This window comes from Enhydra lutris, unplaced genomic scaffold (assembly GCF_002288905.1).
Source record: "Enhydra lutris kenyoni isolate GAN:26980312 unplaced genomic scaffold, ASM228890v2 scaffoldscaffold55, whole genome shotgun sequence".
Taxonomy (NCBI): domain Eukaryota; kingdom Metazoa; phylum Chordata; class Mammalia; order Carnivora; family Mustelidae; genus Enhydra; species Enhydra lutris.
In genome coordinates, this window is record NW_019154139.1 from 10,233,150 (window position 1) to 10,300,683 (window position 67,534).

Consider the following 67,534-nt stretch of genomic DNA (forward strand, 5'->3'; position numbering starts at 1 on the left):
CGCTGTGGGCCGGCCGCGGGCGCGGGCGCGGGCGTCCCGCTGGCTTCGGTCCCCGCCCGCTGCCACCGCCGCCGCCGCCGCCGCCACCGCCGGGAGCGGGGGCCTGGCGCCCCACCCAGCGGCGGCTCCGCCCCCCGACGCGCCTCCGCCCTCTCGAGGGCCCGACACCCCGCAGCCCCCCTGCTGGGCGATCGCGGTCACCGCTTTCCCTTGGGAACGCCTCAAAGAACTCCGGGACAGCCTCTGGACCCCTCACCCACTGCCAACTCGCCGGTCCCACAATGACTTCTCCACCCGACGACCTCCACCACGCCGCCCACCTGGAATTCTCCTTTCTCCCAGGCCGCCTTCTTCCCACTCTGGCCTAAGGACCTCCAGATCCCCCACCCTGACTTCTCTAAACCCACTCACCTCTCCTGCCTGAAACTTTGGACAGGCATTTCCCGCGCCTCAGGCCAATCGGGCAGTTCCCCCGCTGACTCCAAAGCACCCCCAGAGGGCCACCAGCTTCCCCGAGCCAGTCTCACCACTCCAAAACGCCCCTGACCTCCACAGTTCTGCCACCAGCCCCTCCCCCAATCGCCTGCCAGGGAGACTTCATGCTCTCACCCCACCCCCATCGGTCCAGGTGCGCAACCAGTGAAGTGTTGAGCCTGATAATTGGTCTTTCAGAGTTCTCTGCTCCCCCGTAGGCTCAGCGATCTCCCCATCAGAATGGTGGTGGGTGGGGCTCCTGGGGGCAGAACCCATAGGAAGCAGCCCTTTTCTGCTGGGGCTCTGAGACTCAGGCCCTGGAACCCCCAAGCCTCATTCTGCTCCCCTCTCCAAGACCTGGGTCAGCCACTCCTCCCAGAGGTCCCTCCAGACCTCAGATGAATCAGCCTTCCACTCCGCTGCCCCAGTGGTGACGTCACTCTGACCGATGGAATAGTTAGTTGGATGGGTCTGTAGCTCCACCTCTCCCTTCCCCCTCCCCCGAGGGAAGTAGCAGGATCTTAGTCACCTCTGTCACCCCTCAGCCCTTGGAGGTCGGAAAGAGCAGGGTCTTGGGAGTTCTAGCACCCAGACTGGAATCCTGGCTTTCCCCACTCCCTCAGCTGTGGGATCTTGTGGCTCCCTGAACTTCAGTTTCCATGCCTTAAAAATAGGGATACTTCCCGAGTAATGTATAGAATTGTTGACCCGTTGTGCGCCTGAAACCAATATAATACCGCATGTTAATTATTCTCCAATTAAAAAAATAGGGATAATTCTAGCTTTACGAAGTGGCTGAGAGGATTAAGATATAATGTGCCTGACCTTGAAGTCATCACCCACAAATTCTAACTCTGGTTACCTGGTAACCTGGTATTTAAACATGAGGCAAAATGGATTGAAAACATTTTGTACCGGCTTCTCACGTGGGCCTTTTGAGGAAATTATGGAGGAGAGAAGCCCACTTGGGGCTTCCCACCTCCTAAAGGACATACCAAGCCCCAGCCCAGAATGCCATTATGACCCCAACCGGGCCAGCCTCCCACCTTAGATCTGTTCAAGGCGTGAAGGCACATTCTTGGCCCAGAATGTGGACTCTCCCCGGCCACCTAGGAAGTGGCTTCCATGGGCCAAATGGCCCAGTGAGCCCTCCTGGCCCCTCACCCGCCTGTCTCTGGAGCGAAAGCCACTCCAGGAAAGGAAGGTTTCTTTTACTAAATCAGAGACTCAGCCTCAGGACCCACCTTGGCCTTCAAAGACCATCAGGACTCTTTCCTTAAAACCCAAGAGGGATTATACCTCTGTCCTCAACAGCCTAAGGGGCTCCCTTCAGGTCCCTGAAGATAGCTCCTGATCAGACCTTGATCCCGTTGCCATAATAATAACTTAAACGGCACAGCCCTCTGCGTCCCCATTAGCCCATTTGTGGGCTTTATAAAAGGGAAGGGAGGGGAGGGGAAGGGGGGGAAGGGAAGGAACAGGGAGTTGGGACTGTGTTTACAGGTGGGGTGAGGTCAGAAGCCACAGAGGGCTAGGCAAGTCAAGTCGCTGGCCCCAAATCCTACCATAATTTCAGGATTAGGACTGAGGGGTCTGGGCCCTTAATTCAGTGTTTTTCTTTATTTTTTTTTTTTAACTACCAATTAAGGGATCACATTCTCATCAAAAATTGAAAAATAAAAGCTAGGGGTGCCTGGGTGGCTCAGTGGGTTAAGCCTCTGCCTTCGGCTCAGGTCAAGATCTCAGAGTCCTGGGATGGAGCCCCACATCAGGCTTTCTGCTCAGCAGGGAGCCTGCTTCCTCCTCTCTCTCTGCCTGCATCTCTGCCTACTTGTGATCTCTGTCTGTCAAATAAATTTTAAAAAGTCTTAAAAAAAAAAAAAACCCACCCATCCCGCCAGAAAGCACATTGAATGTAAGCTGGTGAGAGATGTCCTTGCAGGCAGAGGTGGAATCTTTTCTGATTGAATCCAGGGTAACAGCTGCAGGGGGCCCAGTGGTAGGGCCAGACTAGTCTGGTGAGTGAAAAGGATAAAGGACAAGGGGAAGGAAGGTGTCCAAGGGAGCTCCCGGGCTCCTTTGGGAAAGAGAGCCTTGCTTTCTCCACTGGCCATTCTTCTGCCAAGCTGTCTTGCAGGAGGCGGAGGTAAAGACTGGATGGAAAACCACAACCGACTGGGGTAGGAGAAACTAACAGAGGATGAACACTGGTGGGAATGAAAGAGTGAGGGACTGACCAGGACCTAAGGTTTACGTTTGCCTTCCCAGGCAGATCTCAAGGTCAGTTTCAGAAAGACAAAAGGAAAAGGGGTTGGGGATCAGGGGGAAAGACTCCTGATCTTTGGTGATTGAGTTTGAGCCCCATGTTGGACAGAGAGATTTAAAAAAAAAAAAAAAAAAAAAGGAGGGCGTCTGGGTGGCTCAGTGGGTTAAGCCGCTGCCTTCGGCTCAGGTCATGATCTCAGGGTCCTGGGATCAAGTCCCACATCGGGCTCTCTGCTCAGCAGGGATCCTGCTTCCCTCTCTCTCTCTCTGCCTGCCTCTCTGTCTACTTGTGATCTCTCTCTGTCAAATAAATAAATAAAAATCTTTAATTAAAAAAAAAAAAAAAAGGAGAAGGACTGCCCTAGAGGGGACCACGAGGCACCTCTGGCTGCTGAGTTTATCTGATTCTGCACCTGCTCAGAGGCCGGTGGATAGAGGCCTGTGGACTGCTTCTGTCTCAGAGCCAGAGAGCTCCATGTATGTATGTGCGTTCCGGGGGGTGGGACGGGAGACCTGGCTGGCCCCATTTCACCCCCCCAACCCCTCTCCACCTCAGACTTGCTAGAAGATCCTGGACAAAGATGTCATCTGCCCAAGTTCAACATCAACATCTGTAAAAGGTGGAGGATTCCATCTTCCAAAATACTATCCCAGGGGCCCTGAGATGCACATACAAATATGGTCTTTGTTTGCTAGCAGCAAAGCACTGGAAACATCTTAAACATTCATTAGTAAGGGACTGGGTAATTACGTTCCAGCACCAGCTACATGACAGAAACCACACAACTGGTAAAAAGAATGTCCTGGAAATACATCCTCGAAAGAAATGAAAAAACCAAGCTGCAGAGTAATAGGTATAAAAGGATCTCATTTTTGCAAACCAAAATTCATATGCATGTGATAGATACTTCATATCGTATATATTTACGTATCGAAACATTGACATGAGCATACCTATGGAATTTGTCAACATCAGGAAGAGAGGGTACCAGCCCAAATGCTGGGGGTATTAACTCGGAGTGAGACTGGGGGTATGGCAGACTCACTTTTTATAAGTCATTATGGTTTGAATTTATGACAACTGCCGGTATAACTTTAAAATAACAGCTCTGAGATAGAATTCACATACCATAAAATCCACTCTCTTCAACTGTACAGTTCAGCGGATTTTAATACATTCACAGAGTTGTGCAATTATCACCACTATTTAGAACATTTTTTTTGAAAGTTTTTTTAATTTATTTGACAGAGAGAGCACAAGTAGGCAGAGCGGCAGGCAGAGAGAGAGGGAGAAGCAGGCTCTCCACTGAGAGGGGAGCCTGACATGGGGCTCGATCCCAGGATCCTGAGATCATGACCTGAGCCAAAAGCAGGTGCTTAACTGATTGAGCCACCCAGGCGACCCTATTTAGAACATTTTCATCATGCCCCAAAGTCTGTACCGCTTGGCACTCGACCTCCATTTTACTTTCTGGGTGTTTGCTGCACTGAGTACCTCTTATAAGTGGGTCATACGATATGGGTTAATTTTTAAACTTCTATTCTGGTCACAGTATTAACCAGTCACTTGAAAAAACTCAGTTTAACTTTCTCATACCAACACAACATTGTTTGCCATGGGATCAACCCTGCCAGAGGAAAATCGGGCTCGGATTTTAAAGCAAAACAGTCCCCACGTGAGCAAGACGAAATTTGTCCACTGGGCCACGGGGCAGATCACAGGAGAGATGAGAGATCTGGGTAGGTCAGATGGAGAAAGTCAACCTTTAGAGTTGAACAACTAAAATAACACAAGGGAGTGGGGCGATGGAACCGGGCCATCCCTCCCTGAGCGCGGAGCCTCAGCCCCCGTGCAGTTCTCACTCTACGATTTCCTTCTTCTAAGCTTTTCTGCCAGATCCTATGATTCTCCAAGTTCCATGTAGGTCTGTAGGCTGTGCTTTTCTGTCCAGGCTGTGCCCCCAGGAATCAGGGCCCTGCCCAGGCCCTTGGCTCCGAGCTGCTCCCTGGGGGCAGCCTGGCAGGGCTGGTGGACAATGAGAGCATTGTGGGACCTCAAAGCTAGGGCTTGGGAGCAGCAGGAGGCATGTGGGAGGCTCGGGTAGCAGAAGTGGCAGCTGCTTCCCTGCTCTTCATCCCCACTGGGCCAGAAGCCCGCCCTGAGCAAGCCGGGACAGCATCCTGAGCCCTGACCCCGGCTTGCCAGGGTGAGCACGGTCCCCTGGAATCCCAGATATGTCTGAGGATAGGCAGCTCTCCCAGATCTTTCTTCAAAGGCTGTGCCTCTCCCCACGTACACGCGTATGGCGAAACCCATCCGGGACTGGGCACAAGGGCTTGTATCCTTACCCTAAACCCAAACAACCACAAGCTGCCTGTCACTGGGAGGGTGCTCTCTGAGCCAGGAAATACTCCTACTTTGGCATCTGGGGCTATCCCAGGAGGGGAGTCCCAGCTGGCGAGGACTGTTGGGGTTAGCTAGCACAGCCCCCTTGTAATACTGACAAGGGAGACTAGAGCCCAGGGAGACAAGGTGTTGGCTCAGGGTGGTAGAAGCACTTAGAGGGGAAACGGATTGAACCCCATCTCCCTGATCCTCACTCTCTGTGCTACAGGTGGCTACCCGGTCCCTCACCCTTTTCAGCTGCCCCTGAAATGCCTACCGCTGCTGTTCTAAATCCTGCACAGGCTTCAAGGCCCAGCTCAGCCATCACCTCCTCCCTGAAGCCCTCCATGATAGGTCCAGATAGGAAACACAATTCTAGGCCTTCCCACAGAATCCCACCCTTGCCATTAGATCAAATCTAGAGGGGATATCCTTGCCGATTTCAGGAAGGAATTTCCACATGCCTCCCCTGGAGGGACTGGCAGAGTGTGGAAGACAGGTATGTAAACAATTGCAATAAACATTCACAGAAAGACAAGGGATGCTATGGAGAAATGAGCAAAGGGCAACAGGACTTCCAGAAGGAACTTCTCATCTCCCGCTTGGGGACTCAGGGTACATCCCAGAGGGCCGCATGGAGGAGGTGGCATCTGAACAGTTGCTCATGTGGTGTGGCATTTATTTGTGTATCTATGTCCCTCCCCAATGGACTGTGAGATCCTTAACACACATGTTTTTGTTGTTAAAGTGCATTACCTCTTTGACTCCTCACAGCAACTCTGGGGGCTAGGGACGGTCACTGGATCCCCATTTACTGATAAAGAAAAGGCTTTGCGAGGTTAAAGCCTGTCTGAAGCCATTCTGCCTAGCTCTGACTTTACAAAGACCTCTCACCACAAAGATGTGTCACCGGTATCCTGAAGCAGGCCGTGTGTCCCATTTACCCCCGCACACCTCGTTTGTACTACAGATTTGCTCCTCCTCTCCCCATGAGCTGGGTGAGCAGGAACCCTCCCCAGGGCCTTAGCTCTGCAGCCTCCAGAAGCCCTGTCCACCAGGCTGGAGGCCCACCCTGGACAGGGAGCCCCAGGGCCTCTGGCCTGGCCGCACTTGTGACTTCCCATCTCACTTCCAGCTGCGATCAACATGACTGGTACTGGGGTTCTTCTAGCAGGGTTCATGCTCGGTTGCTGATGCAGAATTCAAGATCCTAACGGCCCGCGGGAGGGGCTCGGGGCAGAAAGCGGACAGGAAGGAGCAGGAGGGAGACTGGAAGGCTTGACTCAGAGTTGAGTCTGCAAAGCCTGCCCTGCTTATCCCCTGACTCTCCTGGGATGACAGGGGATTATGGTGGGGACGGGAACGCTGAACCCCACCCCGTGACCCCTCTTTATCTCCCAGGCCAGCTCTACAAATGGCAAGTGGAGCAGAAAATGGTCTCAGAGCCTTTCCGACACTGGACGGTCACCTCTCCTCTGAGGACCGAGCGACAAGGGAGGGGCTGTTGGCTGGAGAGAGTTGGGTTGGCCGGGGATCAGACCACTTGACAAGGCTGCCGGACCCTAGAGAAGGACTGCCAGTCTCCCGCTCACCTGACTGTCTACACGGAACGGCGAGCAGGGCAGCTCTTCCTGTCTGAAACAGAAAGTGAGACTTTGCCGCGGAAGCTCTGAGCACCAGTTGCTTCTTCCTCTGACTGCAACAGGGGTTGGAGAGGGTGCACCTCTCCGCCAGGTGACACAGCACAGCATGCCCGGCGACAGGACTAACACCCAACACTTCCGGCACATGCTCCGGCTCTATATGCTAAGACTGAGAGATGCCCAGGGAGGCAGGTGGGGGACAGTGACTCTCTCCACTCGGCTGAAGAGGAAGCCGAGGTTCAGAAAAATTAAGTGACGTGCCAGAAATGTCTCCACTTGTAAGGGGGGGGGGCGGTGTCAGGACTGGGACTTAGGCTCCCTGCCGCTTCCGAACCATGACCAGAGCCCCTGCCCACTGGCCCCAGGGGAACCTAAGGGGGTGGCGGTGAGGGCAGAAAGGAGGTACCTTGATCTCGATCAAGTGGCTGGATGGGAACGGGATGGGGCCAGACATGAGGACAGTCTGGGACGTCCAGCTGCCGGCTTGACAGGAATGTGGAGCCACAGGAACCAGGATGACTTGCAGCTTCCCATAGCCCCTGCCCTCCGGAAAACATCAGGAAATTGCTGGTTAGGCTTTGGACCTCCAGAGTGCACCCCTTCCCCTGCTGCGCTCCTGACCCAGAGCCACCCTGACCCTGAGCGTGGCTCCCTCCAGCCCATGTCCAGGCTCCGGGGTGGGCTGGCTGGCGGAGGGGCTGAGAGGCTGCCGTGAGGAGCCAGCCCAGGCCCAGCCACGGCTCTCACCAGCCAGACAGTGCACACACTCATCACTAATTCATTCTCTGCCTCTCTGTTCTAGAAAGGACTTAAGGCCCATTCCATCACTTATTCATATGCTTACATTGTTTCGTTCAATCATTTTTCACTCGCCTCCCTCAGCCACTCATCGTTCATGCAGCTCGTTCTCTCTACTGCCAAGGTCACGGTGCCTGAGGGCGGCCTCTCTTGCCTCAAGTGTTCCCGGGCCTCCTGGCCCGCGTGGATCCTAGGATGTTACCCAAAATGCCGCAGCCCTCGGACAGCTGCTCTTACTACCTCCCCTGGCAGATGAGGAGGGGATCAGTAGCCACCCAAGGTCAAGTCTGGGCTGGGAAGAGAAGCCCCATCTTCGGTTTGCAGCCCAGTGTAGAGGAAGCCGGACAGAGACACCGTGAAGCAGCCGAGGCTGCCAGAGGATGGTCTGTACCGAGGAACCAGCTCGAGCCTTGGGGTCTGAAGACCAGGGGTCAGCCCCAGCTGTTCACTGCCTCTGCCCAAACTCCTATACCTTGGCCATCTCCACCCGGATGCCCCACAGGACCATTGAACTGATGTCCAAACCCAGTTCCCTACCTACCTGCACATGCCTCCTGTACCAAACCTGCTACACTTACCCCCGCAACTGAGTCCACGATCACCCCAGCTGCAAAAGCCAGAGGACTGGGCACCTCTTCCCCCTCCACCTCCGGCCAACTACCAAGTCCTGTCGTCCGTGACCTCCTCAATTCGCTCTTGAAGTCTCCCACTCCCCCCGCCCCCCACCCCTGTGCCCGCTGCTGCCCCTGCATGAGGCCCCGCTCCTCTAGACAAATGCCTCAGCCTTTCTGTGAACCGGTCTCTTGGGTGTCTGTACACAGGCCTGCCCTTGAGGGCACGGAGGAACAGGCAGTGGAGAAAGTCCTGGGGTCAATCTGGAGGCTGGGAGTCCCAGCTCCACCCCGAACTAGCCATGCTGTTTGACACAGGACCTTTTGCATCTGTCATCTAGCACCCTGAGTTCCAAGATCACGGCCAGTTAATCCCTAAATACACTATGGCCAGGTGCTGTGCTAAGAACTTTGTATGAGTTAATCAACAGAACAGTCCTCAGGCAGGTGTTTGAGACAGTGAGGTGCTAAGTAACTTGGCCCACGATCACACAGCCCGTATGTGGAGTTTGGATTCAAACCCAGATCCAAGCCCAAGCCCACACACTCTGCTGCGCCGCCTTGTCTTGTGGGTGCAGAACTTGGTAACGGCCACCAGCCAGAGCTGCCCATTCCCTCACAGAACCTGCACTCCCTCTCTGTGTGGGAAGATCGTAACCTCTCTTCTTCCATTCTAGGCAAGCTGCACGAGAACTCCGACAGGCTGGCCGCAGCTGCTGAATGCCCGGCATTCCTCGAGCCGTACCAGGCAGAGTTCAGCTCTGCCTGCCCCCTCCCGGGGGCTGCTGGCTGCCCAGCACTGCTGCTGGGCCCGGACCAAGCTACTGGGAAGTGGCCCCAAGCCAGGCGCTCACACACTGGGTCTGTGTGACCTTGAGCTTCTGAAATGGCCTGTCTCCTGGCACAGTAAGGAGATGCTGAGAGGCTGTGTCAGACACAACACACCTTGACCCGGCAGAGTTTGAATGATGGAGACAAGAGACTGACATGAACTAGGAGACAGACGTTGGGAGTTGGATTTAAAACAAGTTAAGCCCAGGGGGCTGCCCACGTGGATCTAAATTCCTGAGTCATCAGAGCCGAACTTCAGGGCTCACGGTGGGGGAACAGCCTAACAGCCGTGCTGGACAGGCCAGCCTCTGGGAGGCCGGGGAACCACAGACTGGCACCGCAGGGACACGGTCTGGTTGGCACTGGCCTGGCAATCAAAACGTGTGGCAGGATCCTGACTCTGCCACTCCTCAGGTTCCAGCAAGGTAAGAGATGCGTAAGTGCTTGGAAAGCTACCAAGAGCTCCGTGAATGTTTGGGCTTAATACATACGAACAGAGGCTGCTTTTGTTTTCTCCACCTTCGTAGGATGGTTGTCCCAGAGACAGCACGGGCTCAAACACTGGGCTGACCTGGGTTCCAATCCTGGCTCCACTCTGGCTCTTGGCCAAGTTCTGTGACCTGCCTGGTCTCCCACCTGACTCAGACTCAGTCACAGTCCTTGTAGCCTACAGATGACTGGGGGCTTCACCCGTCTCTGGCCCCTTCCTCCCTCCCTCCCTGGCTCACTCCACTCCAACTGGCCTTTTCACTACCTTCTCTTAACTCGAGGAACACGCTCTTGCCTCATGGCCCGCACACTTGGGTTTCCTCCTCCTGGAACACGTCCCCCGGTAGTTCAACGGCTGCCATCCCACCCCCCCCTCAGGAATCTGCCCAAATGACACCCACCACAGGTCCTAACTATCCTATTCAAATTGCTAACTCCTACCCCTGACTTACAAGGGGGGAGGTCTTCTACCGAGAGCCATCCCCGCACCCACCTCAGGTGGGAGGCACAGCCCTAACAGCCAGGGTAAGGAGGAAGCCACGTGGCCCAGCTCCAGCAGATGCCTACCATCCCAGTCCCCAGCTGAGGCACTAAGACCCCTCAAGGGCACTTCCACACCCACCCCACCTCACAACCGGGGGAGGCATCCGGAGACTCTAACAGAAACCCCCGCACACCAGGTGAGCACAAAGTCTCACTCGAGAATTCCTAGCAACCCTGTCACCAGGACACATGGAGAAGCCTTGCCAGTCCTGTCCTGCCAAGTTCCAGGAAATACACCTTTGCTTTAGGGCTCACAGCCCGTGCAGATTTGTCTGCACTGCTGCCTCGTCTCTTCCTGCCAATCTCAGGGTAGGACCTTCTAAAGTCCAAGTAGGTCGGGGAAACTGTTTTCACTATTACCTTGATCTTGGACAAACTATGTGATTAGCCCAAGCCTCGATTTCTTCATCCAGAAAATCAGGATACCAAGTCCACCTGGCTCCAGAATAAACGCGGAAACACGCAGACTACATGCAGACCTCGCTGAGGATGTACCTCTGCACACAAAGCTTCTGCGGCACCAGGAATGTGCGAACGTGCGTGAGTGGGACCAGTGAGATGCCTGAGGCAACCGGCCTCAGTGACGTCTTCGAGCATCACGGATCCGCATCGTCTGTGCTTTGTTAGGAGGTTAGAAATTGGCTGCGACAGTATGTCGTGTGGGTTTGCTAGGTTTTGAGGTGGCTATTCCCAGGGAAGTCCCCAAGATGGCAGAGCCCCTCACGGCGTTTAAGGAAGGAGTAGCAAAGAGTGGAAAGTACACAACTCAGTCGTGACTGGTCGCGCGAAGTTGTCAGCGTGAGGCACTGAAGACATGGGCAGCAGAAGGCACCAGAAGTAAGTAGTCGTTGGGAACCGAGTCTTGGCTTTTTTAGAACCCTCTCATTCTGACAAATAAATAAAATCTTAAAAAAAAACAAACAAAAAAACCCTGAACTATACGGCCTCAAGCAGTCACTTTACAGCCTGAGCGCGTATCCTCCTCAGCAAGTGGGGATCCGACGGCCAACCGCATGCCGGGAGGTGTCAGCGCGACCTGGCCTCCTCCCAGCGTAGCTCATGGCCGCAGGAGGGGTTCAAGTTTCTGCCTGAGACCCAGCACCTCTGCTAACATGCGTGGAAATCATGGCAGGTCACTTAATGCTCACAGAACTCTTGTGAGACACGAATAAGATATTGAATGTGAGAACGTCCTGCAAACTGCAAATTCAAATGAAACATCAAAAACAGCTGCATTGGGAGCAAAGTGTCACAGGAAGTCACGTACTGTCGCCCCGACTACAGATCCCCCCCACCCCCAACAATGATGAGATGACAAATATGGCTCCAAAGATCTTTTACTGAGACCTTTTTAAAACATTTCAGTCCTTAATTCAAATAAACTTCAACTCAGCTGGATGGCTGATCTAGGTAAAGGCTTCATGGTGACAAAAATACGCCCCGCCTGCAGAGACCTCAGAATCAACTCCTAACGAGAATGTGAAGGTACTCAGGGTCTCTGTCCCATCTTCTTCAGGGTTCGATTGAGCTAGGAGAAGAAGAAAAGCCAAGTTAGATACAGAGATCTCACCGACCCCTGTCCTCCAGTGTGCACGATCCCCAGGTCGGACTCCCGGGCCACCGCTCTGAAGTCCGGGAAGGGTCTCTCTGACGCAGGCACCGGTGTCCACCTTGTGCGCAGAAAGCCCCAGTCAGGTGCCCCCCCCCTCCTGACACTCCCACAGCCCTGCACAATTCACACGGACTGTTCTACCTGCCCTTCACACGCCACACCCACACCCACACTGCTCTGTCCGTTTTATAAGACACGCGGCTCACAGAAGCCAAACTTGTCAGGGCTGCGCTCTTCCTGCAGGAGGAGCCCCGTGGCTGGCCCAGAGCAGAGCAGTGACCTCTGCTGGAGAACTCAGAACACCAGAACGAAGCGGTTCCAGCTACTACGGCCACACACAGAAAGCACGCACACACCCTGCAAACTCGTATTCGGCGTGACCCCCAGGACCTCTCCCAGGGCAAGATGTGAAATGCACCAAGTCCTGTCCTCTGCGTGCAAGAACCGGCCAGACCTGTCTACATCGGAGAGTAACTGCCAACGGGGAGGGATGGGTAAGAGCAGGCAGTGAAGCCACCCATATTAGGAAATACCAGGGAGGGAGAGGCGAGCTGGCCACCCGCAGAGAGAGATCTTGGAAAGAGATGCTCTGGAGAAGGCTGACACAGCAACTGCTACAGGCCCAACCCCACTCCCCAAACCCCAAGCAGCCAGCCAGTCTTGCTCAGAAACTTTTTAAAGGGCCAACTCTGGGCTTTCTTGAAATGAAAAATAAAAAAAAGTAAAAACTCCCCACCAGTTCCAAACCTCTGTCTCCAACCCACACACTGCTCCCCAACTTCTCACCTCCTCAAATTTGTGGATCTGCCGGATAAAGAAATCCCCATAGCGCCTGGCGACCTTGGTGTCTGCGATGTGGATCATGTCCTATGGGAGAAGCAAAGCAGAGTCAGAGACGAGCAGGGAGGCAGGGGCACTTAGACTTGCAATACATAAAGCCCCACACTGCCTTGCAAACGCAAACGCTGGGCGGGGGGCACCCCACGGGAGAGCCTTACCGGCTGACGGCAGCTCGCTCTTTCTAGATGCTCGATTTCTGCTTCCTTGTTAATTCATTTATTTGAGGTGGGGGAGAGGGACAGATGACCCCCCCCCTCCGCCGCCAAGCATGGAGCCCGATGCGGGCTTGATCCCAACCTTGAGATCATGATCAGAGCTGAAGACAGGGTTTAACCCATTGAGCCACCCAGGCACCATTTTTATTTTCAAGTCTTTTGTAACGAACACACATCTTTCAGCAATAGAAACATTTCAGACAGCATTTTATTCTCACACACTGTTTAGGAGTGTGAGGCTACAAGTGAATCCAGATTCTAAACTTTGTTTTTTAACTCAAATGTGGTTGAACACCATTTTACTTGTAAATTCCTGCATAATCTAGGTCAAGGCCCAAGAATTTTCTGGATCTCTTTGACAGGACTTTTTCAAGTCAAGGATGAAAAAAGAAAAGCCAGGGCGCCTGGGTGGCTCAGTGGGTTTAAGCCTCTGCCTTCGGCTCAGGTCATGATCTCAGGGTCCAGGGATCGAGGCCCGCATCGGGCTCTCTGCTCAGTAGGGAGCCTGCTTTCCCCTCTCTATCTGCCTCTCTGCCTACTTGTGATTTCTGTCAAATAAATAAATAAAATCTTTAAAAAAAAAAAAAAAGAAAGAAAAAAGAAAAGCCAGAAAGCAAGCAGGGATGCCTGGCGGCTCAGTCAGCAGAACATGCGACTCTGGATCCCTGGGTCAGGAGTTACATAAAAATGCAATGTTTACCAAAAGAACCACCACCACTACCCAGAAAGCAACATTTTGCCAAAGACAAAAGTGAACCAGTAAGAGGAATAATTTTAAAAAATGCCCCAAAAACATGCAATCAAAAACATTTTCATGGGGCGCCTGGGTGGCTCAGTTAAGCGTTTGCCTTTGGCTTAGGTGATGATCCCAGGGTCCTGGGATCAAGCCCTACATCGGGCTCCCTGCTCAAGGGGGAGCTTGCGTCTCCCTCCCTCTCTCCCTCTGTCCCTGGCTCTCGCTCTCTCTCTTAAATGAATAAATAAAATCTTAAAAAAAAAGGGGGGGGGTGCCTAGGTGGCTCAGTGGGTAAAAGCCTCTGCCTTCAGCTCAGGTCATGATTCCAGGGTCCTAGGATCGAGCCCTGCATCGGGCTCTCTGCTCAGCACGGAGCCTGCTTCTCCCCCTCTCTCCGTCAAATAAATAAATAAATAAATAAAAATCTTAAAAAAAAAAAAGAAAAAAAAGAATCGCATGTTCTACCAACTGCGCCCACCAGGCTTCCCAGAAGTGTTTTGTTAAAAACCATCCAGATAGGGACGCCTGGGTGGCTCAGTTGGTTGAGCAGCTGCCTTCGGCTCGGGTCATGATCCCAGTGTCCTGGGATCGAGTCCCACATCGGGCTCCTTGCTCATCAGGGAGCCTGCTTCTCCCTCTGCCTCTGCCTGCCATTCTGTCTGCCTGTGCTTGCTCTCTCTCCCTATCTCTCTCTCTGACAAATAAATAAATAAAATCTTAAAAAAAAAAAAAAACCATCCAGATAACTGGGACCAGTTCAGCGGGGTTACAAAGTGATGACAGGGGACGGAGCAGGTTACCGATACTGCCAAACATTATGTCAGGAAGGCACTGAGAACAAATTCGAAAAGGACTTTAGGTAGTAGAAGTGATACTACGAGGGACAGTTCTGATTTTTAAAACAACACTGGAAAACTTCCCTAGTGACATGTTTCTACTTTCAGTGAGCCCGTTCATGTCAGAGACAGCCAATTTCTGCCAAACATCAAGTCCTCCAAAAGCCATACACTCTAAATGAGAAGGTTCGGGTTAGCAAGATGAGCTTTCAAAACTAACTACCAACTGACCCAGCAATTCCCCAAGTAGGTATACACCCAAGAGAAGACATCCACACAAAAACTTGTACACAAAAATTCATGATAGCGGCGTTACCCGCGATAGTCAAAAGGTGGAAACTTGACTGTCCATCAGCTAATGACTGGGTCAACAAAGCAGCGCACCCCTACCAGCGCGGTCCCTCGCCACCGTGAAAATGGAGAGATACGTGCCACGGCCTGGACGAGACCTGAAAACGTGCTCAGTGAAAGAAGTCAAACACGAAAAGGCCACATGTTTATCATAGCAAATATCAAAAATAGACAAATCCACAGAGATGGAGAGCAGATTACTGGTTGCCAAGGATGAGGGGACAAGGGGAGTTGGGAATAACTGCTCACAGGTAGGGAGCTGTGGAAATGTCATGGAATTAGGGGAAACCGACTGTGTGACACTGTGAATATAACAATAACCACAGAATTTCATCCTTTAAAATGGTGAAGTTTATGTTACACGGTTATACCTTTAAAACACGGCCAAAAAATATAGTTATGTGTAGACCAATACTTTCTCAAAGCAACTAGAAATACAAAATAAATAGTTTGTAAAAATCTCATCGCATCGAAGAGCTGACAAGAGATTAAAGAGCTACTTAAGAGAAAATAAACCATTCCAACTGAAACACAGAAGCCTGCTCTGTGGGGAGTGCGTTCACTCCTCAATCCCAGAAGACTTGCACAGAGTGACAAGCCAAGGCCAGGGTCAGTCTTACTGCACTGCTGGATCCCTTGAGCTACACCCTCAAGCTGAAGGCAAAACGGGGACTGGGCAGCCATCCCACTCCAGACACCAAGCAATGCTCACCAAGTTGGGGGAGGGACATACAGGAGGAAAGAGACACATTCCCGGGACGTTATAAACACAAGGTGATTCTTCTGACAATCCGTAGCATGGGCTTGTTTCCTGGTTGGTCCAGGGGACCCGAGGCTTTGAGTCTATGGTGGTCCCAGACCAGTAATCTCCCCAGGCATCTTGAAGAGGCAAAAGCAAATCCCTTCTAGAAGAATAAATATTCATCCTACACTTCAAAAAAATGTCAACAAAGTTTTTCAAGGACAATAAACTGTATGTAGTAAACAAACAAAAAAAATGGAACGAAGAATGTTTATGGAAACACTTCACCATGAATTTAAGAAAAATCAGAGAAAGTAAAAACAGAGCTGAAGAGATTAATGAGGATAGAATAATCAATCAAAAGAAAATGACCCAGAACAGAGACTAAAAAAGATGGAGAAAGCGTTTAAGAGACACAGAAAACAGAATGAGGTCTAATATACATCAAGTAAGAACTCCAGAAGGAAAACAGAGCACATAAAGTAAAAGATATTAGCCAAGAACATTCCAGAAGAGATGAAAGACATCAGTCTATTCATTTTAACAGACTGTTGTAAGTCCCTATCAGCTTTCCACATATGTTACGTAGAACATCGTCTCTGAGTGTGCGCACATTAAGGATGATGAGAGGGTGTGACTTCATGGAAAAAGCAATTCTAGGAGTCTAGCATATTTTACATCTGAAAAAAACTCACCTACAAAACAGAACTTAGTTCTTTTAAAAACCTCATTAGGACACCAAAATGTTAACTTGAACTTAAAATCCAGCAATGCAAACGAACACTAGCCCTCCTCCTGAGAGGAGCCTAGGATGTTGCTCGGGCCTCCTTCCAGAAATAACTCTGCATTCACAAGCAGATATAAATGAATCACTTTAAAAAAAAAAAAAAAAAGCAACTTCAATGAACCACTAAGAGCCACTCTCCAAAACCATGGACACTTTCTGTAATACACAAAACCACTGAAAAGAGCATCCGCATTAGAATGCGAAAATCACAGCCAACTCCTGCAGCAGCAGCTGGCCGGTGCCGAAGGGGAGGACTCCTGCTGTGCACAAAAATGCTGGATGGTGCCGCTCTTAAATGTAACACAAGAAAAAGAAGCCAGACACAAGAAAAAGAGCACATGCTGTGTCAGTCCGCTACCTGAGGTCCAAAAGTAGGCAGCACTCATCTCGAGTGAGACAAGTCAGGACAATGGCTCTCACTGGCTAAACTACATCCCAACACTCTACACCACACCCTCCCACTTTCTTCCCTGATCCTCTCTTCTGCCACAGCCTCCTGTTTCAGGTCACTGCAGCCACAACGAGGTTGTCCCTCAAACATACTGGGTTAACTCCTGCCCCAGGGCCTTTGTCCTTACAGCGCCCACTCCTTGGAACGCTGCTCCCTCAAACATGTGTCTGGCTGGTTTCTTCACCTGCTTCAAGTCTTAGCTGCAATTTCACTTCCTCAACAAAGGCTACCCTGAGCACCTGTGCAATACTGCCAACCTCTGCCTTCCTACCCTTAACTGCACAGCACTTGGCAATTTCTAACCCATGATAAAGGAAACGTTCCACTTTTCATGTTTGTAGGCCCCGCTCCTGGTAAAACATTTACCCAAGGTCAAAATGACTTGGCGAAGTCATTTTGACTTGGCAAAACCTCAAAACACGGGCTCTATTCCTGCCCCAAGTACACACTGTACATCTGCTTCGTTAAAATACAAACAAAACCCACCAAAAAAAACATTCCAAACAGAAACGTAAGAAAAAAAACCTCACTGATTCCCGTAAGATTCCAGTCTTACAGCCTTTCTGGAAAGTCCTTCATCGCAACTTGTAACTCTACGTAAAACAAGAACGAAAACAAAAGCAAAACCATATATAACTTTTGCACCAACCCTCCCTTCCCTGGAGTCTCCTCTTTGTGAGGACTGTGTACCCCAGGCAGCTCTCTTAACTCGGACTAGAATAAAACTCTTTTTCTTAAAACAATAAAAAAATAAATTTAAAAGATTGGAGAGAGAGCAAGCGAGCACGGGCAGTGAAGAAGAGCAGAAGGAGACACAGAAACAGGCTCCCCGCTGAGCACAGAGCCCGATGTGGGACTTGATCCCAGGACTCTGGGATCGTGACCCAAACCAAAGGCAGACACTTAACTGACTGAGCCACACAGGTGCCCTTTCCTTTAAGTGTTTTTAAAGGCTTTTTCAGGGGCGCCTGGGTGGCTCAGTGGGTTGAGGCCTCTGCCTTCAGCTCGGGTCATGATCCCAGGGTCCTGGGATCAGGCCCCACATAGGGCTCTCTGCTCGGCCGGGAGCCTGCTTCCCCCTCTCTCTCTGCCTGCTGCTCTGCCTAGTTGTGATCTCTGTCAAGTGAATAAATAAAATCTTTAAAAAAAATAATAAAGGCTTGTTCACTTTGCACTGATGCCTACTACGTGGTCTGCTTCACTGTAGCGCTTACTGTCTACTTTCTCACATGAGAAGATCAGTGCGAGGGCAGAAACCTCTGCTGGTTTTATGCACCACAAGTCTCGAATGCTCCGAGTGGCGGGCGCCGAGGAAACCCTGACGGCTGAACAGATGGAGAGAGAGGCAGAAGCCTCCCAGGCTGGAAGGCAGCTGTACCTTATCGATGTAGAAGTCAACCTCGGAGGCTGACTGAAATTCGCCATCGAGGGCGGAGATGCCACTGGTCCACACCAGGTTCTTCATCTTGTGCTTGAAGACCAGCAGCTGGATCCGGAACTCCTGCTCCGTGAGGTCCAGGAAGCCGGCCAGCTTGGCCACGGGCATGGTGGTGTAGAGCTTGAGGAAGCTGCGGATGGTGGACAGCTGCGCCTGCTGCTGCACCTCGTCCGAAAACACCTTCAGCTGCTGCAGGAAGGGCTCCTTGTGGTAGTTGGGGTGCACGTTGTCATAGTTAGGGACCACGGGCGACAGGAATTTGGGGCACGAGTAGCTGAAAAGTTCCTCGTAGACCTGCGGGTCGCCCTTCTGCATGCGCAGCATCTTGTCCCCGTACTTCTCCCGCAGCTGGAGGTGAATGCTCTCGTCGATGCGCATGGGGTACATGGTGAGGGCGATGGCCAGCAGTGCGTGCATCTGCTCGTTCTGCTTGTTAATCTGCAGGGGTGAGACCAATTGGCGCGGGGTCAAACGAGGTGGACTTTCTGAGGTCCCCACCACCTTCCCAAGTACATGCTGCATAGGCCTCTGGTTTCTCCCTGGTCTTGCACCCGTCAGTTAACTTTCCCGAAGTCCCTCCGCATCTGCCCTCCAACTCTACTGAACTTCCAGCCCACTTCAGGGGCCTCCTCAGCTGGTTTCTGGATTCTTTACTAGGGCCTCCTCCTCATTCCTCCTGGTTCACCCCATCCTCACCGGCAGATCGACCCTCCCACACCATCATGACTGAGTCACCCAGAAATTCTGATGGCACTGTAAGGCCTATAAAGATTAAATACTTGAGCTAGACAGTGAAGGTTACCCCAGAACCTAGCCCCCCAATCTGATTACTCTACGGCCCTCCAGCAAAACTGTTCCTTGTGCTGCTACATCACCATGCTTCCAAGTCTCTTCCTAGAAACTTTGCTCTGCCTAGAAACCTCCCAATTCTATGCACATCTTGGACCCTCCCCCTCCTCCATGGCAAACTGCTTGAGGGTGGTACCTCCACCTCCCTCAGTTTTAACTACCCAGAGCCCAGTAAACACTCAGAAAACTTGCTGAATAAATGTAGACACTGCTGGGGGGAGAAAGTAAAACAAAAGATACTGTCTTTATCGTCAAGGAATTAATGATCTGAAGTAACAGGCACAACAAAAGAAACTTAAGAGTAGTCCAGCCATTAAGAAATCGCCCTACTGAAAACACATACAAAAAGCAAAATTTGGGAGAGCTTTTACCAAAAACTGTCGGCACATGTGCCAAGGGGTCAAGCTGGTCAGAGGCTTCCTTACCATCTCGTACTTGTACGTGGTCCTCTGGAACATGCTCTTCGTCCTCTGGATATAGAGGAGGATGTTGGCAAAGACCCGGATGGCATCCTGGTAACGACGCATCATCAGATATGCAAAACCGACGTAGTAGTATGTGGTCACCTGGCACTCGGGCACCCGCGAGTACATGCTCTGTGGATGGAAGCATCCGTGAGTCCCAATACCAAGTCATCCCGGAGAGAATCTGCAAGCCGGCAGAGCCCAGTGTCAGCCGAGCAGAAGTCCCCTACAGAGGGCCCGAACTACCCAGCAGGAAAGTGCTGTCCTCTGGAGTTAAGAGGCTCTGAGTGCAGACCACACCAGTCACTGATGAAGTCGTGTGACCTGAGAGCTCCACACTGTTAGATGTAACAGGAAGGGACTAGACCAGGTGACCCTAACATTTCTTTCCACTCCAAATCCCTCCACCCCTCAGCTGTGTACTCTTCCTCGCTTTCTGCTCTTTCCTTTTCCAGAAAAAACCGATAAAGGAACAGATAACAAGACTGAAATAAAAAGACACACACACATAACAACAGAAAAGTACCGATTTTTCTGTGGCCAAGAAAAACCACCACAGCTAATCGTCATTGTCTATACCACCTCAGAACTAAGTCTCACTCCTTAAGTAGTGAGATCTGAATAGTAAAAATCTGCCATTATCATGGTCTTGAAAATAGAATCAAAGACTGCCGAACATTTCGAGTGTTACTAAGCAACAAAGAGAAAGCACCTTGCCTATGCGCAGACATTCACTACAGTGCTTCCCCCACGTCTCAATTTTCAACTGGCCTGGGGAAGACTCCTCTTTCTGATCCCTAACATTTGTCCTTTGAGATCAGTTTCTCTTAACGCAGACTCTGGCTCTGGGCAGGGGGGCAGGGGGAAACAGGTAATCACCTTCTTATTCAGTTCGATATTCTCCAGCACCTTGATGGCCTGATAGTAGTCCCCCAACAGGGAATGCAGACGCAGAAGGCCCACCAGGCTGAAATACCCAAGCATCTTGTAAAGGGAGTGCCGTCCGTACTCGCCAGCCACACTCTCGGGGTCACCTGAGAGAAACAGACACTGTGACCATTCCAGCAGGGACACGTGAAGGAAGGTGAGCCTAATCCCTGAATGTCACTCAGCTGACTCTCCACCTACTACGGGCCTCTGAAGCTTCCCGCAATGGGGAGTAACTGCCTTCAGAGGACTACCCAGAAGCAGCATGCCTGACCTTTTTTTTTTTTCTTTTCTTTTTTTTAAAAGGTAACCTGGGGCATCTGGGTGGCTCAGTGGGTTAAAGCCTCTGCCTTCAGCTCAGGTCATGATCCCAGGGTCCTGGGACTGAGTCCCACATCGGGCTCTCTGCTCAGCAGGGAGCCTGCTTCCCTCTCTCTCTGCCTGCCTCTCTGCCTCCTTGTGTTCTGTCTCTCTGTCAAATAAATAAATAAAATCCTAAAAATAAAATAAAATAAAAATAAAAAAATAAAAAAGGTAACCTACACCTAACATGAGTCTCGAACTCACAACCCCCATACCAACTAACAGGCCAGGTGTCCTTGGCCTCACACTAATCTTTTACCAAGAGGAGTTGTGGGGAGCGGGGGACGGGCAGGTTTTTGTTTGGTTGGTTCCAAGACACCGAGATTACTGAGATGACCCCTTTTATCAGGAGCAGCTACTCATTAAGGCCACTGCTTTCAGGAAGGGCATGAGGTCAAAGTTACTTTCCTAGTAACACTAACACGCTATTTGTCTTTCTCACTGAAATGCCATGCACATCTCACTGAAATGTTTGCACCACTGATGGTGCAAACACAGTGGGTGAAACTGACAACTCAGCATAAACCAGGCAGTGGCAGCAAAGTATATCAGTAATTACTGTATTCCTTCCCACCACACGTGGCGAAAGAACCAGCCACTTTTTCACAAAACACCATTTTTACTTAAATGACTGACACACAAATTATGGTTACTTAGATTTGGGTGTTTAGCAGACATTTTCTCAAAAACGAATGGGGTGAGCCTGTTGCATGTCAATAAAGACAACGGACAGTGCTCACTGCCAATGAAAACAGGAGCTTTTAAGCAAATTCTAATTTTAAAAACCTTTATCTGCCACTATGAGCTTCCAAATAAAAAGACTTACCTAATGAAGCTGATGATCAAAGTGGGTGTTTTAGGTTGTGTAATAAAATACATCAACATTTAGGAAATCTTTATAACTCAATGAACCAATATTTTACAAAACTGTGCAGGGGTAAAAAGATCCATTCAAGGGGCAGCTGGGTGGCTCAGTGGGTTAAGCCACTGCCTTCAGCTCAGGTCATGATCCCAGGGTCCTGGGATCAAGCCCCACATTGGGCTTTCTGCTCAGCAGGGAGCCTGCTCCCCCCTTCCCACCTACTTGTGATCTCTGTCAAATAAATAAATAAAATCTTAAAAAAAAAAAAAAAAGTTCAATGCTAAGGTTTCAGATTTTTCACTGCAATTTACCAGTATGAAACCCCCATTGTCTCAGAACTACCTGAGAAGGCTGTGAAGACACTCCTCCCTTTCCCAACTCCACGTCTAGGTGAGGCCAGGTCTCCCTCATATACTTCAACCCAAACCACATATTGTAATTCCAACAAACTGAACTCAGGAGCAGAATGAGAATCCAGCTCTCTTCGTATACGCCTGGCATATTTGCAAAAAGGGCACTGCTGCAGGTGCCCTTTCCTTTAAACATTTTTTAAAGGCTTGTTCATTTTGCATTGACACCTATTATATGGACAAACTCTGTGATTCTCAGTCTTTAAAGACTGTAAAGCCATCCTGACACGAAAAAGCATGAGAAGCGCTTATCTACACGAAGGCCCTGGAGACGCGGTAGAAGCGTCTGTTAATCAGACCTCGTGAGTGCCAGCTGGTTACGCGTGTCGGCCAACAGACGGCCGAGCCCGACAGCCCTCAGCACCCGCACTTGGCTGCTGTCCACACCCAGCACCAAAGAAGAGCAGCCCATTACCTAAGACACAGTGGCTCCCCCGCGCTCCCCGGGCCTCTCTCCCCCCAGAACAGATGGCAAGCAGCACTCACCTCCGCTTGTATACACCTCCAGCTGCCGGTTAATGTTGGACTTGTCTACCAGGGAGTGAAGGACATTGAGGACACTGTGAACATTCCAGATTTTGGGATTGGAGCGAAGGAAGTCGATCTCCTCCTCTGACTTCTTGGCAGTCTTGCAGCGGTACTGACTGAATGACTGAAACTGTTGGGAAGAAGGGAGAGAGGCAGGAGTTGCGTATGATGCTGAAATGGAGGGAGAGCGGCGCGGGGGTCAGGTGGGGCGCACGGCACCGTCTCATGCTAAACTGTTCTGTACGCTACTTGTTTTTGCAAAGCCGTCTCTCATTAAACTGAATGGTGTTCATTATGGAGTATGTCACTTCTTCCACAGCTAAGTAAAATTCTCGAAGATGAAAGGTAGTTTGTGAAAAAAAAATTCAATTTGGAGCCAAACACAGCCTAGAGTCACTTAACGTCTCTGGGCTTCACAATGCAGTCTATCTGGCTGTCAGAACCGGATGGCTTATACAGATCTTCTGTACAAGCCATCCGGTTTGTAATTTTATAGATTTTGTACATTTATAGATTTTGCAGATTTATAATAAACAAAAGAGCATCAGGAATATAGAAGGAATTCCCATAACTCAGTAAGAACAAGATAATCCATCAGAAAAATGGACTAAGGATAATGAGGATCACTTCGAAGAAAATCAAAACTGGCCAATTAACAGGGAAAATACCTAAGCTCTTCACATATCAGAGAAACGCAAATTAAAATGAGATTACCATTTCTTTCCCATCAAACAGACAAAAATTAGACTAATCACATCCACAGCAGAGAAAAACTCTCAAATGCTGTTGACAGCAGTGTAATCTGATAAGCCCTTAGAGGAGACAATGTATTACTATTTATTAAGGTCCAAAGTGATTGAAATGTTCAGTATCGACTGTGGTGGTGGATACCGTCTGTTCAATCTCTTCAACAGCACACTTAAAAATCAGTATCTCATTGTATGCAAGTTTTGACTCTATAAAGCTGATCTTAAAAAACTTAAAAGCGGGGAACCTGGGTGGCTCAGTCAGTTAAACATGACTCCTGGAGGCTCAGTCATTAGGCGTCTGCCTTCAGCTCAGGTCATGATTGCCGGGTCCTGGGATCGAGCCCCACATCGGGCTCCCCGCTCAGCAGGAAGCCTGCTTCTCCCTCTCCCACTGCCCCTGCTTGTGTTCCCTCTCACTATCTCTATCAAATAAATAAATAAAATCTTTAAAAACAACCGAACATGACTCCTGATTTCAGCTCAGGTCACGATCTCAGGGTTGTGAGATCAAGCCCAACATCAATTCTACGCTGGGCAAGGAGTCTGCTTCAGATTCTCTCTCTCCCACTGCTCCTGCCTCCCTCCTCCCGCAGGTACTCCCTTACTCTCAAAAACAAACAAAAAAACTTAAAAAGCAAAAATTCTTCAAACAACAATTCTACCTCTGGGGATCTCTAGAGACAGACCAATGTGTAACACACACAAGACTATTAAGGGACTCACTATGTGTAACAGTGCAAACTCAACACCCAAGAGTGGTATATCATCACCAAGAGGGTGGTATATCTGTATCGTGTACATGGCAGAGAAGAATAAAGCCATCTCTACACAGACATGTTAAGTGTTCCATATCACAAATTACACAACATAGTTATTATGCCATTTTTAGACGGTGTATTTGATACGTACATGTTTATATAAACTCCTGAGAAGTGTGAATGTAACGCCTGTCTTTGCAGACAGTAACTGATGCCGCCACAAAGGCAAGGAAGAAAGACACTTTAAACTTTAGCTGTAGTTTGGGGGCACCCGGGCGGCTCAGTCGGTTGGGCATTTGCCTTCAGATCAGGTCATGACCCCAGGGTCCTGGGATCAAGCCCCATGTCAGGCTCCCTGCTCAGCGGGGAGTCTGCTTCTCCCTCTCCCTCTGCCTCTCTTCCCTGGCTTGTGTGTGCACATGTGTGCTCACTCTCTCAAATAAATGATCTTAAAAAAAAGAGAGAGAAAAAACAAACTTCACCTGCAATTTGAAAAAGACAAAGTGTTTAAACACTAATGACATATCATGTATTACCCGTACTGATAAAAATAAACGAAAGCCGAGGGGGTAGGGGACCCACTTACCCCGTGTGACATCTACCTGGCCGGGAGGAGTCACACCTGGCTCTTGCCAGCCGGTCTTTGTTACAGTGAGAGCACTTTAAGCCCCTTAAGAGAACACCAGCTAAACCCAAGCCCAAGGGATTATGATAATCTTAAAAAGGATGAAGAACCTTAGCACGGATGATCCTCCTTTGACTTGCTGTGAGTTGAAAGGACCGTCAACCTTCTAAAATTTGCCAAAGAAAGGGCTTACACAGACCAAGGAGCCAGAAAAGGCTACAAACCCAGTGTGGTTTGTAGCCTTCTCTGCACAAAGGCACCGAACCCTCGTAAGCCTCCGTCTCAAGAGGCCAGATCTAGGAGGGCTTTCTCAGCATACCAATCACAATCTGCCAGCACTTCTTAAGTCTGTTTTGTCTATGCAGCTCAAATAATGGCTTTATTAAGAAACTCATTTCTCCTGAAATACCCAGTGAGATACACCATCCCCATAAAAGTCATGGAAAATAAGTATTTTTCCAAATTGAATTATTCTGTTTTTTTGTGGGTTTTTTAAAAGATTTTATTTATTTGGAAAGAGAGAGAGAGTGCAGAGGCACACAAGAGAGCAAAGGGAGAAGGCTCCGCTCTGAGCATGGAACAGACATGGGGCTCGATCCCAGGACCCTGAGATAATGACCTGAGCCAACCAAAATTAAGAGTTGGCCGCTCAACCAACTGAGAACCCAGGTGTCCCTCAGGTTTATTCTTCAGAAACGGAGTAGACTTAAAAACAGAATAACCGACTCCAAAGCTTATGATGCCTTTATTTTTTCCAACCAGACCAACTCTCAAGATCAGGTAACAGCTTAGTGAAAGTCAGCTCAACTCTGCTGACTTCCAAGTTCATATCCAGAGCTCTTAGGCCTGACTCTTCAGAAAACTGAAACATCAAAGACCACCATCGTGGGGTCCTTACCACAGTGATGGGACATTTTTATCCCAAGCATGTTTTAAACAATGCAAACAATGGTAACAGCTAATCCTTTGTCAGACTAGTTATTTCAAATTAGACCAAGGCTGGCCAGATACCTGATAGATGAACTCATCAATGATATCCCAGAGCCACTGGTTGGGTAGTTCAAGGGGAGCAGGACCATCGGCATCTGTGCAGGAGATCACAGAAAAGTCAGACGCAAAGCAATGACTATTCTCACTTAAGCATACGGAGTACATTCTGTAATTTTTCTCTTAAAAGAACTAAGAATCACGGGACATCCCTCCTTCCCACCCTTTTAAAAATCCTACTAAAAAGAGCTGGAGGCTAACATCAGGCCTCACTGTAGCCTCACCCCCAGGCCAAACCTCAAACTCACTAAGAATGTAGTTGAAGAGATTGCAGTAGTTGTAGTAGGACTCAAACCTCTGCTCCAACGAAGGCCCTCCCTGGAAAGAGAACAGAGACATCAGGACTGACAGTTAATTTAAATGTGTTTTACTCATGGTCTGCCACGACAGCTGAACACACATGAGAAGCAATGCCTCTTCTGGCCTTCTTAGTATGCAAACAGCACTCAGGCCAGAGGCACAACAGTAGGTGCTAGAGCATTTGAAAGGACAATGAATATCTTGACCACAACGATTAGGCATTATGGCAACAACCTCAACTGACTGTTCGAGAACATGCAGGCAGATCTGGTGAAGCAGAAAGACGGAAGTACTAACAAAAGCAAAGGAGTAAAATCATGGTGCTGGAAGGATGGGGAGAGCAGGTAGCGCTACACTAGGCTATGCCAGACTGGACTACAACAGGCTAGGAATGTAGGGGTCTTTCAGTGCCGAACAGGAATCCAGGCCATGGAGATCAGCAAGTCCACCGTCACCTGGTTTTTGTAAATAAAAAGCTCAACAGGAATATAGTCATAGACACTCATTGTCTGTGGCTGCTACAAAGGCAGAGCCAAACAGATTCAACAGAGACCATTATGGCCTCAAAGCCAAAGAACTATCTGGCCCTTTGCACAGAAGGCTGTTGACCCCCCCCAATCTAGACTTGATGTTGCTGGCAACTGAGAACCACTGAAGATTTCTGAGCTGGGAAAGAATATGCTACTATTTGTGAATAGCTAGAAAGAACACAGCCCTGGACTTTTAGCTCCAGTGCTTACTAACTGCGAGCTTCCGACAAGGTATTTGATCTCTCCATAGTATGAGACTATGTAGTTGAAGTGCCCAATATAACAAATGCTCTCTCAAAGAACTCCCCCAGCCCGACAAGGTTCCAAATGGGTCATACATATGAAAGTACTTTGGTACCTAACAAAAAGGTCATAGAGTCAATAAACTTCTGCTGAATCTTCATCACAGACCTAAGGGAAGATTAGAAGTGGTACAACCAACTGTACTATGGGTTGTGATGCCATGGTCTTCCCAAAGAAGAGATGTTATACAGGCTAGCTAGAGTCTCAACCTAGGCCACAGAGTACGTGAGCTAGAATAGCAATGGTAGGAGGAAACCTTTACTTTCCAACAGAGAGGACAGAGAGCTCACTGGGATGCCGGAAAAACATGGCCCCCCGCATTGACAACAGGAACTCCTCCAGCGACCACTAATGATGGCTCCTGTGGCAAGGCAGGAGCCCTAGCCAGGTCAGGTGGTCTTTAGAGATGAGAGCTGACTGGGAGAAGAAATATTCTATGGAGAGATCATGGTGCCAGGTTCCTTCATTTACACATGCACATACGAGCTCCAACAATTAACTTGTCACCATTGAGGATCAGGCACCAGATTATAGTAGCGACAAGACGAAGTCCATGCCCTGGTGAAGTCTTACCCTCTAGTGCAGGTAGCAGACAAAGCCCAAGTAAACAAATACCACAATGTCAGCGAGTGATGTGTGCTCCAAAGTGCCAGGGTATGGCCAGGAGCCCAAGAAAGGAATGAAAGTCGTAGAAAAGGAGACTGGCAAGGGAGTCAGGGGCCAGATCAAACAGGACTATGACTGAGACCTGGCATTTTCTTCCAAGTGTGACGGTGAGAAGTCATGGTAGGATTGGGAGGGAGGGTGCGACGTGACAAGACTATGTTTCAAAGGGACCATGCAGGTTACTAGGCTGAGAATAAACTCAAGTGGAAGAGTGGAACCTGACAGCAGGTAAGCAGCTGCTCAGCTCAGGCAAGAGATGACACAACGCCTTGAACCAGGGCAGCAGCAGTGATGGAGGTAAGAAGGGGGTGGTTTCAAAAAGCATGCTGAAGACGGAGACGAACAGGATTTGTTACAAGGTTGGAAGTCAAGTCAAGTCAAGAACACCACCAAAGTTTTCGTTTGAATGGTCGTATTATTTACTGAGTTGGTCGACATGAGAAGAACAGGCTTAGAGGGAAAATAAGACTTCCGTTTGGAGTATGCTAAACTTGAGGTGCCTGGGTGACTCAGTCAGTTAAGCATCTGCCTTCTTCTCAGGTCACGATCTCTGGGATCAAGACGCATATTGGACTCCCTGGTCACTATGGAGTCTGCTCGTCCCTCTGTCCCTCCCCCTGCTCATACTCTCCCTCTCTCAAATAAAATCTTTTTTTAAAAGATTTTATTTATTTGTTTGAGAGAGTACATGCAAGTCAGAGAGCACAAGGCAGGGAGGGGGAGAGAGAGCAGCAGACTTGCTGACAAGCAGGGAGTCTGACATGGGGCCCAACCCCAGGACCAGGACCTAAGCCAAAGGCAGATGCTTAATCAACTGAGCTACCGAGGTGCCCCAGAATAAAATCTTAAACAAAACAAAACACCCAAATCTGAGATGACTATCAGACAGCCAAGTGGAGATAATGGAATAGGGAGCTGGATATACAAGTACGGATTTGGAGAGACAGGCGCTAAAGATAGAGATTTTCAGTCATGGTGTATATAAATAGTACAGATAGTTATTTTAAGCAACTTGGGGCATTCTAAAATTCAGAAACAGAAGAATCAAACAAGTGCCCAAAGCTGGGAGAGTACAGTGGAAAGAACACTGGCATCACAGTAAGCCAGGCCTGGGTTCAAGGAGTTTTGCCACCTACTCATTGCATAAATTTGAGAAGAAGCAACCCCTCTGCACCCCAGTTTGCCCGCCTTGCAGGGCTACTGTGAGGACTAGAGCAGAGATGCCCGCCAGGTGTCAAGCATTATGCCGGGCACACAGGGACACTCCCTGCGTGTTTCAGAGAAAAGGCTCGCAGTCCTACACTGAAGGTAAAAAGTAAGGGCATCACGAGCTGAAGCAGTAGGAGTCTGGGAACACACCATTAGGATGGCATCCTGAAACCCAGTCGATGTGATGAGTGCCAAGTCAGGAACTGTGGGGATGGAGAAATGAAAAGGACACACAAGCTATGCCAAGCAAGTTTGTCTGGGACAGACTTGCAGCTCATTGGGTCCGAGCATTCCCTCTGTCGTTTCCGAACGCTCAGAAAACATGCCAACCGCTCCTGGACACGGAACCAACAGAAACTAATGATTGTGTTCCAAAGACAAAAATGGCATAGAGCTAGCAACAGTTAGATACTCACACTGACTTTGGCATAGATGTGCCTGTAGTATAATTCTTTGTACAGGATCAGGAAGACGGCATCTGAAAGAAATGGCACAGAGTTTCTTTAGTAATCCACAAAACAACTAGGGTCTTCAGGCAGTTTTAGCCCACTGAACGGAAGAGAGGGATAAACATGATTTAAGATACAAAATAACATCTAAATTCCAATACACCCCAAGAATACATGCAAAAAGAAAATCATTTCTCGTCTATCTTTCAACCTCATCTTAATCCATTCAGGCCCGCTTCCCTTTGCTAACATTTAGAGATTTTTTCCATCCAGTCGCTTAACAAACCAACACGTAAATAAATAGTAACAGCTCTAAAAAAGACAATGTCACATTATCAAAATTGTGAACACATGGGTAATTGACTTAGAAATTCTACTGTAAAGAATTTATCCTATTGATATGATACAACCACTAAAAAGAAAGGAGGGAAGAAAAGGTCTTTGGGTACTGATGCTGTACAGAAAAGAATTAAGGAAGTAGGTCTGAGACTTCTATCCTTTGGCTAGTAAAGTTGGGTCTTGGCTGGCATCTGGGAACCTGGATTTCAGGAGGGTTCCCCAAACTATGAAACACTATGGTTTATCCTGAACTCCTGCCTTCCTTCTGGGAGTCTGGAATTTTGGTTCGTGCTAGGCAGGGGGTGTGCCCACATGACCAGCACCCCATAAAATCCTTGGACATTGGATGTGTTACAGGTTTCTCTGAGAGACTTTTCACACGTCACAATTCTTTGCTCAAGGAATTAAGCACATCCCAAATGACTCCACAAGAAAGGACTGGTGATAACATCCATGCACGTGGTTTTCTCTGGATTCCACTCTACCGCTTCCCTTCACCCTGCGTCCTGGGAGTCCTCCTAGCAAATCATCAAACCTGGGAGTGGTCTTGGGAATCCTGGAGATGCAGAATACTCTCCAAAAATATAATAAACTTTAAAAAGGGAAGAAAATGGCATTTTTGTAAAAAGAAACATTTTTTTACATTTTACATTTTACATTTATGTAAAAAGAAACAAACATGCCATTCCTACTTGCTTAGGTACACACAGACTATCACGGGAGGGATAAAAAGGAAGTGTTACCGCTAGATGGCTCTAGAGAAACTTAAGGCTTGAGGAGGAAAGAAGGAAGAGGATTTTTACACCAAATCTCCTTTTATACTGTTAAGCCCTGTCATTACTTACCTGTTTAAAATTATACACAGCTGACAGTTAAACAGAGGGGCGTTAGGGACACAGATCCCCCCTGCCTCATGCAGTCAAAAACCCACCTTTAACTTTTTTTTTAAAGATTTTATTTATTTATTTGACAAAGAGAGAGATCACAAGCAGGTAGAGCAGCAGGCAGAGACAGAGGGGGAAGCAGACTTCCTGGTGAGCGGAGAGCCCGATGCGGGGCTCGATCCCAGGACCCTGAGATCATGACCTGAGCCAAAGGCAGAGGCTTAACCCACTGAGCCACCCAGGTGCCCCTCACATTTAACTTTTGAATCCCCACATATTTAACTGTTAACTTTAACAGCCTACTGTTGACTGGAACCTTACCAATAACAGTCAACACTTATTTTGCGTGGTACACATGTTATACACTGTGTTACCATGGTATACAATATGTAAGCTAAAGAGGAGAACTGTTAAGAACATCACAAGGTGGAGAAGATACATGTACACTATTATACTGTATCGAAAAAAATCCATGTGTATGTGGATTCACCCAGTTCAAACCCATGTGCTCAAGGGCCAACCGTATTTCAAGACTCCAACTGTTGTTGACACACACAATATGATTCTTTATAGGCAACATATTAAACAGAGCATAAGGTCTGAGCAACATAGAAAATAACACCTCCTACAAAGTGAGTTCTAACTTGTGTACCAATAATACTAAAAATAAAGTGTCCAAAAAACACTAGCTATATCAAAGAAGTACAAGATTTGTACACTGAAAACAGTAAAATGATATTAAAATAAAGACCTAAATAAATGTAAAGACATCACATGTCCATAAATTAGAGTGCTTAATATAATGGCGATAGTCCCCTAGTTTATCTTTAGATGCAACATAATCCCTATCAAAATCCCAATTTCTTTCCAGAAACTGACAAACTGATCCTGAAATTCATATGGAAATCCAAGGGACTCAGAAGAACCAACAACAAGTTTGAAAAAGAAGAACACAGGGGAACCTGGGTGGCTAAGTAGGTTAAGCCTCTGCGTTTGGCTCAGGTCATGATCTCAGGGTCCTGGGATCAAGCCCCGCATTGGGCTCTCTGCTCGGCGGGAGCCTGCTTCCCCCCCAACCCCCCGCCTGCCTCTCTGCCTACTTGTGATCTCTTTCTCAGTCAAATAAAAAACAAAATCTTTAAAAAAAAAAGAAAACAAGAAGAACAACAACAACACAGTTGGAGGACTTAATGCTTCCCAGTTTCAAAACTTACCACAAAGCCACAATAATTCAGACAGTGCGGCACAAGCATCAGGATAGACGGATACCAGCGGAGTTAAACAGAGAGTCCTGACATAAATCCTGACATTTACACAACCACCAATTTCAACAAAGGTGCCAAGACAACCCAATGGAAAAAGAATAGTCTTTTCACAAACTGGTACTGGGACAACTAGATATGTACACGCAAAAGCACGAAGCAGGAGCTTCCTACTTTACACCACATACAACAAACACCATCATAAGGTGAGAGGCGGGAGGAAGCCAGACAGCTCATTCCCAAGTGACTGTACTGACCCCCAAAATCACAGGGGGATGGAAACAAGTCAGGACAAAGATCTGTTTCAGCTTCATCACGTGTGAAAGGTCTCTGTCCCCTCTTCATTTATTCCGCTGTCACTCAGCAAGCTCTTTACTAAGGGTCTACTACGCACCAAACCCTGGGGAAACAAAATGGTGAGTAAAACACACACAGACTCTTCTGAGCTTCCTCAGGACCCGTCACTCGCAGAATCCCATCCAGCGTACAGAACATGGAACTCATACCTACCGTTGCCAACCTGTGGAGCAATGGCTTCAGCCTCAGGCCACGGTGTATTCTTGAAGAACCTTTCAGTCAACTTGGTCCAGCTGAAAACCAAGCAGAAAAATTCTAATCTCCGAAACAGGAAGGAACAGAGAAGAGGCAGACCACACGTTTTACGTAAAGACCCAGGCTCACAAAGAGGGAGAGGTCACAGAAACAAAGTCAGGGCCAGAGCCTCCCAAGGCTACAACTCTCCTCAACAGAACTCTGCACCTCAACTTTTCTTAATACAGTGAACACTCCTCTCTACCAGTCAGGCAACCGCCAATGCTCTTCAGGATCATTTCCTGACTCTGTATCATGAACTCTACTCACACAAGACAGCCTGCTACTCCCTCATCTGATAACTACTTTCTAGACACCCACGCTTTCCCCCTAGCAATTTCCCCCTACTTTCCCAGAGCACGGTGCCTCCTCCCCCATCCAAATCTGGAAGCCAATCAGTCTGTTTGGGGTGGTCTGACGCCGCTACAGAACTACGGCATCCAACCCAAACACTCACAGCCCTGATCCCCACCAGGAGCGACTTCGAACTGCCCTCCACGCTCCTCAAGCCCCACCTTTCCTCTTCTCCAGATTTTTTTTTTCCTTTTTTTTTTTTTTTTTTAAGATTTTATTTATTTATTTGACACAGAGAGAGAGAGAGATCACAAGTAGGCAGAGAGGCAGGCAGACAGAGAGGGGGAGGCAGGCTCCCTGCTGAGCTGACAGCCTGATGCGGGGCTTGATCCCAGGACCCTGAGATCATGACCTGAGCCAAAGACAGTGCTTTAACCCACTGAGTCACCCAGGCGCCCCTTCTCCGGATTTTTCAGTTCAGCATAGAAACATGCTCAAGTCCTCACTTCAGGACATAGTATAAAACATAAAGCATCTCAATAACACTGGATTTTCCAAGGCACCAGCCATTCTTCTTACCATACATTCTCCTACAGCAAGATCTACCACATGTTTGGCTTCAACTATAGTCTGTATCCGCCTGTACTGTCAAATACAGTAACCTTTTGCCACATGTGATTATTGTGACTAAAGAATTGAATTTTATTTTTTTAATTTTTTTAAAGATTTTATTTATTTGACAGACAGAGATCACAAGTAGACAGAGAGGCAGGCAGAGAGAGAGGAAGGGAAGCAGGCTCCCTGCTGAGCAGAGAGCCCGACACGGGGCTCGATCCCAGGACCCTGAAATCATGACCTGAGACGAAGGCAGAGGCTTTAACCCACTGAGCCACCCAGGCGCCCCAAGAATTGAATTTTAAATTTTACTTAATTTTAACCAAAAAACCCAATACTTGGTTACTGCAAACTTTCAGCTACATTTAGAATTACTTAGATATCTACTTTTTCTATCGTAAATGCTATGAAATCTAAACGGAGATCAGGTATTTCCAACATACAGGAATTGAAATGTGGTATAAATACAAAAGATAGGTTTTAGAAGACTTAATACCAAAGAAAAGTAAAATAACTCATTAACAGTTTAATACTGATTATGTGTGGTAATAATATTTTAGATGTTGAAATGTCATGAAAATTAATTTCACCTGTTTCGGTTTTTAAAAAATTTTTATATTTAAGTAATCTCTACATCCAACCTCACCCACCCAACGTGAGGCTCAAACTCACAACCCTGAGATCAAGAGTCGCACACTCCACTAACTGAGACAGCCAGGCACCCCTCCTTTTACTTTTTTTTTTTTTTTAAGATTTTATTTGTTTATTTAACAGAGAGAGAGATCACAAGCAGGCAGAGAGTCAGGCAGAGAGAGGGGGGAACCGGCAGAGAGCCCGATGTGGGGCTCGACCCCAGGACCCTGAAATCATGACCCGAGCCAAAGGCAGCGGCTTAACCCACTGAGCCACCCAGCTGCCCCTCCTTTTACATTTCTTAAACATAACTGATGAAAAAAGTTAAATTATGCATGTGGCTAATATTATTATTTCTATGGGACAGCACTGATCTACACATTTCTACTAGAAAGACCTGCAGATGCAGGAAAAAAACAGTTCGGGGATTAATTCTATTCATTAATCCAAAAAGCCTTTGGCTATTCATTTTGTCCACCCATCCTCCTAGGAATTAACTAATTATTACTTTACTTACTTATTTTAAAGTAATTTCTACTTTAAATAGTGGAGCTCGAACTCATGACCCTGAGATCAAGAGTTATGTGCTCTTCCAAATGAGCCAGCCAGGCACCTCTCCCAGGAATTCTTTAAATTCTATATCCCTGGCGGCGCCTGGGTGGCTCAGTGGGTTAAAGCCTCTGCTTTCCGCTCAGGTCATGATCCCAGGGTCCTGGGATCGAGCCCCACATCGGGCTCTCTGCTCAGCAGGGAGCCTGCTTCCTCCTCTCTCTGACTGCTTCTCTGCCTACTTGTAATCTCTGTCTGTCAAATAAATAAATAAAATCTTAAAAAAAAAAAAAAAATTCTATATCCCTGGTAAAGTCTTTCCTGACTTTCTCAACCCTAACAAACTGGTCTCATTTCTAATGCCAATAAAACAAGGGCAATCCCCTCAAAACAGAAGTAGCCCCTTAAAGCTTGGCTCACCCTGTTACGCATTAACTTGTACAGTAACTCAAAAGTTAGGCTCTGGGGGTGCCTGGGTGGCTCAGTCAGTTAAGAGTCTGCCTTTGGCTCAGGTCATGATCCTGGAGACCCCAGATCCAGCCCTATGTCCCCAAGTGGAGGGGTGGGGTGTCCCTGCTCAGCGGGGAGTCTGCCTCTCCCTCTCCCTCTGCCCCTCCCCCTGTTCCTTCTCTTTCTCAGATAAATAAATAAAATCTTTAAAAAAAAATTAGGCTCTGATGTTAGACTATGCAAGTTCAAAACTCAATATACGCACTCAACTAGCTATATCCTTTCTAGGCTTTGTTTCCCTCATCTGTAAAATAAAGAAAACAATACTACCCACTTCACGAGGTCACTGTGAAGTGTAATGAGTAAATACGGGAAAAGCGTTCTGAACACTGTTTGATCTATACTGGACAGACATACTAGTTACTGCTACGACTACTGATAATGATATTATTTTAGGCCCTGAGTTCTGGGAATACAGAATATTCCAACAGAATAACATGTCTCCCCATGAGCAATCACAGAAACCCCTTGGGCACTCTCTTTACAGAGAAATGACTAATAGACCCCTTTATTAGGGGCTGTATCAGTAAACCAGTCCCACCCAGAAAGACGGTCATTTCAGTCAGCACTCTCTACCTGTTCTCATAGATGTCCTGGATCTCATACACCTTCTGATCAATGACATCACTGGACACACGACTGGCCTGCAGCTCATACACCTTCTGGTCAATCAAATCTGAGACGGTTTTGTGGAAATACTGGATGAAGTTTTTGATCACTTCAGGGATCACCTGATAGGTCTGCTGTTCATACTGACGTTCATAAGCCAGATCCTGCTTTGGATCACCTAGAGGTCAGATATAATAAATACTTTACCAAGTGTTTTCAAACTCACATGTTACAAAACAGAAGGGCAAGACCATCCCCCAAAGAAAATTCAAGTCTATAAAATCAAGTACGAGTCCCTTTTAAACACTCAAAGATGGGGCACCTGTGTGGCTCAATGGTTGGTTAAGCATGCCTTTGGCTCGGGTCATTATTCCAGGGTCTTTGGATCGAACCCTGCATCGGGATCCCTGCTCCACGGGGAGCCTGCTTCTCCCTCTCCCTCTGCCTGCTATTCTCTCTACCTGTGCTCTCTCTCTCTCCGTCAAATAAATTAATAAATCTCTTTTTTTAGATTGTTTATTTATTTGACAGAGAGAGAGAGAGAGAGACAGACAGAGAGAGAGGAACACAAGCAGGGGGAGTGGGAGGGGGGAAGCAGGCCTCCCGCGGGGCTTGATCCCAGGACGCTGGGATCATGACCTAAACCAAAGGCAGATGACTAAGCCACCCAGCCGCCCCAAATTAATAAACTTTAAAAATAAACACTCAGGGACGCCTGGGTGGCTCAGTTGGTTGGACGACTGCTTTCGGCTCGGGTCGTCCCGGGATCGAGTCCCGCATGGGGCTCCCAGCTCCACGGGGAGTCTGCTTCTCCCTCTGACCTTCTTTCTCCTTGCTCATGCTCTCTCTCACTGCCTCTCTTTCAAATGAATAAATAAAATCTTTAAAAAAATAAATAAATAAATAAAATAAACACTCAAAGATAAAATTATCCCCAACTCACTCTCCATCCCATCGCCCTCTTTCTTCAGAACATTTACCACTATTTACAATGATATATTTGCTTATCATCGGTTTCTTCCACTAGAACTTAAATCCTATAAGGGCAAGAACCTTGTCTGTCTTGTACTCCTACACCTTCAGCACCCAAAACAGTTTTAAGTGTGTTGAAAGAGAAGGGAAGACCGTCGGAAGGGTAGGTAAGTAGGAGGCACCTTCTGTACATGTATTTTAAATATATACATTTAAATATTTCTTTAAAGTAGGCTCCACGCCCAGCGTACAGCCCATCAGGGGGCTTGAGCTCAAGACCGAGATCAAGACCTAAGCTGAGACCAAGAGTCGATCGCTTAACCAACTGAGCCACCCGGGTGGTCCCAGCACTTAGTATTTCTTGAATGAATGACTGCCATTTACTACCTATACAACAGTGCTAGTTACTAAACCCCTCTGTTCAGTTTTCTCATCTGAGAAAACGGAGACATTAATTTAGGCATTTCCTAGAGCTCTCTTAAGGATTAAAGGAAATACTTCGCACAGAGTACCTGTAACAATGCACGGCACTTACAAAATGCTAAGTCAAACTAACTCACTATAACATTTCAGGAAACCTCAAAACCTTCCAAAAAGATTTCATCTGGGCTTGGTTTGAATCACTATCTTTCACAACAAGATTTTCTTCTTCAGCAAGCAGTTTAACAAGGAAACCACGGCCAGGACAGTAAGCCTTCCCTTCTGAGACTTTGAGGTGGACCAGGAAAGAGGCTTCATTTATTAGGCGCTGTACCACCCTCTTTCTGAGAACTAATAACTGACTCCAAACCTGGACCACGGAGAAGCAGCGCTTCACAGATGCCCGTCAAGAGCTGTTCCGAGACATTCAAAAAGTTGCAAAACCCTAGAAGTACCAGCTAGCCAGCCCGTAGTCTCACCTGTGTGCATATCATAGTCACCAGGGTAAGCGTAGGGATCATAAGCAGCCTGTTAACGAAACAGACATAGGAACAGTCACCAATTCGTGAACCCAAAATGCTCGTTCGACCTATGTGCCAAGTAAAAGTAACTAAGGATACAAAAGTGGGTAAAACAGAGTCTCTGCTTTTGAGAAACTAACATGCTCGTGAGAGAAGGGCGAATAAGCAGACGACAATACAACGTTACGGGTGCGATAAGGTAAAGCAAAGCACAAGAGGCTGTGGGAACCAACCGGGACCGACAAGAGTGAACCAAGACCACAGGAGCTAAGTTACAGAAACCCCATGATCAGTCTCCGTCTCCGATCTCGGAAAACGAGAGGACGAGGAGACCGGACACGCGAAGTGGGCGGGCAGAGATTGGGCTGGAGAGGAGACGCAAGCAATGGGAACAGCGTGAGGGCCGCGCACGCCGGAAGGCAGACCGTAGCTAGTTGCGGCCGGTGGAGGCTCCCAGAGGGACCCGGACACCGTCTCACAGCGGGACCCAGCATCCAGAGAACGCTGCCTCCGTCACCGAGCCCAATACACGCGCAGGGCCCGCTTACCTCGGACTCGTAATCATCAGCCGGATACGACATGGCTGCGCGGCTCACTAACACCGCCAGAGAGAACGAAAAGTGCGGCCCGCGCCTGCGTCATGAGGCCGGAAGTTCAGGGCCCCTGGGCCTGCTGGGAAGCCGGAAGTCCTTAGGAAGCCTCTAGCGATAGGAGACGGCCACGTTAAGAAGGGCGAAGACGACCAACCTCTGAATTTTAATTCCTTCTTCAAGCAGAGGCTCTACAAGGAAGGGTGACTCTTTATCGCTTGCGTAAATTCAGAAATACGGTTGAACCACTTCGGCATAACAAATGGGCAAAGAGACACCAGAAATAATGCCACACAAAAGATGGCTGGCAGCCTCTTCTGGCGATTTCTCGCGAGAAGGGAAATTCGGGTATGGGGGCCTACTGTTGGTTTTAGGTGTAAGCAGTTTGCCTGCGGCAAGAAGTGTCTTGGGATGTTCGACCTCAAAAAAGTAAACTTATTGGTGTAAAAGTTGAGACCTGGTCCTCTGAGGCGAGAGGTCATTGAGAAAAGGCTCCTGCCAACTTTGGACAACAAGGCTGGAGCAGGCAGTGTGCGGCCAGCTGTGGTGTGGGGCCCAGGAGCTGTGGAGGTGGGGTAGGTTCGTCTCCCGGAGAACCCTCGAGTTAGGGCTGGGGTTAAAACCAGCAGAAACCAGCACGTGGCACAGGGACCTTCGTACGGTCATCTGCTCATGGACAACACCTAATAGAAATTTGGATTCCAGTCCCTGCTCTGCTACTGATTTGCTGTGACCAGGAACTTGTCTCACCCATCTTAGGACCCAGTCTCCTCTGCTTCTTGTCAAAAAACAGCTCTTCCTTCCATCTTTTCCCTGTGAGGCACAGGCCCCCTCTGGTCTTTCGCATTCACATTTACTGGTATAGATCATAGAATGCAGCCCTCCCAGATATCTTCAAGGCTGGCTCTGTCACCTTCAGTTCTCTGAGCATCCTGTTTAGAATTGCCATGCCCTGCCCCGCCCCGCCCCTTGGGTCGCTTTTTTGCTTTGCTTTTTTTGACACCTGAAACTGATCTAACATTCTATGTTAACTACATTGGGAATTTAAAGTGAAATATAATAAAAATGTTGATCTAACATGTTAGAGGACATTATTTTTCCATTCACATTGTGGAAAATGAGGATACAAAATTGTCATATAAAGATGTGATCCAAGCATATTCAACCTAAAAAATGAAAAGTGGAAGTGCTTAAGAAAACTAACAAATACGTTTCTTTTCTGGACTTTGTGATGTTTGTGTTATCTGTCAGCTTTTTGAAATTGCAAATTGCAATTTGTAATGGGCTGATTTCTCCCACAATTTGTGTTGTGATTTCTTGTTCTAAGTAAACATTCTCTTTCCTACCTAGTTTAGTTTTTGTAATTTCTTATTCTTTATTATTCCTCAGGTAAGCTTCAGTCACCAAATACTCGGATCCCTTGTTTATAACCATCTAATTATGTGTATGTATGTGTGTGTATGTAGTTTATATATTCTTGTACATATTCATGTACATGTGTTTGTTACTTTCTACCTCTCCTAAGGTGCATACTCCAACTTAGAGATAGTAAAGGCTCTATGAGCACCTTCCTCGCTGGCTACTCTTTCTCACATTCTTTTGTTGATTCCTCCTCTTCTCTCCAATCACTAACTAGTGGAGTACTTCTTCTCCCTGGGCTTGTCTCTTCTCTGTCTCCCTTTACTTTCTGGGTGGGTTGTCCAGTCCAGCAGGTTTAAATATCACTCATATGCTGTTGACTCCCCACATTTATATCTCCACCCCAGATCCCACCCCGGAAGTGGGCTCAGTGGCCAATGTAAGTTCCTGTATGTCTGCAGGCACCTCAAACTTCACACGTCCCAATGGAGCTTCTGGTTTTCTTCCTCTCACCCTTGTTCCTCCCACAGTATTCCCCTTCTCAGGTAAGGGCAACTTCAGTTCGTTCAGTTGCTCAAGCCAAAGCCTTCAGAACCACCGTGGACTTGACTCTCCTACCACACATGTCAGTGCATCTGCATTTTGCTGGCTCGGCCTTCAGAACATTCCCTCTCAATTCTCACCATCTTGTTTCTATCATTCTTGTCCAAACCACTATCATCTCGTTAATGTTGTAATACTACCTCACCCTGCTTGCAATTCTCAACCCATATTTGTTGAATTGCACTTGAAATGAAACTTAGGCCATTGCTTGGCAGCCCCTTAAGCCCGCTTAGAAACACAACTTTGAAAAAAATAAAGGAAGGAAGAAAGAAATGCAACCTGACCTGAAAGCAGCCAGAATCCCATTACAGACTAGGAAATGTCTGATCACAGAGTGTTTGATTTTGCAAGGCTCCCTTGTTAATGGAACAGCTGTACTTCAAAGGCAAAGAAACTGTGGACAGACCAAAGTTCCTGGAATAATTTTACTTGGGGGAGTCACTGAGAGGATTGAGCAGCTGAAAAGCTGCCCTGATTCTCTTGATCTTCTTTTGCCTGGGATTTGAGGCAGGAAACTCTCTGACTCAGAAAAGCCATTACTTCCATTTTCCAGTCTGCCTTGTCTCTTCAATGGGGTTCATTTCAAGCTCCTCTTCCCAGAAAAACCCGTATTTGTCTGTAGTTCACTTACTGTCCTGCTTCTTTTGCTCTCTTGAGCATCGTCTCACAAACCCCTGACAGCCCCGTTTACTGCACTAGTATGTGTGCCCTGGGAGAGCAGTAGCTCAGTTACTGCAAGGCAGAACTACAGGATCCATAGGGGTCATCTGGTACAAGGAGTCCACTAGACAGAAAAAAAAAAAACAAAAACCAGCAAAGTAGCAGGCTATTTCCTGACATGCTAAGTTGTATCCCTTTTTCGCCATAGACATGAAGATTATTGTTCTTGGGGTGTCTGGGTGGCTCAGTGGGTTAAAGCCTCTGCCTTCAACTCAGGTCATCCCAGGGTTCTGGGATTGAGCCCTACATCAGGCTCTCTGCTCAGGGGGGAGCCTGCTTCCTCCTCTCTCTCTGCCTGCCTCTCTGCCTACTTGTGATCTCTGTCAAATAAATTTTTAAAATCTTAAAAAAAAAAGATTATTGTTCTTTCCCACTATTCACAAATCAAGTTGAAATACTGAGTAGATTTAAGGATCAGGATGGCTTTATTCAACAATTCATGTATGGGGCACACATACATCTAGCAATAGAAAAGAGCTCCGCTGAGCTGTAGACAAGGAAAGGTTTTAAAAGGCAGAGGACAGGGGTGGGGCTTGGATGGCTCGGTTAACAGTCTAACTTTGGATTTCTGTTCAGGTCATTATCTTGGGGTCCTGGGTTTGGGCCCCACGTCAGCTCCACATTAATCCAGGAGTCCGCTTGAGGATTCTCTCTCCCTCTGCTCCCCTTCGACCTGCGTGTGTGTGCACGCATGCGCTCTCTCTTTCTCTCAAATAAATGAATCTTTTTATTTCTTTTTCTTTTTTAAATTTATTTTTTAATTAACATATAATGTATTATTTGTTTCAAGGGTACAGGTCTGTGAATCATCAGTCTTACACAATTCACAGCACTCACCATAGCACATACCCTCCCCAATGTCCATCACCCAGTCACCCCCTCCCTCCCACCACCCCCAGCAGCCCTCAGTTTGTTTCCTGAGATTAAGAGTTTCTTATGGTTTGTCTCCCTCCCCAATCCCATCTTGTTTAAATGAATCTCTTTAAAAAATAAAAAAAAATAGAGGTGCCTGGGTGGCTCAGTGGGTTATGTATCAGCCTTCGGCTCAGGTCATGCTCCTGGAACCCCAGGATCAAGCCCCCCATCAGGCTCCCTGCTTAGCGGGGAGTCTGCTTCTCCCTCTCCCTCTGGTCCTCCCCCCAGCTGTGTTCTCTCTCCTCTTTCAAATAAATAAAATATTTTTTAAAAAGATGGTAAGATTTATAACTTTAAGAGAAATAATATAAATTAAAAAAATTTTTAAAGGGGCAGATAAAAGTTATTTGCTTGAGAATGTACACTTGCAGGCAAAGTCTCTTTCTTAAGGGGAACGGAAGGGCTCTATCTGGCAGATTATTTCACTAGTGCTGACCAGGTAACCCTATAGTGACTGGTTAAAGTCTAGATTCGGGGGGGGGGTTGTCGAAACTGCAATTAGTTTAGATATTAAGTTTGGTTTTTTTTTTTTAAGATTTTATTTATTTGACAGACAAAGAGATCACAAGTAGGCAGAGAGGCAGGCAGAGAGAGAGGAGGAAGCAGGCTCCCTGCAGAGCAGAGAGCCCAATGCAGGGCTCTATCCCAGGACCCTGGGATCATGACTTGAGCCGAAGGCAGAAGCTTTAACCCACTGAGCCACCGAGGCGCCCCTAGGTACTAAGTTTTGGTCTGTGATGTGGGGCTTAGCACAAGTGAGTCCCTTTGGGTTCTGTTGTATCTCTCTCTCTCTCTCTTTTAAGATTTTATTTATTTATTAGATAGAGAGTCAGAGAGAGAGAGCACAAGTAGGCAGTGTGGAAGGCAGAGGGAGAGGGAGATGCAGGCTCCCCGCTAAGCAGAGAGCCCAATGTGGGACTTGATCCCAGGACCCTAGGATCACAACCTGAGTCGAAGGCAGACACTTAACCAACTGAGCCACCCAGGTGCCCCTCTTGTCTCTTTTTTAACACCATAAATAATCACTTTTCTGTTTAAATTTATTTATTTGAGAGAGAGAGAAAGAGAGACCGTGAGTGGCGGGGAGGGGCAGAGGGAGAGGGAAAGAGAATCCCCAAGCAGACCCTCCACTGAGCATGGAGCCTGACATGGAACTTGATCTCCAGACCCCCGGGTCATGACCTAAGCTGAAATCAAGAGTCAGACCCTTAACCAATCAAGCCACCCAGGCGCCCCAATAATCACTTACTTTTTCGTTTTTTGTTTTTTTAAGATTTTATTTATTTATTTGACAGACAGAAATCACAAGGAGGCAGAGAGGCAGGCACAGAGAGGGGGGAAGCAGACTCCCTGCCCAGCAGAGAGCCTGATTCGGGGCTCGATCCCAGGACCCTGGAATCATGACCTGAGCCAAAGGCAGAGGCTTTAACCCACTGAGCCACCCAGGCACCCCCACCTACTTTTTTGAAAATGCAGGTCCATCTCTAGCCTAAAAGAGCAATTTTCACATTGTTGAAAATATCATTGTCATGTTCTCTATCTTGACTGCAGTGGTTGTTACCTAAGTATATACATTTGTCAAAAATCATCAGCCGTGCACACTTCAAATGTGGGAATCTGGGGTGCCTGGGTGGCTCAGTGGGTTAAAGCCTCTGCCTTCGGTTCATGTCATGATCCCAGGGTCCTGGGATCGAGTCCCGCATTGGGCTCTCTGCTTAGTGGGGAGCCTGCTTCCTCCTCTCTCTCTCTCTCTCTGCCTGCCTCTCTGCCTACTTGTGATCTTTGTCTGTCAAATAAACAAAGAAAATCTTTAAAAAGAAACAAGTTTGGGAATTTTATAGATAATTTTTAAACAGATATTTATTATTTATTTGACAGAGAGAGAGCATAAGTAGGCAGAATGGCTGGCAGAGGGAGAGGGAGAAGCAGGCTCCCTGCTGAGCAGAGAGCCCAATGCTGGGCTGGATCCCAGGACGCCAGGATCACAACCTGAGCTGAGGGCAGATGCTTAACCACCTGAGCCACCCAGGTACCCCAAAATGTAGGGCTTTTATTGTAGGTAATTCATACCTCAATAAATTTTATTTTTTTAAGATTTTATTTATTTATTTGACAGACAGAGATCACAAGTAGGCAGAGAGGCAGGCAGAGAGAGAGAGAGAGAGAGGAAGAGAAGCAGGCCTCCCGATGAGCAGAGAGCCCGATGCGGGGCTCGATCCCAGGACCCTGGGATCATGACCTGAGCTGAAAGCAGTGGCTTTAACCCACTGAGCCACCCAGGCGCCCCAATTTGATTTTTTTAAAAGATTTTATTTATTTATTCGACAGATAGAGATCACAAGTAGGCAGAGAGGCAGGCAGAGAGAGAGAGAGGAGGGGAAGCAGACTCCCTGCCCAGCAGAGAGCCTGATTCGGGGATCGATCCCAGGACCCTGGGATCATGACCTGGGCCGAAGGCAGAGGCTTAACCCACTGAGCCACCCAGGCGCCCCAATAAATTTGATTTTTAAATTTTAATTAACATTAATTAAAAAATAACTAACCAAAACAATTTTGGAAATTACATGATGACAAAAGAGTAATACCTTTAAGAAATTAAAGAAATAACTCCCATACCAATAAAGAGCAAGCTTATTTAATTGCTAATTAAGGAACCACCAGTATGACAGAGCTGGTTCGGAAAGAATTTGAGAGGAGTAAAGAATACTGAGTTATGATTGCTGATCGTCTTTGGTCCCCTATAGGATAACACAATTGTAACCTTTGGGATTATTTCCTTCAACAGATATGCAAAAATTATTACATCTTCTCAGCTTCCTATAAGCTAACTTCTAACTTTACAGAGTTAGAAAATATCACCGGATGCTAATCAATTGTTAGTCAAAGTTAAATTTCCTCAGAGAGTCAGATGGCTCTTATGTGGGTTTACAAGCAACCCTCTAGGCTGATATTAAAAAGGCACGCATTCACCCTATGGCATATTTTCAGATACGAGATCATTTCCCTCCACACTAGTTTTCATTATTCCATGTTTAATGAAGACAAGAAATATATTCATTTCCTGTTAACTCTGCCTAGGAAAGACAACAGTCACCTTATTAGGCGACAAATGGCTAAATGGCAACTGCTTTTAAGCCTCAATGGGGAGTGGTGGGGACTGTGGCCGACCACAACCATGTCCCATCTAAAGGGGAAAGGTGCTTGGCGGCTCCAGCCATCTGCGGCCACGTGGGGAGGGCTGGTCCTGTATTGCCGCATCTCCCCATTTTTAAGAGAATCTGGAAATTTAAAAAATGTCTGTGAAAGCTCTCAACTTTTAAATGTTGGCAATCAGTTCAAATTGTTCTAAAATACTGTGAGGGCTGACAGAATGAGGGAAAGAATGAAAGGAAAGTCCTTCTGCATCTAGCCTGACCCAGTGCCCATATCTGATCTAGAACAATACCTTCTTACAGGAAGACTGAGGCCTAAAGAAAGGAAACACTTAACCCCATACCATGAGGTGAGTTTGGGCCAGATGGGACTTTAAGCTCAAGTTCCTGGATTCCCATGTAGAAGCTTTTTCCAAAAGGCAAACATTATAAGCATTTTCTTTGTCTCCCACCAAATGCCTCATGTTTTACTTGCTGATTAACCAAATAAGAATGACTAGTATGAAAGCTTGCAGTACGCTTAGGTCAAGTTAAAGTCAGTGCGATGGGCCCACCACTGCACAGGATTTGCTTGGGCCCCATCCTGCATTCTACCCTTATTTATTATAATAATAGCACTAGGTACCATTTTCTGAGCACTAACTCTGTGCCAAGCTCTATGCTTTACTTACATCGTATCATTTAGTCTTGTGATAATCACATGACATAGGTACTACTATTACCACCACTGAGGCTCAGAAAAGTAAAGTCACTTGCTCAAAGCCATATCCCCACATATTTATGACTCCAAAGTTGATGGTTTTAGCCACTGTACTATACTATCTTTGCTCATTCATTCATTCAAGGAATCTAGCAGTCAGTCAGACGAACAGTTAACAAGGTCGTGGAGCCAGATGCTGAGCCAGGCATTATGGGGGAATATGACTCAAGTTCCAGTCCTAAAGCTCTGGGGCTGAGGCTAACTGGATTCATACTCAACCCACTTCCTATTCTCCTAATCCAAAATAACAAGTGGTTCTTGAAACACACAAGGTTGGGCTATGTAATTCATACTTCAACAAAGCTGATTTTAAAATGAGAACTATCTCCTCTAAACATTTAGAGATCCTGTTCAGATGAAAAGACTGTGACAATGCACACATATTTAGTAGATTAGATTTGACTGAGGACCAGACCTGCTAGGAGGAGGAAGACAATGGCTGACTGCTAGGATAAAGGGTTTGCACTTTAAACCCGTACTCAGTAGGTAGGCAAATCCCACAAACACGAAGAGAATTGTGCCTTAGCCAGCAGGTGCACCTTAAATTCTACAAAGAGAGGCTGGAGGAATGAAGACTACTTCGGAGGCTGTTACATGGAAAAAGATGAGGAATGAGTAGTGAAGTTATTTTCAGGTACATTCAGCAGGAGTAAAGTATAAATACCTAGATGTCACTTAAATTCTCTGGAACCAGGTTTCCAGTACGCTCTTCATTAAAAGATAACAGTGTGACGGGAAGAGAGGACTTTGGGGGCTCAAATCCTAGTTCTTCAACTTTCTTACCCTGTACAAGGGTACATATAACACCTCAGGACCTCCGTTTCCTGATCGGCAAAGTGGGTATAATAATACCTACCAGGGGCACCTGGGTGGCTCAGGTCATGATCTGCTCAGCAGGGAGCCTGCTTCCCCCTCTCTCTCTGTCTGCCTCTCTGCCTACTTGTGATCTCTGTCAAATAAATAAATAAAATCTTTTTTAAATTAAAAAAAATTAAAAAGATTTTATTTATTTATTTGACAGACAGAGCTCACAAGTAGGCAGAGAGGCAAGCAGAGAGAGAGAGAGAGAGGAGGAAGCAGCCTCCCTGCTAAGCAGAGAGCCGGATGCAGGACTTGATCCCAAGACCCTGAGATCATGACCTGAGCTGAAGGCAGAGGCTTAACCCACTGAGTCACCCAGGCGCCCCTCAGGTGATGTTTTCTTTTCTTTTCTTTTTTTTTAAGGTTTTATTTATTTTAAAAAAATTAAAAAAAATTTTTTTAAATCTACTAGTTAAGATTCTTGTAAGGGAGAAGTAAATGGTATAATATATATCAAACACTTGGTATACGGAATATGACACATATTCATTGTTCATTTCTTTCCTCGGTTTCCTTTTAGCTCCCAGTGGAGTTGGCATATGCATACGTACCGGTTATGGGGCTGAGGAGACAAAAAAATACACAGCGTTTGTCTCCATACCATACAATGAGAAACCTCACAGTGGTGTTCTGAGAGCACTACAAATTTTGAAAGTGTTTTTCAACTGTCAGAGAAAGATTACATTTTTACTGGGTTGAGTGAGAAGGAAGAACTTTTCCTGGACAAAAGCCCTGGTCCAAAGGGAGCGGGGATCCATAAACTAGTCCCCTCTCTTCAGCTCCTCGTCTGTAAAGTAGGGATGGTCCTCCCCGTCCACCTTATAGAAGTGTTTACCGGGTAGTGGGCTGTGAGAGCGCTTGCGAAGCTCATCGGCCGCTCAGGGAGCCCTTCCGTGTTTCCGGCTCCGTCCTCTCCCGTTGGGCTGAGAGCATCTCAGCGAGCGAGCCTGATGCTGCGCCCGGAACGTAACACATAGACACCTGGCTCGTTGTCGCTGTGGGGCAATGACGCTGAATTACACTTCTTCGTAAGTCAGTGATCAACGCCAGGGTTACCGAGAGGACCCTAACTAAAGGGATCTTTCGCATGTGGAAGCTATTACTCCTCAAATTGCGGCAGAGCCCCAAGTTTTAACACATTCTCACTTTCTTACTCACACTATGCACTTCCCACCAGGAAGTCCTTCTTTTTTTACGTTCACTGATTTAAAATGTATCTGTTCTTATCCCTAGAGTGCGGCTTCTTCATTTTCCTTAGTGATTGGCTGCAGATCGTCTGAAAGTGATTGGTTAAAGCATCTGCCCGTTATCTTTCCCAGGAGCCGGCGGGGGAAATGGGTTGTGGGGGAAGAGCGAGAGAGTGGCCTAAACTTGACTGTTTTATTGGCTCCGGTGGGGACGTACGGCGAGAGCGTGGCCTGTCCAAGTTTGTGACTGGCTTTTGTGTCCGTCAATCATGCTGCCGGAAACCAATTCTCTCGCCCCAACTGTGCCCGGTTGGCTGTTGGCGATGGGAGCCCGCCCCCCGCTCGGTTGCCGTGGTTGCAGGCCGGACCCGCCCGCCCGCCCGCTGACAGCGAGGCTTAGGGCGGAGGAAGCGGGTCGTTGGTCGGTCGGGAACGAGGCTCCGGCGGCCAGACCCGCGCAGAGCCGTTGCCATGGCAGCCGCCGCCGGGGGCGCGGACGAGGAGCCGCGCTCGGGCCGCTCGAGTTCGGAGGGCGAGTGCGCCGTGGCGCCGGAGCCTCTGACAGGTCCCGAGGGCCTCTTTTCCTTCGCGGACTTCGGGTCCGCGCTGGGCGGCGGCGCGGACCTCCCGGGCCGGGCGTCCGGCGGGGCCCAGTCCCCGCTGCGCTACCTCCATGTCCTGTGGCAGCAGGACGCGGAGCCCCGCGATGAACTGCGTTGTAAGATCCCCGCCGGCCGGCTGAGGCGCGCCGCCAGGCCCCACCGCCGGCTCGGGCCCACCGGCAAGGAGGTGCACGGTGAGGAGCGCGGCGGGAGGCGGGGCCCTGCCCTCCCCCAACCCCTGGGGACCCGGTCCTCGCACGGCTGAGCTCCCGGCCCATGGCGACCCCTGAGTCTCCTTGTAGGAGCCATCAGGCTGGAGAGCGGCTAAGGACCGCGAATGTGAAAGAGACGGTCTTGAAGCACTTGGTCATTCCTGGATAGAAACTTTTCATGACTCCAGGCGTTTATCAGTAGATTAAAAAAAAAAAATGGGGTACTGGCGAATACTTTTATTATCAGAGAGGGGAGGCCAGAGTCTCTAGCCAAGTTCCACCAACTTGTTTAAATGCACAGGCTGGGACTGGACTCCCCTACCTCGTTGAAGCCTTAGGCGAACCGTAGAACCTTTCAGCCTTCGTTTTCTCGTCTGTAAATGAGTACCGTACAGGGACGTTGCCAGAGTTAAGTAAGGCGACGAATCCGTAGCGATTATTCTGCTTTTGTTGTCCCAAACACTGTTGGGACATTTGTGATCATTTCTTTTCTTTTCTTTTTTTTTAAAGATTTTATTTATTTGTTTATTTGACAGAGAGAGATCACAAGTAGGCAGAGAGGCAGGCAGAGAGAGAGAGATCACAAGTAGGCAGAGAGGCAGGCAGAGAGAGAGATCACAAGTAGGCAGAGAGACGCAGGTAGAGAGAGAGAAGGAGAAGCAGGCTCCCTGCTGAGCAGAGAGCCCGATGCGGGGCTAGATCCCAGGACCCGGAGATCATGACCTGAGCGGAAGGCGGAGGCTTAACCCACTGAGCCACCCAGGCGCCCCCATTTATGATCATTTCTAATCCTCACAATAACTCAGTGGGAGCCCCATACTGTTTCCATTATATAGAAGAGGAAACTGAGGCTGGGAGCGATTGCCTTGCTCCAGGTCACATAGCTAGTAAGTGGCTGTGATGGAATCAGAACCCACCCCTTCCAGACTCAAACTCCTGCTCTTGTGTGTCCACTGTATTTTTTCTTCAGATGATAAACCTGGGGCCCAGGACGTTAGTTCTCTTTGCTCAAGGTCGCCCAGCTACTGTAAGTGGCAGAGCCAAGATCTGGCTCCAAAGGCCTTGAAGGATTTGCTACAGAATGTGGCTTTTTTGCACTAGCTCTGCCACATTTCCAGTCTTCCCTTGTTCCCAGCGTCTCGCATCCTGGTGCCTTTCTTTCCCTTTAGATGCTGTCGTGGGTGCACTATGGCTTAACTGGGCAGTCACCCACTTTCAGCTTCATCATGACTGTTTTATTTTGCTTTTAACTGGAACTCTTTTCCTCTTCACAGCTCTGAAGAGGCTGAGGGACTCGGCCAACGCCAATGATGTGGAAACAGGTGAGTGTGCAAAGCAGGTCTAGCTCTGTGGGCTGGTTAGGGAAAGTAAAATCCGGGCGACCCATCCCTGGGAAAAGAGTGCTTGAGTTCAGTATAACCCGCTCCCCCCGTGGGCTAGGCTCACTGTATATATTCTGTAACTATGATCGTCTCGCAAAAGATAAGTCTGGCTTGGATGCTTACTCTTTCCATGCCTCTCTGTCACCCGGAACTTCCTGATGTCATAGTGTTGATCACTCTGTGGGCTTCCTGCTGTTGGGACCATGTCTGCTTTCGTATCCCTGGCAGAGTAGGAGCTTTTTAGAACTTCCGGTTACTGGGAATGGACAGTCAGCTTTAGCTGCTGGCCAGGCCGCCATCGGAACAGAGCCACCGCCCTCAACTGCTCAGCCGAGGCTTTGTTGGTCAAAAGTTGGGTAGTTGGGTCAGTGGTTCTCAAACTTGTTTAGTTGACGGAACCTCGGAAAGGTATGGGAGGGGCTCCTAACAGGACGCCACTCTGGTTTTTTGTTGTTGCTCCCCTGCGTTCATTGCTGACAGGACAGTAGCAGCATCAGAGGTACAAGGACAAGTTCTAGGGGAAAGCTTGTAATTTTATCCACGTGTTAGTTTTCTAGGGCTGCTGCGACAAATTACCACAAATATAGTGGTTTAAAACAACACAAATGGGTGCCTGGGTGGCTCAGTGGGTTAATCCGCTGCCTTCGGCTCAGGTCATGATCTCAGGGTCCTGGGATCGAGCCCCGCATCGGGCTCTCTGCTCCGCAGGGAGCCTGCTTCTTCCTCTCTCTCTGCCTGCCTCTCTGCCTACTTGTGATCTCTGTCTGTCAAATAAATAAATAAAATCTTTAAAAAAAAAAATAAAACAACACAAATTTCTTTTTTTTAAATTATTATTATTTTTTAATAACACAGATTGTTTTTTAAAGATTTCATTTATTTATTTGACAGTGAGAGAGAGATCACAAGTAGGCAGACAGGCAGACAGAGAGAGAGGGGGAAGCAGGCTCCCTGCTGAGGAGAGAGCCCAATTCGGGCCTTGATCCCAGGACCCTGAGATCACAACCCAAGCTGAAGGTAGAGGCTTAACCCAATGAGCCACCCAGGTGCCCCCAGATTTTTTTTTTAAGATTTTATCTATTTATTTGACAGAGAGAGAGAGAGAGAGAGCGAGCGAGCACAAGCAAGGGGAATGGCAGGCAGAGGGAGAGGGAGAAGCAGGCTCCCCACAGAGCAAGGAGCCTGATGTGAGGCTTGATCCCAGGACCATGGGATCACGACCTGAACCAAAGGCAGACGCTCAACCAACTGACCCACCCAGGTGCCCCAACAACACAGATTTCTTAGCACATAATTCTGGAAGTCAGAAATCCAACGCAGGTCTCACCATGCTGAAAGCAAGGTGTCAGCAGAGCTGCATTTCTTTCTTAAAGCCCTAGGGGAGACTGTTTCCCTGTCTTTTCCTGCTTCTAGGAGCCGCCCACATTCCTTGGCTCATAGTCTTCTCCCTCCGTCTTCAAAGTCTGCAACAGTGGACCGAGTCTTCTCACTGCTGTCTCTCTGGTTCACACGGCAGGGAAAGGTACTCTGATTTTAAGGACTCATGTGATTAGTTTGGGCCTGAATAATCCAGGATAATCTTTCTGTCTCAAGGCTCCTAACCTTATTCATATCTGCAAAGTCTTTGCTGCATAAGGTAACCTGTCCAATAAACTTTGAGGATTAGGGCCTGACATCTTGGCGGCCATGAGCCTACCTACCTCAAGTGGACATCGTTCTGTTTTGGTGGTGGTGGTGGTGCACTGCGGTCAACAGAGAAGATGTGAGCATTGCTTGAGAGCCGTGGGATCAGAAAGCCCATTTACAGCCAGTGTGGAGAGGAAGTCATTGACCTCAGGAAGCTGGGTGTTAGAATGTGGGCCTTAAAATGGTTCCTTTAGGGGTGCCTGGGTGGCTCAGTGGGTTAAGCCTCTGCCTTCGGCTCAGGTCATGATCTCGGGGTCCTGGAATCGAGCCCTGCATCGGGCTCTCTGCTCAGCAGGGAGCCTGCTTCCTCCTCTCTTTCTCTGCCTGCCTCACTGCCTACTTGTGCTCTCTCTCTGTGTGTCAAATAAATAAATAAAATCTTAAAAAAAAAAAAAATGGTTCCTTTACCCCTGGCATAGCACGGTGAGCAGGCCTGGGAACTGGAGGGCTTTCCAGCTCTCTTCACTTTGGTCTCTTTTCCGTGAACTTTAATATTTTGGAATATTTGAGTAGCAACCTAGATAGTTTTTCAAGGAAAAATGATAAGTATTCTCCTTTGAATATCTCTGATGTGTGGCCGGAGAATATTTGAATTCTATTTCCCTTCCACAGAAAGCCTAGTTCATCCTGAATCAGATACTCATGCAGTGGTTTCAGTGTTTTGACAGAAATGCCTTCATGTTCCGGTCAGAGTCTCTAACACACCCGTGTCCGCATCTAAATGGCTCTCAGATTGACCAGGTTCTTGCAAGACTGACGGTGACCCTGGCTGTGGGGTTCGCCTGTACTCTTTTTTTCTTATGGTTTGCATTTCCTTTTCCTTCTCTGCACGTTTGTTGGGTTTTTGGTGTAGCTGAGCAGTCATATTGGACACAAAATTGATGCCCTGCTGTTGTTAAGTCATAACCTATTTTCATATACAATAAAATTATATACATTTTAAATGTTTGGGAGATGAGGGAAATATGCAATACAAACATCCATAATCAGTAGAGGAATGAATCTCTGTAAATATATTGCTGACTGTCTTTCTAGTCCTTTTTCCTATGCAGAGAAATGTTCTTTAGGGGCTTGCAAACCGTGCCAGATACTCAATCTTATATTCCACGTGACTTCATAGTCTTTGTAACCATTCATTTTTTTCAAAAGGGAAATGTGTTTTATTCCCCTATTGACAGAAAGAATACATGGCTGTATGATTTTTTTTAAGCTTATAAGGTAAAAAGCAGGAATTACCTTATAATTCCATTGTCCAGAAATAGCCACAATTTGTAATGGGAGCCCACTGTGCCTTCAGAGGAACAAAGAAAGAATTATTTAGTTAGTCATATATTTGCATAGTGGTTTCTCTTTTGAGTTGGGGAGGGCAGAAGGAAAGGGGAGAGAGGGAATCTTCTTTTTTTTTTTTGAGAGAGAGAATCTTAAGCAGGTTCCATGCCCAGCACAAAGGCTGCCACAGGGCTTGATCTCATAACCCTGAGATCACGACCTGGGCTGAAATCAAGAGTCAGACACTTGACCAACTGAGCCCCAGTTTTTCATTTTTAAGAGAATTTCCCAGGTATGGGGTTATCACATCAAAATGTATGCATATTTCGATGACTTCTGACAGATGCTGCCTCTAGTGCTTTCCAAGAAGACTGTAACTGTACAAATCATAAAAGAGAACGGACTCTTTTAGCTTTGTCTATTCTCTCTGGCTGGCTATCTTTTGGTGAATGTACCAGGCTGACCGGTACATTGTTTCTCTTCCACTCTCATAAACCTGTTCCTGTCACCTTCATTCATTTCTTTAGTCAGTGTGTCAACAGTGTTCATGGAGCTGAACAAGTCTGATCTTGATCCTGGGTATTAAGTAAGATAAACAAAAAAAAATGTACAATATAATTGGAGAAAAAGAATGTGAAGTGATACCATTTTTCTAAAACAAAACCCCCCGGAAACACTGATGTATTTAGTGGGAGAGGCAGAAGTTCTAGAGCCAGAGAAGCCAGGGAAACCTGGGTTTCTTTCCCAGTTTTGCTTCCTGGTAGCTGGGTGGGGGCACCTGGGGCACCTCCCAGAATGGGATGCGATGCCTGGCTGGGTGGGCGAGGGGCTTAGCAGACGGTGCCCGGTGCCAGGCTGGTGTTCAGCATACTCCTCAATGTTCTAGAATGGCCCAGCGTGTTCACATTAGAGGAGCAGGGCAAACAGGGCCCTGAGGAGACATGGGAGCCGGAGTGGCTATCTGAGCCTGAAGAGGAAGAGGAGGAAGAGATTCTGGGCTTTGTCTGGAGTCCTTGAGAGGTTTGCCGGCAGAGGCTAAACTGGGGGTTGCTCTAAAATGCAGCAATTTCTACATTTCAGCTGGGCGTATGTGTGTGGCACGTAATGGCTCGTGGTTCATAATGGCTCCATGTTGTGAAAAGAAGGCATTTCCCATCCATTACTCTCATCAGACCAGCTCTGGAGATTGGCGATTATTCCCATTTGCAGTGAATTGGGACCCAAATTCAGGCCTTCCGACTCCCAGCTCAGCTCTTTCTACAGCCCCGTGCTGTCAGCAATGTACTCCTTTCTTCGTTACTCAGCTTCGCCTGGGACTTAGTCCATGCGGCTCCACGTCTGTGCTCTGGCCCCTCCGGAGGGCCACCTCCTGGGAGTGAAGGCAGCATTCCCCAACAGCTCGGGCAGCTGTGTCCAGCTGGAATGGATGCGTATCCGAATGGATGTGTGGCCAGAGTCCGTGCTAGGGATTGCTGTGACTCTAGAATTCCTGACTCCGAGGGCCAAGATTCTTCTATGATGTTCTGTCTCTAGACACAGAGTTTGAGCCGCCACAATTTGTGGTCCTCAGTCGTGCTTTCGGGAGAACAAGTCCCTTATCTTGGCATCCCTTATCTTGGCCGGCTGGAGGCCGGCATCCAGGCAGGATGAGCTCTCCCCTGGCTTATCGATGCCCAGCCCGGAAGCACCCCAGAGCACCCTTCTTTCCGCCCTGGGAGCTGCTGCTTAGCTAACACTGCCTCTCTGTCCCCCTGCCCCTCTGTCTTGGTGGTGTCAGTGCAGCAGCTTCTGGAAGATGGCGCTGATCCCTGTGCAGCTGACGACAAGGGCCGCACAGCTCTGCATTTTGCCTCCTGCAATGGCAATGACCAGATCGGTGAGTCCTGGGCATGGGGCAGGGAATGGGGCTGGCCGAGGAGCATCGCGGCAGGGGTGCTGGGGGAAGATCTGTCTACACCGCCAGGGTTGCGGCCACTCCTTCAAGACATTCAGGCAGCATTTACTCAGTGCCAAGTGTCCAGCAGGACAAACCTCTGTCCCCCTACAAAGTCCTTTTTGCGTGTGGTATAACTTACAAACAGTGACCTTTCTGTATGTGTGCGCTGATGTTACTGCCATCCGGATCAAGATAAAAGATAGTTTCAGGAGCACCAAGCCGGCTCAGTCAGTAGAGCATGAGACTCTTGGTCCCCAGGTCATGAGTTCAAGCCCCATGTTGGGTGTAGGGCCTACTTAAAAAAAAAGAAAGAAGGAAAAAAAAGAAAAGAAAGAAAGAAAGAAAAGGAAAGAAAGGAAAAGTGTGTATACTGTCCCCGTATACACTCCCAGCAGCAATGGAAGAGTTCCACATTTTTCCCCAGCCTTGCTGACACTTGGTATTTTGTCTTTTTTTTTTTTTTAAAGATTTTATTTATTTATTTGAGAGAGAGACAGTGAGAGAGAGCATGAGAGGGGAGAAGGTCAGTGGGGGAAGCAGGCTCTCCATGGAGCTGGGAGCCCAATGTGGGACTTGATCCCAGGACTCCGGGATCATGACCTGAGCTGAAGGCAGTTGCTTAACCAACTGAGCCACCCAGGAGCCCGGTATTGTGTTTTTTAATTTTAGCCATTCTAGCATGGTGGCATCTTATTGTGGTTTAATTGATGTTTCTCTGGTAGCGACAAATGTTAAGCATGTATGTATTGGCCATTTTTGTAGTCTCTTGTGTACATATTGGCCATTTTTATATTCTCTTTTGTGAAGTTCCTGTTCATGTCTTTTGTCTGTGTTTTCTTTTCTTTCTTTTTTTTTTTAAAAAAGATTTTATTTATTTGACAGACAGAGATTACAAGTAGGCAGACAGGCAGGCAGAGAGAGAGAGGGGGAAGCAGGCTCCCTGCTGAGCGGAGAGCCCGATGCGGGACTCGATCCTGGGACTCCGGGATCATGACCTGAGCTGAAGCAGAGGCTTTAACCCACTGAGCCACCCAGGCACCCCTGCGTTTTATTTTCTTAAAGTTTTATTTATTTCTTGACAGGGAGAGACACATCAAGAGAAGGAACACAGACAGGGGGAGTGGGAGAGGGAGAACAGGTTTCCCGTGGAGCAGAGAGCCCGATGCAGAACTCGAACCCAGGGCCCTGGGATCATGACCTGAGCAGAAGGCAGACGCTTAACAACTGAGCCATCCAGTTGTCCATGTTTCAAAACAAGCTGCCTGGTGGTGGTTGTTGTTTTAATTATTTATTTGTAGAAATTCTTTATATACTCTGGATAGAAGTCATTTATCGAATATAAATGACTTAACTTTTCTTATCTTGCCTTGTTCTCTGAGTGGTGTCTTTTGATGAACCCAAGTTCTAAATTTTAATGAATCCAGTGCATCCATCTTTTCTCTTTTGTGGTTAGCATTTCTGTGACCTACTTAAGCAATCTTTGCCTATCCTGAGGTCATGGAGATACAGTCTTTTTTTTTTTTTTTTAAGATTTTATTTATTTATTTGACAGAGATCACAAGTAGGCAGAGAGACAGGCAGAGAGAGGCGGGTGGGGGGGAAGCAGGCTCCCCACTGAGCAGAGAGCCCGATGCGGGGCTGGATCCCAGGACCCTGAGATCAAGACCTGAGCTGAAGGCAGAGGCTTTAACCCACTGAGCCACCCATGCGCCCCCACGGAGATATAGTCTTGTTTGCTTCTACAGGCTGGCCTTAGAGCTTGCACATGCAGGTTTATGATACGACTCCCATGCGTTTCTATACTCAGTGTGCAGCCCAGCCTGGCTGCGTCATACGTGTTAGTCTACCTGCACACCCGTCGCGGTAACTGATGGCCCCGGGCGATGCCGCAGCCCACCCTGGAGGTGGCGTAGAGACTTGGGGAGGGCAATGATCAGCATCAGCTGTTGGTGTAATTCCCGCTGTGGCACTTGGCTGTGGAAAGAGCAGAAAGTGTCCTTGACAGCCTTTACCAGCAGCCACTGCTGTTGAAAGAACTTTCTTTAACCCTTAAAAGCCCCGTCCTTTCGCAGTCCTGCATAGGCCGGAAGGCTGTCCCGGAATCCTCAGTGCCCGGCCCTCAGGGTCCTATACATAAGTCCTGCGAGGGAGTAAGTGAGCGAGTGAATGAACGACTGAATGAAATGGACAAAACAATGTAGAGAACCGTGTTGCGTTCAGTGTCCCACACTTTGAGGAAGCCTCTTTAGCTAGGTTCGGGGTGGGGGTTAGTGTCCAGTCCATAGAAGTCCTCCAGCAACTCTTCGTGGGTTTTGCTGTTTCCAGTGCAGCTGCTCCTGGACCATGGGGCTGATCCCAACCAGCGAGACGGGCTGGGGAACACGCCGCTACACCTGGGTAAGTGCCTGGAAAGCCGCCAGCCCACCCTTCTGTGCAGCGCAGGTGGGCTGCTCTGCTGGAGAGCCTGAGGTCCTGCAAACTCCCAGCAGGATCTCCTGTCATCTGGGGAGAACCTGAGCCCCCGGGGGCTTCCCTGCCCCCACACTCTGTCCCCTGGCCTTCCCCTTCGGTCCCCAGGGGGCCATGCCCTGAGCACAGCTGCTTTAGCAACCTCAGAGGCTCAGCGGGGCTCTGCTAGGGAAGGTGAGACCTGCAGCCTGTGGCTGCCCCACACTGTGGCTGGCAGTGAGGTGGGTCCCATCTCCCAGCCTCAGTCTCCCTAGCTGTACAGGGAGAGATTTGGGCCCGCCCCATGGCGGCTTTGGTGATGCTGTCTCTGGAGGTATGACCTGGAGCGGACACACTCGGGAGTCACGGTCCTCCTCCCTCCGGTGGGCACACCGGCCCAAGCCCTGTTGTTCGGGACTCTCATGGCCCCGTTCTTCTTCCTCAGCGGCCTGCACCAACCACGTCCCTGTCATCACTACCCTGCTACGAGGAGGTATGTGCTCCCTTCCCCTTCGCTCTCCTCCCTTGCTCTCAACACCCCGTGTGCTGACTTCAGCCCGCTCTTGCAGGGGCCCGTGTGGATGCCTTGGACCGAGCTGGCCGCACGCCCCTGCACCTGGCCAAGTCAAAGCTGAACATCCTTCAGGAAGGCCACTCCCAGTGCCTGGAGGCCGTGCGGCTGGAGGTAAAGCAGGTGAGTGTCCGTCTTGCCGAGCCAATGGCAGCAAACCGGCCCCACGCAGGGGCTGCCCAAACACAGACACGCCAGCAAACAAGCCCGGGGCAGGGGCTGCCGGGACCACAGACATGCCCGCTTCCAGCCCGAGGGCTCCCGGCTGCTTCCCACCAACCCCATTTGGCGTCTGGGCCACCTAGCTAGAACCCGGGCAGCTCAGTCCCGCCCCTTGTTCCAGATCATCCAGATGCTGAGGGAGTACCTGGAGCGCCTGGGGCGGCACGAGCAGCGCGAACGGCTGGACGACCTCTGCACCCGCCTCCAGATGACGAGCACCAAAGAGCAGGTGAGCGCCGGTGGCCTGGCTGGGCCTAGGACCCGGCAGGAGCTCGGGGCCAGTCCCTCTCTGCTGTGACACAGCCAGCCACTCATGCAGAGAGAGGCCGCGGCTGCGGGGTTGCAGCCCGCTGTGGACCCCAAAGCCTCTGTCCATCACCTTTGAACCTCCTTGTGCCCCGTGGCTCTTCTCTCTGGGGCAGTCTGAGACCCTGGAGTCAAGGATCATCAGTCGGACGGCTGTTCCGTAGTCCATGGTGAAGCCGCCACGTGCCCTGGGAGGAAAGACTGTACCTACCCTCCATGTCGGTGGCACTGGGGTGGAGATCTGGGGCCCGAGACACCTGGGCCTGTTGTGGCACCTGTGACGGGGCGCTGGTTTTGTCCCACAGGTGGATGAAGTGACCGACCTCCTGGCCAGCTTCACATCCCTCAGCTTGCAAATGCAGAACATGGAGAAGAGGTAGCTAGAGAGGCTCCCCGCCGTCCCGCTCAGCTGCTGCCTGCCCCTGCCCGCACCGCTCTCTCAGTACCAAGAAAAAGCCCAACGCCTGGGACTTTGGAGCTGCACTTCTGTGGTGAGGCCCTCGCGCCCAGATGCTCCGGGCCACAGATGCTCTCGCCGACCGCAGAGCCACTCCCAGCCACGGCCTCTACCATCTCCGTGGGCCGGGACCACAGCCCCCAGCTTCTTCCTCTGCTCCCACAGCACTGCAGCCGCTCAGGGCCGGCCCACGTGCACCGGCCCAGCCAGCCCCACCTGTCTCGCGGCCTCCCCGGCCCCCTCAGCCAGCCCCAGACCCTTCTCTACGTCCCTTTCCCGGCCAGGGGCTTGTTGTGGCCAGCAGCGTGTGGGCTGAAGGCGGGCATCCTCGGGGGCATCTTGGCTGGCCCCGCGCCCCTCCCCAGCACTTAGACTGAGGCTTGTCACCTGCCTTTCGAGGAGACGTCGCAGTGAGTTTCTCCGGGCGGAACGGAGGGTTGCTGAAGCCAAGACCTCAGAAACACAGGGTTAGGAAGGACCCTGCGGAACCCAACGCAGAAAAGGCCCAGACTCTTTTGCCCAGTCGTTAAAATACCGGGAGGGAGGGCGAGGCAGGCCATTCTGAAGCCTAGTTGTAGGCTGAATAGTACCCCCCCCGCCACCCCCTGCCGCAGATGTCCCTGTTCTTACCCCAGGAACCTGTGAACATTATTGGGCAAAAGGGACTTTGCAGGTGTAATTACATAAATGATCTGTGGACCAGGAGACTCTCTGGATTACCCCGGGGGCTTCACGTAGTCACAGGCATCCTGATGGGAGGAAAGCAGGAGGTGAGAGCTGAGGACCCCAGGCACCCACAGAAGCTAGAAGAGGCAAGGAAAGGGAGGCTCCCTTCAGAGCTTCCTGAGGGAACCAGCCCGGCTGACACTTTGACTTTAGCCCAGTGAGACTGATCTTAGAATTCTGACCGCCAGAACTGTAAGAGAATAAATATGTGTCGTTTTAAGCCACTAAGTCTGTGGACGTTTGTTGCAGCAGTGACGGGAAACTGACATGCTCCGCGGAGGCACCCTGCTTGGCCAGTGGACCTGCAGGGGTCCCCCGGGGCCTGGCAGGGGGCCTGGCAGGCAGGGAGCAGGAGGGCAGAGCACCCCCGACCGGGCCCTCTCCAGGGCACTGACTACAGAGTACAAACTCCCCAGGCCACTGACCCCGTGCACCCTGGCCCAGCACCACGTTCCCGCGGAGCACACTGGAATCCTGGCTACTTTTCAGGGGGGGAGCTGCCCCCCAAAGCCCAGCCTTACCCGATCGGAGCTGAACCCATGGCTCCCAGCTGCTCCCCAGACCCTGAAAAGTGTCTCTGTGGGTATGGGACACAGGCTGGGAGCTGCCTTCAGGACTCAGAGGAGAAACCCCACCACTTCGGCAGCATCCAGGGAGGGAAAGTGTGGCGCTAGCACCAAGACTGGGGACAGAGGGCCAGAGGAAGTCAGGTTTCCACGGGGCCCAAGCCGAGTGAAGTGGCTGCGGGTCCACATGGAGGAGTGAGGGAAAGAGCACTCGGTTGGGGCCGGGGAAGCGGAGAGAAGCGAATGGCGGGGGAGGAGTGGTTCGTGGGCGAGGGGCGGGGAGCGGCCCTGCGCGAGTGAGAGGTGGGCTGAGCGGGGGGGCGAAGTGGAGGAGGGGCAGGCTGAGGGGAGGAGCCCCGAGAGGGAGGAGGTACCCTTGAGAGAAAACAGTGGACTGAGGGGAGGGGAGAAGTGGAGGCGGCGGACTGAGGGGAGGAGCCACGAGGGGGAGGAGCTCCCGTGAGGGAGGGGCGGAGAGAGGGGAGTGAGGGAGAGAAGTACAGGGGCGGGGCGGTTTTTCACTCGGTTCCAGGACGCCTGTGAGTTGGCCTTCCGCAGGGGCTCTGCTGGTGCTGGTACCTGGACACAGGCCCCTTGGCCCGTGGCCCTGGGGGTGGGGCTGGGCAGAGGAAAGTCAGGGCAAAGGAGAGGTAGGGGTGGGAGGGAATGGACCTCAAAGGCTGTGGACCCCTTCTCTTGCGGCCTGCTTCTCTGGACCTCCCGTAACCATATTCCTGGGACTGATCACCTGGGGAGAGGTGAAGCAGTTTCTCAACCTCAGGTCTCAGGGGTTCAATGAATGCACCCTCAGAGAGGTATGATCCGCCTGAAGCCGTGCAGGACCTTGTGTGAAGAGTGTACATGTGTTTCTGACAAAAGTGACCATAGGTTTCGCTCTCAGCAGGGTCTACCTTCAGAAGAAGTTAGGAACTCTTGCTACAGAGCTTTGGTAGCAGATAGGTAAGGTCAAGGACACTCTGGGGACCACTTGGGTACTTCTGAGCTTGGGTACTTCTGAGACGGGTTATGCCCTTGAGCAGGCTGCTTTGCCTGGACAGAGCCGAGAGGGTGGGGGCTGCTGGGACTTTGTGAAATTGCCCTGAGATGACTGCAGCTGTTTCTAGAACAGTCTGACACAGAGACTCACTGGCTAACTCCTAACAAGTCCATGGCCTGGACCAAGCCAGCCCCACCTGGAAAGCAGGACACATCCCTGCAACATACTCTATCCCATGGTGCCACCCGCTCCTGGCCCCTGGAACCACATCGCCGTGAGAATGGGCCACTGGGACAAGGGAAGGAGTTACTGTCCACTCTCCCCCCCCCACCCCAGCCGTATAAGCCAGTCCGGCCAATCTGTCTTACCCCATTTCCAGCCAGGAAGTGCCTGCCACCCCAAATCTGTCCGGACAGCCACCCGTTATAGTCTGCTCCAGACACTGGAGTGAGTCAAAAAGCACACAAGTGGGCCCTAAGCTGGCTGAGCTGGGCAGGGGGCAGGATGGAGAACTCCTCAAGGTCACCCGTAGAGGGGCTAATTCTGTTCCTAGCTGCTCTGGGAGTTACTGAGTTGAGGGGGTGGTGGAGGGAACAGAAGGGGAGCATGTGGGGCCGGTGGAAGAAGAAGAAATCCACCTCCACTGATTTCACCTTCTGAGCAGGGTCCTTTGTTTTAGATCTCACGTTTCACCGTCACAAACACTTCCGGGACACCAGCTATGCCCTTGGTGGGAGTGTGGCCGTGGACAGGAGGACACAGTCCCTGGCAAACAGTGGGGAGTGATTACAGGAGAATAGCCACAGGTTCTCACAACCATCCTTCCAGACCACTAGGCTCACTGCTACTTTTGATAGCAGAGAAAATGCAGGTTTGCCAGGGTGACCCGGCTGGGCAGCTGGGCTGGAGCCTGGGTCCACCCCCAAACTCATGCTGTTCCCACCATGCCCGACATTAGAGCCTTCTCAGAAGCAGAGTTTCCCAAAACTGAGGGGGATCATGTTTGCTGAGTTCCTACTAGGTGCCAGCAGGCCCTTTCTCAAGTCCTTTGCTTCAGTGCTTGGGATAAAATGTTAGGTCGCCAACATACTTCGCTGCTATTTTATGGATGCAGAAAATTGAGGCTCAGAGAGGGAAAGTAACTTGCCTGAGGTCAGAGAGCTGGTGTGTGGGGCCCAGCCCAGGGCTGACATGATCTCTGCCAAGGTTTCCAAAGTGCCAGTGGTCACCAGTGTCCCCTGGGGCACAGTTGGTAGGAAGTGCTGGACCTTACTGAGTGAACATCTCTGTCCCCATGAGGGGAGGGTGAGGTCCTTTACTTGCCGAGCACATGACACCATGGTCTTGGTGGACAAAGCAGGCATCTGGTCACTAGAGGTCAGAGAAAGAGGACAGTCTGAGTTGGTGAGGCTGGAGGGGCCCTTGATGATCTTGGGGGGTTGCCTCCGCTATCACAAGCCTGCCCAGGGTGGTGGAGAGCTGGGCAGATGGAGGGAACAGCGTGAGCCAGGCCTAGAGGCTGGAGGACAGGCAGAAGCTGGTGGTGGTGGGTCCCGGAGACCGTGGAAATTGCTGGGCCCAGGAGGGTGAGAGGCTGGCCAGAAGGGAGGAGGGGACGAAGCTGCAGATGTCCTGAGGTCTGAAGATTTGCCCTGGTGGCAGAAGCCACATCCACCTCCACGCTAGAGGTCAGGTGCATTCTTACTCAGAGCAGGCACCATGAACTCCAGGGAAAAGCCCCTCTGGGAAAAGTCATTACCTCTACCAGTGCTTCCCAGACCGCTTCAAATGCTGAGCCCAAGGCTGGCTTAGAGGGGATCGGGAAGCTGGTCTGATGCCCGGGCGATCCCAACAAAGTCCCTGGCTCCCCCCAGTTCTGGGTCCCAAAGGGAACTATAGCCCTGCCTCTCCAGGGCTGGCCCTCAAGCCGATACAGAAGCCTCCGAGCATCAGGGAGATATGATCAGCTCCCTTTCCACATAAGGAACCAGGCTCAGGGAAGCAAGAGTCCTTCCCAAAGCCCCAGCTGAGGGGCCAGAGTGCTTGTCCCTGGGACTAGTCCATGCCAGCCTGGTGAATTTCTCCCACTTTGAAAGCCTGGGAGGGTGGCACGAGTCACCACAGGACTTGGCAGTCGGCTCACCCCGAGGGGCAGAGGTGGGTAAGTCATGCCTCTTGGGCTGGATTGTGAGGGCTTTGGTGGAGACCAGACTGGAGACGTTGCTGGCAATGTCACAAACACGTGGCAGCGGCCGGGGAGCCACGCAGGGTGGTTTGCCTCTAATGGGACCTGGCTCTGAGAGCTCAATTCTGCAAGCCCCCAAGGCACAGAGAGCTCAAGAACATGAGGTGCAGGAGCCGGGGTTCAAATTGACTCCCCAGGTGCCCTGACCTCTGCACTCTGCCACGGACCGCTCTGTGTCAACCCTGCACGTCCCGTCCACCCATCAGACACTCAGGCCGGCACCCTCCCCAGCATCCCAGGAACTCTGAGCTCGTGCCCTGCATACCGCCCCACCTCCAGCTTCTGTATCACCCCTGCACAGAGCCTGAGCCGCCACGTGGCATCAAGCAGATGCCTCAGTAAATCAGAGTGTTGTCCACTTAAGCCAGAAGCCATGCCCCCCCGCCTCCCGCCTGTGCACAGCTTGTTCCTCTGGCCTCGTGCCTTCTTGGATCTGGCTGGCAGCTCGAAAATGAGCCCTGAGTCAGGCCCGAGGAACTGGTGTTCATTAACAGGAAGTCTCGGGGTGGTTAATTGGTATTTTCATCCCCAGGTACACACCTCGAAGTTGATGGATGATGCCGTTCCTGCCAGCCTGAAGCAGGGAGAGGGGCTGAGCAGCTGTGCCTGGGCCCTGCCCTCACTCACCCTGCCCAGGACTGAGTGTCGGCCCAGGCTACCGCTGTTACACAGGGTGGTGAGCTGGGGCGGAGGGCGGGGGGTCACCTTTGCACATGCAACTTCCTCCCTCCGCTTCAACCAACTCCTTCCTGCCTCTTCTCCCTAAAGACTGTGGAACAGAGATCAGACAGACCTGAGGTAGACCCATTGGGCAAGTTACTTAATCTCTCGGGGCCTCTGTTTCTCCAACTGCAAGTTCTAAAGCAGAGGAGACACATTCCAGGGCCAAAGCACAAGGCCTGAGTGTAGCAGCTGCCCTGTGGACACCCCCCACTGTGCCCCCCCAGGCCCCTCAGTCTCAACGTGTTCCCCCCAAACATGTGCCCCCATTATTCCCCCCTGTCACCCCCAGTAGCCCAGGCCAGAAGTCTGGAATGTAAGCTGGGACACTCCCCAACATTTAGTCACCAAGCTCCAACGAGTGTACCTTGTAAGTGGTTGTCCTGTCTATCCTCACATCCTCACCATCAACATCTTAGATATCTCCGTCTCTCCAGATTCTCCCACCAACCTCCTAACTGGTGTCCCTGCCCTGCCCCCATCTCATTCTGCCCTCCTCCCCAGGAAAGCCTGCCTGGCAACCAGAAAGTTCCCTAAAGGGGAAGTCTTTTTACTCTTCTGTTTACAACCTTTCAGTGGCTCCCTGTTGCCCTCAGGACAATTTACAGCCTCAATTTCAAAGAGGACTGACAGAATCCTTTGAGACTGTCCCCACCACTCCCACCTCACTTCCTGCTGGGGCCCCTCTGTACCTGTGGCAGATCCTCAGCAGACCATGCTGTGCCTGATGCCAGGTGGCCTGTGCCTGACTCCAGGTGGCCTGTGCCCACCCATGTTCTTCCATTGTTCTCTTCCCCATCTACCCTGACTGACTCCTACTTTAGGACTTGGGTTGGGCACCAGCTCCTCCAGGAAGTCTTCCTTGCCTGCCTAAGCTGGGTTAGGGCCTTCTGGGCTCCTCTAAGCCCCCATGCTTCTGCCTTTTCCTCCTTCAGAGTAAGTGCTCAGTCATGAGCACTGCAGGCCCTCCCTGAGCAGTTTGCACCAACAGGAGGATGAGAGGACTGCAGAATTCAGACCTCCTTACAACTCAACTCCTATTGGGACCCCCAGGCTGTCCCCAGGCCCAGCCTGAGATCCAGCTGGGGGCTCAGGTTGAGTGGATTCTCGTGAGCCTCGGAGAATGGCCAGAGCACATTCGGCCTCTCCTCCAGCCCCCAGTGCCCGCCTGGGGCCCTACAGGACTCACATTTCTCTCCAAGCCAAAACACTATGACCATCTGCTCTTCCAAGCATTTCATTAGGCGCCTGAAGCAGACCCAGGGGTCTCCGAGGCCGAGCCCAAGCCCAGCAGCAGGCCATCAGTCTTCCTGCCAAATCCAAGGCAAAAGAGTTTCCCAGCCCCAGGCCAGGCCCTTGGCGGCGGCCTTCCTGGCCGAAGGCTCATAGAGCCGCCTCTGGATCGGTGGCTCGCTGCCAGCCTGGTGTCTCCAGCCCAGCCTCCATGTAGCCAGGCTGGGGGCTTCCCAGCTACACGTTTGGCGGGGCGCATCCTAAAAACCTTCAGTGACATCACTGCCTGCCGAAGGATGAGGTTCCTGCTCCCCCAGCTGGCCCAGGAGGCTATGTGATCTCACTGCACCCGCCTTCCTGGCCTCCCCAGACTCCTCCCACCCTGCTCGCCTCAACTGCACAAGCCCCCTATTGCTCCTGCCTGTACCCACCTTGGCAAGGCTGCTGCTCCAGCTGGCAGACCCCTTTCGCCTTTTTTAGGAACTGCCACCTCCTCCAGGACTCCTGCTTGGATTGCCCAGGAAGGCAGGAGTTTCCTCCTCTGTGCCCTTTCAGAACAGTGTGTTCTCCCATACCGGCCTTGCCACACAGCGCTGTCTTTCCTTCTTTTGGTGTTTTCCTCTCCAGCTAGACAGAGGAGCTCCTGGAAGACAGGGACCAGGTCAGACTCAGACCCTCTCTGTGCTCCCCTCATGGCATAGCTTAAGGCAGGCACCCAGATGCCTGGGGGGGGTAAAGGAAAGAAGGAAGGGAAGGATCATTTCCATCTTTGTGTATCAAACACCTTTCCTGTCTTGCTCTGGTCCAGGCTCTTCTGTCCTCCATTAGTCAGAGCCTCCAGTGGGCTGGAGAGACTCCCTTCGGAAGTAGGAGGCCCTGGAGTCCAGCCAGGGGCCTGGGTTCTACCACGGTTCCTCTGCCAGGGGAGCAGAGACCCAGGCCACTGTGGAGGGTTCCCCCTGACCGCCCCCCTCCACTCACCCCTGTCCTGGAGTTTCATGCAGGTTCGTACTGGCTCTGCCCCTCCCTGGCTAGGTGATCCTGTCTCTTGCCTGTCTGGGATGGACGATGTTCCCAGTTGGGTGCCTGTCCCTGCTCGCAGAGTTGACCAAGGAGCGGCAGCCCAGCAGGGTGGCTGGCCCAAGGAGATGTCGCTCCCTGTTCTACTTAGCAGGAACTCACCAGTGTGGTGTGGCGAATTTTGTCGGGCGGTCTTAGATGTTTTCCCATAATGCCCAGCCTGCCAGGAGAGCCCTCCGTCGGGCCCAGGTCGGATCCCAGCTCTGGTCAGCCTACCTCATGTCCTGGATCCTCAGTTTCCACTTGTGAAAATGGAGGTAGTATCTCTTGTCTGCGAGGCACAGGGGAGCCAGTGCAGGAGTGAGCGACCGCCATGTGGAGGTAGAGGCCACGTGGGTGGCCTGCCATTCGGGAAACACTCCCACCATTGGGGCCAGAGCCAGCCACGGGAACCTTGGCAGAGACACAGTAGAGAGAACACTGGACCTGGGGTCAGGCCCCTGCGCTGGGCTCTCAAAGCAGTCACTTCCCCAGCCCGTCTCAGCCTCCCCCTGTGAAGGGTGACTGACACTCTGACCCCTGGCTCTGCGGCAGGTGGCAGGCAGTGAGGCGGATCAGCAGCTGCCTCGTGTCCGGGAGGGGCCTTCCCAGGGTGCCCAGCAGCTGGGAGGTGTGCCAGGGAGACAAGGAGGCTGAAAGGTCTCAGGCCTCAGCCTGAGCTAATAAATATTATTGGCGTGGGGTGGAGGGAGGGAGGGAGGGAAGTGGGTAGCTCTCCAACCATTGAGACTGATTTATTGGTTAATTAGCAGGTTGCCACAGCCACGGACTACCCCGCTGTGTGCATGGACAGGGAGGGAGGGGGCCACGGGGAAGCCGGGGCTGCTGGCTGGGACCCAAGTGTGGGTCCGTGTCTCACCTGAGCCAGGAGCAGCGAGTGGCTGAGGGAATAATGCAAGGGATTTGGGTCAGACAGTAGACCTGGGACCGGGTGGCTGGGGAAGGCTGGGGAAGGCCATCAGGTCTCATAAGGCCATCAGCTGGCCTGAGTGGTGGAACAGAACTATGCTAAGAGAGGGGACTGGGAGCTCTCTGAGGTTTCCAGAGCATCCAGTCAAGTGTGGGAGCTGCTGGTTTAGGGAAGAGGGCCGATACAGAATCAGGAAGGACCAAGAAAAACCTTGGAAAACACAGAAACTGAGAACAGAGGCCCCAGAGGTGAAGCCGGTTCCAGGGAGCAGACCAAGTTAAATGGCGGCGGGTTTCAACCAGCTTCCGCCAGACACTAGCTATGTGACCTTGGGCAAATCACTGAACTTTTTTGTTTGCTTGTTTTTAAAGATTTTATTTTTATATAATCTCTACACCCAACAGGCTCAGAACCTATAACCCTGAGGTCAAGGTTCACATGCTCCATTGACCCGGCCACCCGGGTGCCCCAAATCCCGAACGCGTTCTTTTCTTTCTTTCTTTCTTTCTTTCTTTCTTTCTTTTTTTTTTTTT

General features: G+C 49.8%; 2 protein-coding genes across 3 annotated transcripts; one reads left to right on the forward strand and one right to left on the reverse strand.

Moving 5' to 3' along the window:
• Positions 1 to 11,359: 11,359 nt before the first annotated feature.
• LOC111157526 (eukaryotic translation initiation factor 3 subunit L) lies at positions 11,360 to 37,924 on the reverse strand. Of its 2 annotated transcripts, XM_022519010.1 has the most exons (13): positions 37,835 to 37,924; positions 37,245 to 37,293; positions 35,341 to 35,551; positions 32,083 to 32,162; positions 29,055 to 29,116; positions 25,879 to 25,948; positions 25,595 to 25,668; positions 22,410 to 22,581; positions 20,241 to 20,395; positions 19,323 to 19,493; positions 17,989 to 18,486; positions 12,439 to 12,519; positions 11,360 to 11,568 (listed from the first exon to the last, which is right to left on the reverse strand). In XM_022519010.1, exons 1-13 carry the CDS (start codon positions 37,865 to 37,867, stop codon positions 11,530 to 11,532), a joined length of 1,695 nt encoding a protein of 564 aa, XP_022374718.1. In that variant the 5' UTR covers positions 37,868 to 37,924; the 3' UTR covers positions 11,360 to 11,529. The 2 variants fall into 2 exon arrangements, with proteins under 2 accessions (XP_022374718.1, XP_022374717.1); XM_022519009.1 differs by lacking the exons at positions 25,595 to 25,668; positions 25,879 to 25,948 and having other exon boundaries at positions 37,835 to 37,909.
• Positions 37,925 to 47,841: 9,917 nt separating this feature from the next.
• On the forward strand, positions 47,842 to 59,464 carry LOC111157702 (ankyrin repeat domain 54). Its single transcript, XM_022519334.1, has 8 exons — positions 47,842 to 48,229; positions 49,522 to 49,569; positions 54,362 to 54,460; positions 56,846 to 56,917; positions 57,414 to 57,461; positions 57,538 to 57,662; positions 57,883 to 57,990; positions 58,373 to 59,464. The coding sequence occupies exons 1-8, from the start codon at positions 47,905 to 47,907 to the stop codon at positions 58,445 to 58,447; spliced, it is 900 nt and encodes a 299-aa protein (XP_022375042.1). The 5' UTR covers positions 47,842 to 47,904; the 3' UTR covers positions 58,448 to 59,464.
• The last annotated feature ends 8,070 nt before the right edge of the window (positions 59,465 to 67,534 follow it).

Excerpts from the sequence above, each read along its gene's own strand:
- LOC111157526 (XM_022519010.1), bottom strand. The coding sequence starts at position 37,867 with ATGTCGTATCCGGCTGATGATTACGAGTCCGAG. Across the intron at positions 25,949-29,054 it reads ACATCTATGCCAAAGTCAGT|GGAGGGCCTTCGTTGGAGCA; the intron begins GTGAGTATCTAA and ends TTCTCTTTCCAG. Across the intron at positions 11,569-12,438 it reads AGATCCACAAATTTGAGGAG|CTCAATCGAACCCTGAAGAA; the intron begins GTGAGAAGTTGG and ends TTCTTCTCCTAG.
- LOC111157702 (XM_022519334.1), top strand. The coding sequence starts at position 47,905 with ATGGCAGCCGCCGCCGGGGGCGCGGACGAGGAGCCGCGCTCGGGCCGC. Across the intron at positions 49,570-54,361 it reads CGCCAATGATGTGGAAACAG|TGCAGCAGCTTCTGGAAGAT; the intron begins GTGAGTGTGCAA and ends TGGTGGTGTCAG. Across the intron at positions 56,918-57,413 it reads GAACACGCCGCTACACCTGG|CGGCCTGCACCAACCACGTC; the intron begins GTAAGTGCCTGG and ends CTTCTTCCTCAG.